The 72,089-nt window shown below is 42.1% G+C and overlaps 2 protein-coding genes across 2 annotated transcripts; one reads left to right on the forward strand and one right to left on the reverse strand.

Moving 5' to 3' along the window:
- Positions 1-15,527: 15,527 nt before the first annotated feature.
- LOC139643872 (voltage-gated potassium channel subunit beta-1) lies at positions 15,528-39,336 on the forward strand. Its single transcript, XM_071519156.1, has 12 exons — positions 15,528-15,560; positions 22,930-23,009; positions 24,120-24,164; positions 26,406-26,450; positions 27,819-27,862; positions 27,985-28,071; positions 32,208-32,293; positions 35,804-35,924; positions 36,067-36,161; positions 38,143-38,263; positions 38,885-38,973; positions 39,247-39,336. Exons 2-12 carry the CDS (start codon positions 22,945-22,947, stop codon positions 39,334-39,336), a joined length of 888 nt encoding a protein of 295 aa, XP_071375257.1. The 5' UTR covers positions 15,528-15,560; positions 22,930-22,944.
- A 4,680-nt stretch (positions 39,337-44,016) lies between these two features.
- Positions 44,017-47,411, reverse strand: ssr3 (signal sequence receptor, gamma). Its single transcript, XM_071519157.1, has 5 exons — positions 47,202-47,411; positions 46,419-46,545; positions 45,516-45,614; positions 44,736-44,867; positions 44,017-44,172 (listed from the first exon to the last, which is right to left on the reverse strand). Exons 1-5 carry the CDS (start codon positions 47,332-47,334, stop codon positions 44,106-44,108), a joined length of 558 nt encoding a protein of 185 aa, XP_071375258.1. The 5' UTR covers positions 47,335-47,411; the 3' UTR covers positions 44,017-44,105.
- Between the last annotated feature and the right edge of the window lie 24,678 nt (positions 47,412-72,089).

The following is a 72,089-nucleotide window of genomic DNA, read 5'->3' on the forward strand; positions in this document are numbered from 1 at the left end:
CTAGCAACAGGTCATTACATACTTCCATTGCCAGCAGCAAGGTAGGCTGCTTATAATCACTTATTATGATTATTATTATTACTATTGTTATTATTGTAATATTAATATTATTTACAAAGTCAATTACTCCATCATCCTACAGGAAAAAAAAATTGTCTACTCAGTCAGTGTCACTTTTAATTATTTAGAAGAAAAAAATCAACCCATTATTTGAGTGTGTTTTGTGTAATTTCCCCCTACACATTAGTGTGCCATTCAAAGATGTGTATGTGTATTCAAAGTATGCCATTGTGAAGATGATATTTAGAGGTTAAAGTACCATGTTATATTCCTTGTTCATTGTGTATTAAGGACATCTAGTGGATATCTGAAGACACTACACAGACTAGTTAGCGCAGTGTCTCACATCATATATTCATTTCAATTATGCATTCAATTATCGGGTGAAAATCTAAAGATATCTGGGCTGGGCTAAGCCCCCAAAGTTTCAAGATCCTAACAACGCCTCTGATTCAAACCATCCTGATATGATCTAATTTTACACATTTAAGGCTTTACTTGTTTTTCAATTAGTTGTCTATGTCTATGATATAAATTGTAATATATTTATAATATATCTAGAATTGTCTGCTTTATACCTTTCCAATGTTCCAAGGTGTCAGAAGGTGGCCTAGAGCAGAGAGTTCTCTTTTTTTTTATTCAAGCTCAAGTTTATGAAGTTAAATAAAGCTAGCACGTTTATAAATAAAAATGATGATGTGCATTTCTACCTGCACAGATTTTTAAGATCAGTTTTGGAGATTTTTTTTTTATAAATAAGGTTCCCAAGCAAGTAGAAAAGTGCCCACATAGCAGATTGTAAAGCTCTCCTCCAAGAGGCGGCTGTGCCACTTCTACTGCCCTACAAGCACATGAACTAGAGCAGCGGCTTTAGCTTTGCACCTGCTCAAAACTTACAAGTCTGGCTGAAAGAGTGTGTGTGTGTGTGTGTGTGTGTGTGTCCTCTGGCATCAGTCAGACGTCAGTCCAGTGCACACTCTCGCAGGAAGCTGACATGACAGGAAAATCACCACTTCTCAAACTTGATTGGACATGGCAGGGTTCTGCCAATCTAGCCATAGCATGGGAGTAGACAGAAAGGACAACCTGTGATGTTTCATTGTAATGTGAAAGTGAAATTATGCCTTTGCCATGGCAACACTCTGTACCCATTTTCATTAATTGTTCTATTTCTGTCGTATTAAGTCTAGTAGCATCCCTGCATGATGAACTGGACTGCTGTTTCTGTCCATTCATCAGTGGGGGTGCAAATGCCTTCTGACTGGATGTGATTTTTGTATTGTGTGTGTGTGTGTATGACCAAGCCAAGACTTTCTTAGCAGGGAAGAGCATCCACTTTCACATTTCACATGCTTCAAACATGTCTGTAAGACTCTGTCATCTTCCGTTATCTGCAATGTCACAGCACGTTAGAAATTCTCAGTCTCTCTCTCTCTCTTTCTCTCTCTCACACACACACACACAAAACAGGCAAACACACTCAAGTTATGCAACAGGTCACAGTGAAAAAAATCAGGGCACTCGTGCTTAAACAAATTCACTGTAAATCAAATTGAATGACCTTTTGCATGTCACCCGTGACGATGGCTCATGTTGCCCTGAGAGCCACTCAAAACTGTTACATACACAGCAAATGTGACACCAAAAATTTCCATTCAAACCAAATCTAATGTATTTTAGGCAGCCCCTATGTGAGATACAGTATTGGTCCATATGTCTTTCTGCCAATCACAGGAGGTCACAGTAATCACACAGTAATAAAACACTGATCTACCAAGCTCACTGGCCATTCACTATAATGACAAATGACAGCATGGCAGAACTCAGTGAGTGAACATATTAATATTGAATTGCATCCGCACAATTCAGACATTGTCAGATAAGCTGTCGATCACAGAAAGTTATTGACTGTCAAATAGGCTAGTGTAAACCAGTGCTTCTCAATGTGGGGTTCGGGGAGGGGACCCTCAGGGGTCCTTGAGGGGGTTCCAGGTGGGTCTCCAGCAAAATGAGGATTAGTTCAATTTCACTACAATTTAATTCACTTGAAATTATCTCAATTTGAGAATGACTAAGAAATGCCGTTCCGATCAAAGGCCTCTCCCTCACCACTATTATCTCCAGTCTCCAGACAATTATACAATTCAACACTAAATCAGCAACAATGTGAGGGTCGCTAGGACAAAATCTTATCAAATAGGGGTCTGTGGATGAATGTGTATCTATTTGGGGATCTGAGACATGAAAAGATTTGAGAAGCCTTTTTGTTAACGTTTTGGCACCCATTGCGTAATCCTATGTGGCAAACACTACTCATCTCAACTATTACTAAGATATATTTGCAACTACTATCTGAAGCAGATCGTTTTTAGCATGTTTGGAGAGGACTATGCTATAACTGCTTGGCATCCCATTATTTTGTGTGTTGATGATGTGGCATTAGGGTGGAAAACTTAGAGGCAAACAGACAGGCAGGAGGAAGGTGGGCAGGCAGGAAGTCAGATTGATAGAAATACAGATACACATGCATACACATGCACAAAAACTCCCATTTTCAGCAGACAGTGTGTGTGGTGCTAATGACAAGGATAATGAGGCCATTAGCAAGCCAATAAGCGGGCTTGAATATCTAGTACACAAACACACACACACACACATACAGGGACGCGCACACGCACATCAAACCTGCAGTATCATCCTGGATGAGTGAGTTATAACTTCATCTCTTCTCTCTCTTACTTTCTTGCAGTAATCCTTACCACATCTATACAGATTTTTCTTATTTTCTCATCAGTGTGCCCCCCTCTCCCCCACCATCTTTCTGTCAATGATAGATTGTTATTGTCAAAAGGGCAGACGACCATTTTATTCTACTCTGTCGCCTTCTCTTGATCTGATACACACACCTGATAAGGCATGGTGGGGGGTTGACAGTATCACAGTACCTACTTGGAGCGCCAGGAAAGTGAAATTCAGTTTCCTATAGCGGAGAAATCAGGGAGACAGAGGCGCTGTCAAGCTGTCAAGTCATTATCTGAAGCAAGGCCAGATCCACCCCTTGTAAAAATAAAAGACCTGCTTGTTATTCACTTGACTGTTAGGCTCCTCGACGTCATGCTGGCTAGCTGTCAGTCTGCTTCATCCACTGTGGTGGCTGAGCCACTGTGTCAAACTCTATTTGCTTCCTTCTTTCTGTGTATTTAGGTGTGTGTGTGTGTGTTTGTGTACGTGTGTGTGTATAGGGATAGTCTGATGGGGTGTGGATGCATATACTGTGTGTACATTTTCATTCCAATTTAGCTATGGTGTCTGTGTGTGTTTATGTGTCTCTCTGTGTGTGTGTGTATGTGTGCCTGATCTGATTCCTTTTCTCTGTCTTTGCAGGAACCTTGGCAAATCAGGACTTAGAGTATCTTGTTTGGGACTGGGTAAGTAGACTCCACTCTACACTGTACTACACTACCCACAGTGCATTTCTCCATCAGTGAGCACACAACAATAGAAACAATATGGAATAAACAAACATGACAACAGAAAACACAACCATGCTAGAAGAATCATTGTCTATTCTATTCTGTTCTATTCTAGTATTTGTATAGTAATGATAGTTGAGCTTTGAATTAAGTCATTTGACTTTTTATGTCAACAGCAATTTTATATGCACACTTGTTTTTCCCATTGTGTTGTTGAAATTGCTGACAAATATTAAGTCAGAGATACACAGTGGGCTGGGAATTGTACTCTCAAGTTAAGCCTGTTTTGTTATTAAGCAGACAAACCTACTGTGGCAAGTATTTTCATCCCCTTACATCTGCTGTAGGGACTCTCACACAGGCACAGTACAAACAGCTCTGCTGGGAGAATAATAACTAATAATAATATAAGGTAAATATAAATACATAATAAATATAAATAATAAATATAAATAAATATAATATAAGATACTTAAGAGCAAGCTGGTGTGTGTGTGTGTGTGTGTGTGTGTGTGTGTGTGTGTGTGTATTTGGCCATATAGATATGGGTGGCTGGTAAAAATGTTTCCACTTCTCATGGCAGATGAGGGTCAAACCCAAATTACAGTTTCAGTATTTAGCATGAGAGTAGGAGGAAGACAACACACATGCACGCATGCACACATACACACACACACACACAAACACTGTACATGTATATACAGTATATGCACTCCAGTAGCTAAAAGCATCCCTCTATCTGCCCCCATGAAGAGCTCTCAAACAGAGGACATTGCATGTGTGTGTGTATGTGTGTGTGTGTGTGTGTTTTTACTTGCTCTTGCTCTCCTTTTCTTGTCCACATCACTATACACACAGCAAATACAGTGTTACATAAGACAAAAGTGAAAATAAAACCACTGCAAACAGTGAGAGAGAGAGCTTGGAGCATTGTACCCCTAATTCACCACTGATAACATCCTCAGTGTCTCCATGTGCCCTGAGAAACATGGAGAGGCTCGCTTTAGAGGTGAAACAAGGCCGAGATGGAGGTGAATGATGGAAATGTGCAGAGATGGGCCAAGGATGGGTGTAGACTGAACTATTTTTGTGCCCTAAGAGTAAAAATTACGATGCATTCATCCAAATATTTGCAATAGATACTGTGGTGACCTCCTAGTATAACTGTAGCCACTATCATTAATACCGCGTCTCCCTTGGCTCACACCCAGCTCCATACACACCCACACTATCAGCCATTTATAGCCATTCATCAAATCACTCTCTCTTGGTCCAGCTGCGTTCTGTTTTCATTACACCAAAGTAAAGATGGCAACCCACCAGCTATATATCAAATCCAAGAATGTCAAGTCGATACTTGTAACCTTGTGGAGAAAGTTTTCCCCAACTTGTCGTGGAGAGAACAATCTTCTCATGAAAGTAAGCACAAAGACGCTTCCTTACAGTTTGAGATTGCCTGTGTGCTTCACGTTGCATGCAATCAATTAAGATGCACAGCTGTTCATATTCCCAGCTGTTTCAACTGGCTCTGTACTTTAGACTACAGCGCTGCTCGGATGTGATGTATCGTTCTTGCAATGAATCTTGGGGCTTCCCATTCATTCTTGTTGGTCAAGTCACCATCCAATGTAATCCGATCTTTATCCGTGGACTGACCATCTCCTAAGAAATGGTTTGACTCCCGCTGAGCTCAACCTCAATCAGTCACTCTGCGGACCACTGGATGTGACACTAAAGCCTCATATCGCCACTCCAGACTCTCCAGCATATTCAAAAAGATTTCAGCTGGATGATCTCTCCCAGGTTATCTCCAAAATCTTCTCAAAAGCTAGTCGAAGGCAAAAGAGAAAGTATGACGAGCATGACGAGAAAAATCTTGTTCAGCCAAGCTGGCTCCTAAATGTTAAGGTCCATACAGGGTTATGTGCCATATATTATTTTTTTTTAGTCTTTAATGATGTCGCTAACAGTAATAAAAAGAGAATGGTAACATTGCTAGTGGTTTAGTTATACACAGCAAGTGCCCAGTCATCTTAAGTTCTTGGAGGCAGGCTTAATATGCTGATTTAGAGGACCAAGGGCAGGTCGAATTTGACTGGAATCTAGCTCAGGGCCTATCACAAGGACTTGAGTTTAATTGTAAACCTTGACATCCACTAAGCAGTTATGCAAATAGGCCAATTTATATAATTTACTCAGCTTGACTGTGAGGTACAGCTGGGTATCATCGGCATAACAATGGAAGGAGATACTATGCTGCTCACATGAGGACTGTGAACTGTCCTTGATTCTGCCCTGTGATTTCTGCCCTGTGATACATAGCCATCAACAGACACAAGGAATTAACTATCAGTCAAATACGAAGAGAACCAGTCTACGGTGATTTGTAAAATATCAACCCACTGTGTCAATCTGTCAAGAAGGATAGTATGGTCTACAGTGTCAAAGGCAGCACTCAGGTCAAGCAGCACTAACAAAGAGCACTCGCCCACATCGGCACTCATCAGGATATCATTTACAACCTTGAAAAGCGGCTGTTTCAGTGCTGGTGCTGCTGAAAACCAGACTGAAATTTTTCAAATTCATTATTTTCCAAAACTTCTAGTAGTTTGATTGATACAACCTTTTCCATCACTTTTTAGATGAAGGGTAATCTGATCAGTACTAGGTATTTTAAGAAATAAAAATTCCCCATGAACCTGCTGGATTGATATTGATCTAGTGAACTTTGGAGAGCTTTAACAGAAGATTTAATTTAGTTATTTTCTTATATGAGCTTTTTTCCAGTTTATATATTGTTGTATACTTTGTTGTATGATGTTTGTCTGGATTCATGTCAGCCCTGATGCTGCTTTCGTGGCCAGGTTGAAAAAGAGATTCTACAGGACTAACCTGGTTAAATAGATAAAAAAATTAAATGGCACCACAAAGTTAAACCAAAAGGGTTCTATCTAGTGCCAAAAAAGCTTGATTACAGCCAAAAAGCATTTTTGGTGCCATGGAGAGCTTTTGGTTTTCAGAGTGTAGTATCTGGCTCCCAGGCAGGCTCTGAGCGTCCCTGCCCCAGGTGGTTCACGGTAGACTGAGAAGTCAGTTTCTAACTGGCCAAGCTGCATGGTGAAGAGAAGGTCAGCCTAATGCCAGCTGCCTGCCACATGCTGTGCCCAGGGCGGACATGACACTGGCTGGGGAGAGGAGGACGGAGAGGGAGAGAGGGCAAAGGGGAGGACGGTAAACGCTGTTTCACTGGAAGAAATGGTGCCAAAATTAATGAGGATGAAGTGTGTGTGTGTGTGTGTGTGTGTCTGTGTGTGTGCTCGGTTGATTGAATGCATACTCTGCCAAAGAGTATGCACTGGCATGACAACTGTGATCACTTACGCTGACAATTATACAAGAATTTTACAGTGGGTTGTCATACCAACATCCACCAACACACACACGCACACACACGCATACCTAAGTGACACTGTGGTACGATCGAAATGTATGCTCAGCAAGTTTCATCATGTCTAATCCTGATTCAGTCATTTGTTTCCAGCCCTTGGTGATTGTTTGAACCACAGCCAGAGATGTAACTGTTGCAGAAGTCACACTTTTTAAAGAGCCAATCTGCAACTGCATTATGATGCCCCCCGAGAAACAATGTCTCCCCACCACTGGCTTCATTTACATAATTGTTTAATGGATTGAAGGCATTTTTTGTCACTGAAACGTATTGTTTCTTGCTGTTCCGAATTACCTCAGCCCATTTTGACACGTGATGCAAGGCAACACAGTATAGCCACTAATCCTAAAATTTACACAGATTTTCAGGCTGTAAAAGTTTAAATTTTACATTTAGAAACATTTGAGTAAAACAGTCCTATATTTGAGTAACGGGTGGCTTATTGAGAACATATGTGACTACATCCAGACTGCTTAAAATTTGAATATTGCTCTCTCTCAGGAAGGGTAAAGTGGCCTAGAAACCAGTAATTTGAGAGATACCACCGTTTTTGATAAAATATCCACAAGTTGTGAAATAACTGTAGGGTAGCAGAATGGCCTAGATATGGACTGACTGACTAACAAGCAGTTAGTTCAAACCTTGACACTAAGAGGAAGGTGTATTCCAGTTGGGAACTGGGAACTGGACTGTATAATATGGAAGGTGCAAGGCAGGGAACCTGAAACTCTGACCTCTCTGATGAAATCCATACATGGATGCATGCATGAGGAGATTTTACTTCTTTTTTCTTCTAAGAATTGCAGTGCCAATGCAGGATTCTCACGGATCTCATGGATCTCAAGGATCCTCTCATTCCACTAATGTTCTTTGTGTTGAGTTTATTTGATGTGCGCTAATGTGAGAGAGAGGCTGTACAGGCAAATGAATTGGCATTCCACACACACCATCGTTATCCCAGGGACAGAGAGGGGGACAGAGGGAGGGGTGGTGAGATGAAAGCAGGAGGAATGAGGAGCTAGGGAAAGAGGGCAATGAAAAGCAATGGAGGAGCAGACATATGACTCCCATCTTGTCATTTCTGCCCTCATCCCATCTGTCTCAATCTCTCACTCTCTCTTTCTCACTCTCGAGCCCCCCCCCCCGCTTCCCCCTCATCATGTCTTCACCTAAACCTCCTTTACTTGCAGTTTCTCTCTCCCTGTCAAGGAGTGGAAGGAGTGGAGGGATGGAAAATCGCATTTCCCTGTCACTCTTTCTCTCCCTCTCCCTACCCCACATTCCCCACATCCCCCCCCCCACCCATCCCCTCTTCTTTTGCTTTCCCCGTCCTTCTCTCTCTGTCCCCATGTGTAATTGTTTTCCCTGGGCCCAGCTGCTGGTGCAGACAGCTTGTTATTGGGTTAAAGGAGGTTGGATAGAGGTTAGCTCTGTGCTGAGGCAAGATCAGAAGGGCTTTGACACATAGATACACACACACACACACACACACACACACTACTTCCCATAGGGTTGCATGTCAGAGAGAGAAGTTTTTGTTGTTGTCTGGTGTTTGAAGTATGATCAGGGTTGTGTATGCATCCTCTCCTCATCTCTCCTAAGGCAGCCTTGGCCTGGATATCTGTTCTATCATCACACACACAAACACACACACACACACACACACACACACACACACACACACACACACACACACACACACACACACCCCTACACATCCTCCCCTATAGGATGGCATACCATAATACCACCACCATGTCTCTCTGTCAGTTTGTCATTAAAAGTTCAGTAGTGAAAATTACTTTCAGCAACAGAAGAGGATGTGATTCTTAACCATTAATAACATTCATTCATCTGATCACAAAGGGTACCGATCTATCTACTTCATTCAAATACACACCAATCAAAAGCTATTCATTTGAGTATACACTAGCCTTGAAACATAATAACTGGTAAAAGTAGCCATTTTCTTTTCCCTGAGTGCCCTCCAGATTGAGAGACCTTTTCACCACTACACTCTGTAATCTGTTGTACTACTTGTTGTAATTCACTATATTATGTAGTGTATGAATTAGTATGAGAGCCAATTCAATATCAATTAATTCCATTCCATTCACAAATCTAATTTCACATTTCAAAGGGGCATCATTTAATATTAATTGATTTCACATGAATCTGAAAATTACAACTGAAAATTACTGTGTAAAAACATTTTCAGTAGTCTGTCAAAACCCTTCACGAATGAATTGAAACTGACTTGATTGAAGCTGAATTGTCCCAACACAGAGGCATGCTGAGAGCAGATTAACTGCTAAATTAATGGATTGATTAATTAATTATGGCACCATCTGCATACTTTATGACCTCTCCCGCTGAGAGTGTCCAGCACAGGCAATCTACTGCTCTAGAGAATCGATAATCACCATTTTATTCACTAAAAGCCACTAACAGATTGACTGCAGGGGCATTTTGCACTGGCTTAACTGTGCAGTTAATACGCCTGGTTTCAACAATGCTAATTGTTTGAAAAAATGCAGAGTGGCGTGAGTGTGCGTGTGTGTCTGTGTTTACATGTGCACACCCCTTTTTAATTGGCTGACAGCAAAAAAAACAATGCGAATGCAGAAATTCTTAATCAGCATCTGTGGTATAATCTGAACCATCAGCACTTCTGTGTTGAACCCTTTCGCCGTCATCTCTTCTTGTCCTCCTCTCTCTCTCCCCCAACCACACAGATGCCGCTGTCAAACGAGCGCCAATGTTTGGTTTTTTTTCTGAATACTTGCTGCACTGATGCGGCACTGTTGCTGCATTATAAAAAGGCCTTGTTTAGAAAATCCTGCAGTCCTGCAGAGTAGAAAAGGCACAGGGAGGATGGACCTCCACATGGCTATCACTTCAATGCAGGAGAGACACAGTGAGGACTAACTACCACTGCAGCTCCTCACCCTCTACTTCCCCTAAACATCTATCTTCCTTTCTTCCTGCTAATTATCTTCTTCCCCCCCCTTCACTTTCACCTCATCCTTTAAATTTACTACTTTTACCTACTTTAAAACTTTGGCATGTCCTGTTGAATCAGCACCCTGAAGGGCATTACTGTACATGTACTCACATCGCTGAGGGGTTCAAACATGGCCAACAACCTTAGTCATGTGTCACCTTCTCTCTCTCCCTCTTCTCCTCTCACTCTCCACCCTCTTTAGCCTCGGAGTGAAGCAGGAGTGCATATACAATAATCTTAAAAACCCTCACCTTGATAAATCCTTCTATCCCCTCAGCAACTGACAGAGAATTGTCTCCAAACTTGTCACATCATCACATCATCAGATATAGAGTTATACTCCATACTGCAGTTATCGCTGAGAGGTTGTTGTTTCAAAATGCAATTGCTTTTGTAAAACAAGCTACGGTGTGGTTGATGATTTTGGAGTAGAAATGTATGTGGGTGCAGAAGGAGACAAGACAGAAACAGATACAGATATAGCAGTAAACAGATACAGATAACAATGGACAAGGGAGCATCGTTTTGATGAAGAAATCAATAGAATTTGAAGAGGCAGTACAAGAGACTAACCAGGCTGCAGAGCTGAAAATAGGTGCAAAGGATAGTGTTTCTCTCTGTGTGTGCGTGTGTGTGTGTGTGTCTACAGAATGTGTGTGTGCACTGCAAAAATTTCCACCTTAAGTAAAAAAAATGCCCATGTAAGTACTGAGTCTTAATATCTTGTCTTTAAACTGGCTTAAAATTACAATGGGATGAGATAATTTCACTTGTTGCCAATTAAGTTTCACCTGTTTCAAGAATTTTCTTGAAGCAAGTGGCAATATCATGAAATGAGATAATGATAATGACATTTAATTCAAGGAAACTCTTGAAACAAGTGAACTGATCTCACTCCACTCGCAGACTTGTTCAGTTTTTCCTTAATAAAACTAAGAGACTCATTTCTAGACCAAATGATTTGTTAAGATGATATTTTTTCAGAGTTTTGGCCATACCCACCCCTCCCACCCCCTGCTCCCCGGTTCTCTCTTTCCCTCTTCCCATCCTCTCCTCTCCTCTCCTATTGACATGACACTGCTGAAGTGGATGGATGGCCGATACGATGATGCAATGATCCAATTGTTGCCCTCAGTCCCACGCTCTCAATAAATCACTAAGCTCCCTGTCTGCTCTAAGACCTACTCTAACACTCACACTCAACTTGAACACACAAACATGCAAGAGCGAACCTGATGAAGCCTTGTGGCAAAATGTGTTGTTCCCTCCAGTGTATTTTCTTGCTGCTGTTTAGTTTACATGACAGGCAAACATATGTAAATTAAAGAAAAGTGAATATGAAATGAGTCCAAATCCCCTCAGTGGGTGGTAGAGCACATTCACCTTTGCATGTAAGTGTGCTCTCGCTCTCGCTCTCTCTCTCTCTCTCTCTCTCTCTCTCTCTCTCTCTCTCTCTCTCTCTTCAATTCAAGGAGCTTTACTGGCATGATGTACATGTGCACATGTTGCCAAAGCATAGATTCATAGAAATAAATCGTGTACATCTCTCTCTCTCTCTCTCTCTCTCTCTCTCTCTCATATACACACAAATGCACATATACACAAACACATACACAAAACACACACACACATACTGGATATTAAGGGCAATCTATGATGATATAAAATATGATATAAAATGTGAGAGAGATGATATAAATGATTATATAAAATATGATATATGAAATATGATGAAATTCCAAGCCTGCTTTTCGTATATCTCTCCTGGATAGACTCATAAATAGTCCTGTAAATTCATGCATTTCATCACGGAGGTGAAACTGCAGGGTTGCCTGCACTTTAGTACCTTGCACAAGGACACTTTACAGCACAGTAGATGTAACAAAAGCCATCCAAGCGTCACCAGCTCACAGATGGATTACACCCTCCTGCTGGTGCTGGAAATTGAACCAACAATGTTTAAATTATTACTCAGCCTTTCTATCTGTTGGCCAAAATGATGAAAAATTGGAAAAAAGAGTTAGAAGGTCAGTTAAACTCACACATCAGGGAGAAATACTGCGCTTCATCCAAATCAATTGTGTGCCGTCTGTCATGTTGGCAGCCAGGCACAGGACTGGGTCAAGACTGGTAAAGGACTTACACCATGTCCTGGGTGATCGGATCCAGGTACAAATGCACTCAAGATGCATTTAAGATCCAATAACTCAAACCACATCTGGAGGTGGTCAGAGATGTCTTGTCTCCCTTGTTCCCTCTTTTTAGGTGCTTGACGGGTAAAGGAAAAGTAGGGATGAGAAATAGGAAGGAGATAGAGCAACTGAGTAAAAGAAAAGAAAGAGGATGGTGAAGAGATGTTGGAGTTGTGTCCAGTCGATCAAGGACCTCTCTCCATATCCTCATACCTTACAGTAATATAGATTTTATAGATGCTCCAATCATTCCTATTCTTGTGGTGTTCAAGGAAAGGGACATTTACACTGCTAGGATCGGTAAGTGTTTTTAGCTCTGAGTGCACAAGTTCACTTAAGCACATTTTATCTCTGGAAAAAAGCACCACGAGCCAAACGGATTTACTACTGTCGCATAGCAACATCAAGTGCCACTGCTGACGCTTTCCACCAGCAGCTGCAAGTGAAAAAGAGCTGCTTGTTGTTCACAGGGCCTTAATTCCCATCAAACACAAAACTCAGTCGATCCTACAAGAGCAGTCGCTCTGGCGTTGGAGCGCTGCAGGGTTTTCATCCCAAGCTGAGCCTCCCTCCCACAAAGCTCAAAGCCAAGACTGGCCATCGTCATGTGTGACTACAGTTCAACCATGCTGGAGACAGCTTAGACGGCTGACTGCACACACACACACACACACACACACACACACACACACACACACAATGTCAACACTCATACATTGACGCCGACACATTGCACACATAGTATATAGATAAGAAACAACACAAACACACACAAATACACACAAATGCACATATACACAAACACATACACATACACATCATGAACACGAAACACACACACACACATACTGTATATTAAGGGCAATCTATGATGACCGTAGGTGTAGTTTAGTGCGGTTGCCATAGTTACTGGTGTTAACAATGTCCAAGAGCGACTTTTTTGCAAGCCCAAACCAGTGAGTATTATTATTATTTCACACACCATCCCATCCCCTCCGCTGGAAAAAGTTCAAAGATTACAATTCTGCTGATGATGCATATTGGGAAATGCAGTTTTCTCATCCCTATTAAGTTAAGGTAATATTATTATGCGGCCAGCAGATCCAATTTATCCTCAGGGTGTCATCTGTGTGTTAACCCTCGGTGGAGGTAGCGGCATCATGATGTATGGAATAATGAGCTCTGCAGTATAGTTATATCCCGCTTATTGAAATGAGCAGATGGAAAATTGCCTCTTCACCGTCCCTTGTGCCAGGTCTGTATCAGATGCATTTTGACAGTCAAGCAATTGAGGTTAACAGTCGAGCAATAGAGGCAAGTTGAAGAGTTTTTTGTTCATTTGGTGTGAAATTGTGGGGAATGGGGTGGGTGGTGGCAGAGACAGAGAGACAGAGAGAGACAGAAAGAGAGACGACAGGAATGACAGAGAGAAATAAGAGAGACAACAGAGAGAGGTGACAACTCTTTGGGCCCAAGCTAGAGAAGATCTCAAAAAAGTGGACTGATGATGAATTTCTTATGGTCCTACTGTATGTCAACTGTTCAAAATTGTCTTTTGTGTTTTTCCCAAGGTGCAGCCGAGGGTAACACGTGGCATATTCAGGTCATGCATTCAGTCAGTCAGTCAGTCAGTCAGTCAGTCAGTCAGTCAGTCAGTCAGGTAATGCTTAGTGAGATGTTGCTTCATGAGATGGCTTCTAGAGGACGTCTTTGACTAAGAGATGGACAGAGCCATTCCGGGAGTAAATTTGAAGATGTAACACGCATTCCGATTCAGAAAAAATAAATACAGAGAAGTACAGGTGGTTGTACCTGTTTTAGGAGCTTAAACTACTGCCTCGGTTCGTTTTACGACCAAAGTTTTCCAGCTAGGCGGTGTTTGGACCTTCAGGCCAATCACAGTGCTTAAAAATGGAAAACTGACAAGCACACTGACAAGCACAGACAGTTTAATCTGAGCCGCGGAACTGACAGGTTGTGTTGTGAAAATGTCGAGAAAGAAGAAACGAGACATTCTTTCCTATTTTCAACCCAATGTGAGTCATAAAACAACGTGTTAGAGTGAATTTAACTTATGAGCACCGTTATGAGCGAAGCTAGGCTGCTGTATTTCTGCCTCTTGCCATGCTGACATTCCAAAACAGCCCAATAGACAGAAATCTATCTGTCAATAATTCTGTCCGTTTCCCGACGGATTAGTGTGGCTGCAGCTAGTGCAATTCAACACATGCGCCGTGGGCCTGTACAGGATGTGCATACTTGTTTATTCTCCAAAAGCTCTGCAAAAGTTGTACATTATGAGCTCTCAAGATAAGGGCAAATGTAATTCCAAGGTAACATCAAATTGCCTTGTCTGAGTTGGTTGAGGAAAATGTTCTGGTTCTTGTATTCAACATCTAGGATAAAAAAGGTACAAGGTACAAAAACTTGACAGTCCATAAAGTCTTTGTTCAACCATTTTGTGGAATATTATCAGTTTTTGTGGAATGTCCCTTTACCTTTGAGTAAGAAGGTGATAAAGAATGCTAAATTTCAACCACTTCACTGCAATACACACTTGTGGCCTGCGTCATATTTTGTCAGGCAGCCAAGATTTCCTAGCAACTCCCCAGCACACACACACACACACACACACACACAAGCCATGCTCCATGTAAAGCCTTGACATTTTGCTGATATAAAAAGGTGTTCCTCCCTCTGTCTGTCTGGCAGAGCGGGACAGTTTTAGACAGCTAAAACTCCAGTCATAATCTGCATGGGAAGCGTTTTCTGCCACAACATCGCTACATGCATAATTCAGTGAGGCAGTGTGCTGAGGATTTAGTGTCTCCTCTGGTTCACGTGGCTTAGCCTTTTGTCTGGTATATCAACAGTGTTTACAGGGCAATCAGGAACATGTATTCAGATTTATATGCATGCATACTTATTCACACACGCATACACACACACACACACACACACACACACACACACACACACACACACACACACACACACACACACACACACACACAAATACATAAAGACACACATTCATCAATGAAGCTAGCAAGTGCAAAGTGGCACCCAAATAAACAAACACACACACACACACACACACACACACACAAGGTGATCCCTTGGTATACATTGGGCTGCAGCTCTAGACAGGACAGATTTTTCTCTTGGGAACTTGACAGCCTCCCTCAACTGGCCTCACAGCCTGGGGATTAGGAGTGTTTACCCCAGGATCTCACACAAACACACACACACACACACACACACACAAACTCTAACACACAGGACTGGAATGTTTCCTAATATTCTCTCTCTCTCTCTCTCTCTCTCTCTCTCTCTCTCTCCCAGGCACATGGGTGACATTCGGAGGACAGATAACAGATGAGGTATGACACATTTTTTCATATCTTGCATGCACAGTTTTATTTTTATTTTGTTGGATGGATTTTGCTTACTGATTGATTGATCTTGTTGTATACAGTGATGGGCACTGTATGAGTGTATATGGATATGTGTACTCATGTGTCCTGTTTTGGGTCTTTCCTGAACACACTGACACAAATGGTTTGTATGGTAATAAACAGATGAATATTGAATCTTGAGTCATGTTGAAGAGAGCTTCAAATGACTATCCTTGATGACACACATCAAGCAGAACAAGCTGTCTATTGCTCATACATATCTTAAAGTAATAATCTGCAACATTTTCATATAAACAACCGATTGATAACACAATAGTGACTCAACCTGTACCCAGTTCATGGAAGCTTTTACTGTTCTGTAAAAGAAACACTGAAACAAGCACTAAAATTATGCTCATTAGTGGGCATTAACTGATGCCGTAGCCTGTTGGATTTAGTTTGTTAATTTCATGACTGCAAAGAAATGAATTGTCCTACCATGAGTAGCTAGACAACCTATACAGATCACATAAGAGGAAAATTCAAGCCAAGTTTCGTTTGAATATAAAAACATAGCCTAATCGGTAGGTTATGTAAAAGCTTTTTAGCTGAATGGCCCCAGCATTGACTGGTGCTCAAATGAATAAGAAAAGGATGAATAGAGTAAATTGTGCTCCTTGGGTGAAAGAAGACAACTCGACTGACTTCTTTATGGTTCTGAGAGTTAACTGTTTAATTGCCTTTTCGGTGATCTAGGTCTCAACTACAATTCATGTAGGAGCTGTATCAAAATTGATAATAAAGTAACCTAGATAACAGTTTGAATCTGCAACCAATTTTTAAATGATGATCTAGCCCAAATGATAGATCTACACATTCTTCACACCTTAAATCTTCAATTATATGTTTTATGTGGCAGAATATTGGACTACTAACCTTTAAACATGTCAAAGTGTTACAACAGTCACAATGCGACACATCATACAAAGCTGAAAAAATTGAAGGAACTATGGAACTACCAAACAGATATGTCAGCTCAACAGAAAACCAACACAGGCAGCAGCAACAGTGTTTTATTCAAATAAATAGAAGAACTGGGTAGTTTGCATGGGCAGTGACAGCCACCATGGCTGAACAGACAAAGGCAAGAGCGCCACCTACAGAAACTCAAACTTCATCAAGAGAAAGAAAAATCCAAGGAAAAAGACGCCACAGTCCTGGAAACACTGTGTTTGCAAAAACATGACAGCAATGAGTGCTTAGCTCCAAACATGTCTGTAAAATCAGAACAGCAACAACTCTATATACGATGGTGCTGAGCGACCAGGGAGACCCGGCCAACGTGTGGATGGTCAACAAGCTTGTCGGCCAAGAAAAGTTGGCCACGCTTCCTTGTATCCCTACCAGTCTGATTTCATTTCAGTGTGCAAAATAGAAGAGAAGCTAATTACAGCCATTCAAAGCTTCCCAGTTCTCTACAACTTTTATTTGAAAGACTACAGGAATAAACGTTCCAAAAACGATGTTTGGAGAACGGTTGCATCCAATGTTGGAGTTGATAGTAAGCTCTAAAGTAATGTTTATCTGTCTATTTTCTATTAATGCTGCCTAATTAGATCTTGCAAGCTAGTTATGTTAATTAATCAAAACAATTTAACATTATGAAAGGCAATACCAAAGCAATGAAAAACACACTATTTGCCTGTTCAAAACTTTGTAGCTCTAGCGACCCCTCAACCGAATCACTCGCAGTGTGAATGTGGGGTCCGTGTGACACCATTTTCCCTAATTCAATGGTGTCACACTGAACCTCGGTTCAGATGACCATAGGCTGGCTGACACTCTTCTAACACCAACAAGCTAAATTAGCCTAGAGCATAACTCAACCACCATTCAATGTTACTGCTGTCATATTTAGTCAGGAAATAATGAGAAGGTTGATGTTATGGTATGAATTTTACATTGAAACAAAACAACCTTCACACAAACTTTAGGTTAAAATCTCCCTCCGATGGTTCAGATTGTTTGACATGACTCAAATTTTATGGTACATAGGACAGAGAGGGCATGTGGGTCAACCCAGTGTGTGTGTGTGTGTGTGTGTGCATACTTAGGTCCCTTTTGCTCTGATCCATTTGATGAACTGTAATATGTTCTGATGTTGCTGTTGGGGTCTGCCAATGGTCAGCACACACATATGCGCACACACACATGCACACACTTTGAGTGACACTTAGACAGAAGAGAGCTAACCCTGGAGGGCAGAGAAACAGTAAGCTTATATAACAGTATTATTTCTCTTACCTTAAGGCTTACCATACCAACTTACTAGCTCACTGCCATCAACTCACATGGTATGCTCCAAGCTTAGCACCCCCCACCTCCATTACTCTGCATGTCCTTAATTCAATGTCATTGGTATCAGTCACACCCTTATGTCCACCAGGCTGCTCTGTTTTAGCTTGCAGAGCCGAGATTCATATGGGAAGCGCTGGTCACGGCTACTAACCCTGCTGCTGTGTGACCACAGAAAACCTATTTCAAATGTTTCTTTTGCTAAAGGTTGAGCTAACTCTGTCCTCTGAGTGTAGATAAAATGCTTAAGCTCTCACTGCTTTTGGAAACACAGAAGTGCATCCTTGCCATTGAAAATAACAAGAAAAAGAAGCCAGTGCTGCTAAGAGAGGTTCCCGGTGGACATGTGACCTGAAGCTGCTCCACACCGGCTAACTGCCATCACATGTTATGCTGTAGGGTTAAAAAGTCCCCCAATGCCCTGAATATCCCTTGTTCAATGTCATGGTTATCAAATGCACCCTAAATATACTGCATGCCCTCAGTAGTTCAGTGTCCCTGTCCTCATTAAGGAATGGACAATAGCTCTGGCACAAAAACACATGGTGAGACACTACAGCAGACCTGTGTGGGGGCCCCACACACACACACACACACACAACTCTGTCTTTCTCTCTACTTCCGTCTTGTCTGGGCCCAGACAGAGAAAGGTCAGAAGAGTTAGCGATGGCGGTGGCAAGTCATCATTGCTTACTCATATTCAGAAAGGCCAAAAGTGGATCCATAACTCATAAAGTGAATTTGAAGCAAGCGTCTCCTGTAGATGCTAACTCTGGCATAGCAAGTGTAAAGGGGAAAGCACAGTCATAAAATCATTGCGTGGTTGTGTGGGTGATGTGGGTGGGAGGTTATAACTGCGGCCTTGTTTCTGGGGTTGTGAGAGAGAAAACTCTCTATCTCTCTAAAACTCTCTCATTATGTCTATTCCATGCCACTGTATGGAAATTCTCCTTCACCTTTTGCGCCCCAGCAACCAAAGAAACAAGCCTGCAGCAGCCACCCATGCAGAATTCAGCAAAACTTTACAATGACTCAAAGTTGTCCCATAGGAGAAGGTAGAGGTGTGTGTGCATGTGCATGAGTGGATGTGGGTATATATTACTTAGTGTTGTAGTCGAGACCACCTAAACCGAGACCGAGTCAAGACCAAGACCAGAGCGTATCAAGTCTGAGTCAAGACCAAGACTTTGAGGGGGCGAGACCGAGTCAAGACCAAGACCGAAGGGGGGCGAGACCGAGTCGAGACCGAGACCAGACCAATGCGAGTCCATTTTCAAGACCATGTAATCAGAGTGATGGCCCAACATTTACACCATTTCTCTGCTAAAATTCAAAAAGAGAGAAAGCATTATTTAGGAATTTAAGTAAAATACAAATGGATGTACAGTATGTACTCAGTGACAGAAGGCAATCCTTTAAAACATTGCAATTCGATTTCACTGACCTTTGGAAAGGCTCAAGACAGCGAGCAGAATGAAACAGAAGTGTTAAAACACCCTGAGCAGATAGCTTCACTAAAACATTCAAAATTATTATCAGGTTATAGCTGACCCTTGCTTTTATGTCACAATGTATAATTATTTTGATTCCTGAGATGAGAAGAAACATAAACTTACTGTCATGTATAGGCTACAAATTGTTTTTATGTGATAGTGTTTTGACTTTGACCAATGTGAGAACTTGCCCCGCTCTCCCCTACTCAATCTGCCAGAGCCCCGCTGTGCAGACGAAAGTGAAACTTAAAATTCCACAATTTACTCTCCTGTGTTAGTAACGGTTTACACAGTAACCTGATAACACGTCTTCTGCTGCACTAACACGTCTTCTGCTGCAGACTTTAACGGTAACGTTATTACCTTGTGGAATTTAAGCCTAACATTAGTGAAATTATAATTTAACCGATAACTGTGTCGCAATGCTTTAATGCAGCGCATTGAATTGAACGCGCCATGTGCCTGTATAGAATTGGTGCTTGTTCTTAGAACTGTTTTGCAAAACTCTCTGTGATTTCTGTAGGCAAATTGTATTATTCTCATTCTCTCCTCCTCAGCCACACATGGTGCTCTCTCCCCCTGTATCCTGCGTTCTCTTTCTTGGCACAGCTCAGAGGGGGGTGAGTGAGGGTGGCAGCGTTTAATGGTTAATAAACTTTCAAACTTAAAATAAGCCAAGTTATCGGTTGCAATTTGAAGGGGAAAGTTTTATATCCAATCACAGTAAAAAATAAATAAATCAGACAATGCACCGGCAGGTAATGATGTTACTGCACTTGTGGTCTCGACTGGTCTTGAAATAAAATTCCGAGTCCTCTTTGTCCGAGACCGAGTCAAGACCGAGTAAAAATGCAGTCGAGTCCGAGACGAGACCGAGACCAGCAAAATGTGGTCTTAAGACCGGTCTCGAGACCAAGACCGATCTCGAGTACTACAACACTAATATTACGGACAGATTGTTATAAAAATTTATGCTCTACCTCCAAAAATTACTATACCATTTGCAGGGCATTTTCATTTTCAGGTCTCATTAAATTCATCCAAAATGGCCAGAAATATAGTCTGCAATCTGAGTAAGCGATGATGATTCGTCACCACCACAATCTTTCTGACCTTGTGAATTTCAATATAAGCAGCCCATAACAGTTAATCATGAGGCTCAATATGAATGGGCAATCACGAAAAGCCAAAGAGTCACCTTTAAAAAAAAATTACATTGTTTCAGCTCTCTTGTTCTCTCTCTCGTTCTCTCTCTCTCTCTCTCTCTCTCTCTCTCTCATTTGTTGCCTCACTTCACCTTACCTCTTAACCACTCTGCTCTGGTGTTCTTTCTTAAATTCTCACTGCTGCATTCTTTCACTCTACACATTTCCCTCATCCTTCCAGTACTCCCTCTCTCTCTCTCTCTTTGTTTCTCTGTCTCTGTCCCTTCCATTTCTCCTTCCATTTTCTTACCTCTCTGAAATAACTCTCTCAGCCCCCCCCCCCCCCCCCCCCCCCCCTTCACTTTATTGAAAATCACCCTCCAGTGCCCCCAACAATTGTGACAGAGATTGTTTCCCATCTCGGCTCTGCAGAGACCAGTTAGAGAAAGAACATGCTATTCATTTTCTCCGCCGTCCGTCCCTTCTCTCCTGAACCCTTCTCTCCTTAACTGACCCTCCTTTCTTTAACTGACCTCTCCATCATCCAGCTCTGTCGCTTCATTCTGCTCTGTTTGCCTTAATGGTAGTCCGGGGCTTGGAGATTGAATGAGGCTTACCAGCCATTATGAAACGTAGCCACTGGTCCCTCTTTCCTTTCTTTTCCTCCCTCACTTTCTAAAAGCACTGGATCTACATCTAATGTCATTACGTCATATCTCCAAATGAATTCGGAGGTACCTTGTCAACACTGGAGACAGTATCAGTATTTTGTTATGCTAACCTGGAAATCATTAAAATCTCACTTCCTTGTTTGTGAAAGGCAGAAGTAAGAACTCTAACCTCACCTGCACAATGCTTTCCTATGAATATTTTGTGTTATCTTGTCATACCTGATTTGCTAAATTAATTAAACTAAACCTTCTTGCAATCCTCTGCTGTCATCCATCATTCCTCTCTCACATCTTGTCTCCACATAAACACACTCAGGGACATCCATTGTTTTATAGATACAAGTACAGACGCAGACACAGAGACATAGACAGACAAGTCTAGCCAAACAAGCACAGGGGCACTCACACACACACACACACACTCGCTCGCTCGCAGAGACAGACACGAGGTAGGGTTGGATTGCTGCCCAGCTTGCGGCAATGGTTGCAGAGAAAAGGTTGAGGAAATTCTCAGAGGAGAGATTATCTAATTCTTCTAGAAACAACACCTCCACTGTCTGCCACCACATAAACTGGAAAGGAGACACACACACACATCCAAACTCACATACACATACAGTACATCCACACATCCTGTCTATATCTCTTTGCATACATGAACACATGCATACACACAAAGGCAGACAGAGAGAAACCGAAATACATGCACATTGCATGCACACATGTAAAAACAAACACAAGTATATGTGGACACATACACACACACACTCTCACACACACACACACACACACACACTCTCCTCTCCCCACATGTTCACTAACAAACCCATGCACACACTAAGCTCCAGAGGGAAATTATGGCAAATTCACTTACAGTCCCCATGCAATAAAGTTCGCCTTGAGAAAATTGGATCCAGATCTGATGATTTATGGTCTCCATGTCTGCACAAATACGGATGAACGTCTGCACACATGTACACGCACACCACACACACACACACACACACACACACACACACACACACACACACACACACACACACATCGAGCATGAGTATTTATTAACTAAAGAAAGAATGAGTCGACACTAGATCACAGAGTCAAATGATTTTTCACAGATGATTACACTGTGGTCCCACTTGCTCAATAAAGTCTCATATGAAGAGAGTTACAAACAAACAAGCTCTGCTTTGGTCAAGCTCCGTCAGAGCCCACAGTGCTGAAGACACGGACGCAGTGACAACATGCATCTTTCATCACTTTTATCTGAAGGAAGTTTTGGCAAAGTATTGGGCAGCCATAGCTGTGAAAATGTGAAACAGCAAAAATATTGATTTCCAGCACTCTGCAGCACTGTATTGACCGCTTCCTTGGGCAGGTCTCTCTAAACATGGCAACAGCAAACATGTCGTCCTCCACAAATGATGTAGTCCCCATGTGGGCCAATCAGTAACAAACATGTCACCTTGTTCTGAGCTCTAATTGTAGTTTCCCCTTGCGCCAATCAGTGAATGCTGGGATGCAGCGCTGGGATGCATCATTTCCTGTCAAAATCGAATCAGTGATGTCAGAATTTTAAAAATTTGAGAACGCAGTGGTGAGATGCATCATTCCCCTGAGTTTCAGCAAAATCCAACAATTTTAAACGTCTGTCTGTTTGTGTGTGTGTGTGTGTGTGACCTCTCGCCAGGTTGCAGAGCAGCTGATGACTATCGCCTATGAGGGTGGAGTCAACCTGTTTGACACAGCTGAGGTCTATGCAGGTGGCAAGTAAGTGTCATACAAGCCTAGTTTTGTGTACAGTAGAATAGAGCAGAGTACTGCATGTCTCATAGAAACCTATTCATTATTCAGTGTGATGGGGTGCAGAGGTTTGACTCCACTGTGGTTCAAGGAAGAATTTGTATCATTTGTTTTTAGCTTAAGATTTCATACAGGCTGATTCCAACTCGTTCCACACAGAGATTCATGCAATTTGTAACTGTATACTTACAAAATCTAAAAGCTTCCATCTTACATTAGACTTGTTTGTTAATCATCATTTTCACAGCAGTTTTAAATACAAGGCCATTATATGCCTTATAGTTTTGGAAAAATATTTGTTCCAGTCACATGTCTTTTGTGCAGAATAATGCATTTTGGAGTTATCTACCATTCTGGATTTATCTTAGAAGTATACTAGCTGCATGATTTTATGTGACATTTTTTAAGCAATCAATAAGTTGGAATGTCGTGGATTTTCAAATTGCATTCCAGTTCTGAAAAAGCTGAGAATCATTGCCATAAACTAATCAACAGAATCAATCAGATATCATTATTTAAACAGAGTCTGGAGCCTGGGGGAAAACACTGCTGCACAACACCTTTCCAGACTGCATTAGTTTTATCAGGGCAAGTCAGGAGACTGTAATTATTGTCTCAGCAGTCAACCAATTTCAAGCTGAAATATTTAGGAAAAGTCACAGAAGAGTACAGTGCATGTACAATGCTGGAGAAATGTAATTTTTTAAATCTCAATATCCAGTGGCTTTTGGCCTTTCTGTTGTTAATCCCATTCAGTTTGACCATGTCAGTGATTTTCCATAGATGCCCTGGTTGAAAATTCTACCAGAATAAAAAAATAAATCAGTGATAAAATGCAAAATCAAAACAAACATGTACAAAAATCACTGTCAGCAAGTGCTTGTGGCATCAGAGCAGACTCTGATTGTTTGGCATCTAGCCACCCTTTCTGGTAAACACACAGGCCTTCTGGTTTGCCATGTTTTCACATGCTAGAGGCTGTGTAGGGACAGTGAACTGAGGGGCTGATTGCAGAGGGAGTGTTTATGAATTCTGTGTGTGACTTAACAACGCCATCTCATTTCTGTTGCCTTGCAGGGCTGAAATCATTCTAGGAAATATTATCAAGAAGAAATGCTGGAGGTAAGGGTGACATCAGTATGTGTATGTTTGATTTATCACTTCTTTGTAAAGAGAAAGAGAGAGAGAGAGAGAGAGAGAGAGAGATGTGTGTATGTTGCATGAAAGAGGCAGAGAGAGGAATGTGTATTTCTGTGTTGCGCAGAGACAGAAAGATAAAGAAGATGTGAGTGAGTGAGAGAGAGAGAGAGACTGAGAGAGGTTTTGTGTTATGGTGTGTGTGTGTGTGTGTGTGTGTGTGTGTGTGTGTGTAAGAGAGAGAGAGCTCTGTTTGATCTTCATGTAAAGCAGAATATTAACAGCGATGCTGTGACACTGACAGCCACTTTGATCTCTGCCTAGTCAGCAATTTGTTTTTACTTCTTCAAATCAGATTAGATTCCTAATTTGCACACACACACACACACACACACACACACACACACACACACACACACACACACACTGTGCCTCACAGTGTGGGACCATATCACAGATGTTTCCAGCTACAGAATTCTGACTTTAGACATTTTCTAATTCCACAAGTTTTCAAATATTCCCTTTATGGAGATATTTAAACATGTTAACTTTTCATTATTGATCAACTTGGTCAGGCAGGGGGTGGAGAGAGTTACCATCAAATGAAATTCAAATGAAGAAGAGGCACATGTATGTGTGTGTGTGTGTGTGCATGCACCGGTGTATTAGTGTTTGTGTGTGTGTGTGTGTGTGTGTGTGTGTTCATGCCTGTACATGGCCACTTTATGCCGACAGTATGGATTTGTTTGTGTGCTTGTGTGCATGTTTCTCTATGTGCTCAGGGTTGGGTATTAACAGAATACTTGTTCTGATTACAGATACTTGATAAAATTGAGGATTACTTGGGAATACTTTTAAAGTGAAAGCGAGAAACTCAGAAGGATATTTAAATAGGGACAGACGTTCTATGTCTTGCGGCAAATGCAGCACAGAAGAACATTTGTATTTGTATGCAAACCTGAAATAAATTTCCTGAACTTTGTAATTTTTAACTTTTTCTTATCTGTACCTTTATACCAGTAAAATAGCAAAGCAATCTGAATGTAATCTGAATACATTACTGAGTTTAGGTAATCCCTTGGATTATGTTACTGATTACAATTTTGATGAGGTAACTAGTTACTGTAATGGAAATCATCTTTAAAGTAACCTACCCATCTTTGTATGTACTGCAAATTAATTCTTTGTATGTCACCGTTTCTCTGTGACTGTAACATAGTCCTGTTTTTAATGTGCCAGTAGGGAGTGTTCTAATGTGAGAATATTTAGTCTGTAGTCTATTCTCCCTGCACTGGCTAATTGTTCCATCATTATGTAACTCAGTGTCATGTACTGAGCTGACTACATTACACCAGTAGGCGGTTGATATTGGTGCAGTAAAGACATGCCGAACCTGACAGCTGAGTCTCTGATTCAATTCAACGTCACGTCATTAGTTTGGAGAGAACAGATTTGTAAGTATAGGAAAGAACAGGCTGTCCTGACTAATGATGAGCCACTTTTTACTGTTGTTTCAAATTTGACACTGAATTTTTAGTGGAACAAAAGCTCAATGAAAATCTCATACAATGACCATGCAGCATACAATGCTCAGCGCGGCTGGATTTCTTGATTTTTTTTTTGTGGAAAAGACGATTTCTCTCAGTTGTCACAATATAAAAGCCTGAGACTGAATGCACAATGGAAACGCATGAATCACTTTGTGACATGTGACAACAGTTGCAGACACCCGTCACTGTTGGAGACATCCTCAACATTCAGTTAGCAACTGTGTAACCAGCACTTGTTGGAAAATAATCTGTTGAGTTTATGCTCTTAATGTGATAACAGTGGAAATCATGTCTGCTCCGTCACATCTGTGCTGCTGAAGAATAGGTGGAGAATTACATATTAATGATTTAACAGTCAGCATAACAGAGTAACAGGGTGTCACCAAAATGTCTCCACAAATATGTGGGTGACATATTGACGTCTGTTGTATGTACTGTTTGAGGATGGAGGACAGGAGGAAGTTCACTCTCATTAAACTCTTTTAGAATGGAAATGAGCCTTGTTAGTGAGTGTTTTCATGTTGGAGCCAGATGTGGTTGCTAGGAGGTTGGTGATGCAGCTGCAAAGCCTCTATATGTCTCAATAAGAGTGCAATGCACTTTGCTAACATTATCTATCGATCATCATTCTCTGTCTTCCCTCTCTCTTTCTGTTTCTTCCTCTGTCTTTTCTTAGGCGATCCAGTTTGGTCATTACAACTAAACTGTATTGGGGAGGAAAGTAAGTAAGCAATCTTAAAGGCATATTGTTAAATGTATTGATGGCATATCAAAAGAAAAGCACACTTTCACCATGTAACCATGATGTGACCATAAAGTGGACAATGCGATCCATAGAGCCCCTGCTTACCCTTTTCAGCTGCTCAATAGTATTGAAGTGACTCAGTCAGAACAACATTGGATTGATAATCAGCCATATCAATAACTGATCAAAAATCAAATGTATCAATCATACAATTATATGAAGTGCTTTTGTCTTTTGTCATCTTCAGTACATCAGCAAAGGCAATAAAAAGTTCAGCCTCCCAAAATCATAGAAAGTTTTTCTTGGCAATTTTTCTATGTAATACCCTGAGCAACATTGTCTTGTCATAAGAACAACCAACGGAGCAACCAATTCCTCTGCTGAATCTGGGGAGTTAGGGCAAAAAATAAATCTCTTTTGTAACACACACACACACACACACACACACACACTCACAGGCTGTAAGGGCTTTCAGAGGGAACTGCCCAACTGGGACTGGCAATAAGGATGAAGTTATACTCTCCTTTCCTGAGCGCTCCCTCATTCTTGTCAGGAATCCTCAGCCCTCCATCCCTCCCCTCCAGGACAGAAAGGGAAGAGAGTGTGGATGGAGCACACTGACGAACAGTAGAGACCACACTGACTCATACTTACATAAAGCAGCCTGATACGCATGATGGCATGCTGATGCCGTATTTCACCAGGCTGGGGTCAAATTGTGCTTGAAAAGGAATTTTATTCTGCTTGGAGAACCAGATGAGTGGAGCTTGACAATAGAATGAATGCCAGAAAGTTCAAACAATTTAGTATCAATTTAATATCAAGGAAATTTAATATACTTTTCTGTGAAGGTCAAAACAAATGCTAAAACTAATTAGCACATATGACTCAGGTATGATTGCCACACACACATGCACACCCACAAAGACTCTCACCCACAAAACACACACTCAATACATGTACACCCACTCACACTGTATATTCACACATTTACATTGTTATTCACATGACACCTAGCAAGCAGGAGCTGCCAAGTTCACAATAAATTAGACCAGCTCACCTGCATAAATATGCATCACGCTCACACAAACACAAACACGTATACACACACACATAACTGTTGATCTTTCTACTACAACCTTGTCTGAAGAATAACACATGCACAGAGAAAGTTGAGAAACTACTACATACTCGTTCACTGCCAAAAGTGAATCCATGATTCAAAAAGTGAATTTTAAATAAGTTTCCCAGGTAAACGCGTGCACACACACACACACACACACTGCACAAACAGATTTACGGTGAGCTCATCAATGGTTTAATGGTTTATGTTTGTCCCATCAGAGCAGAGACAGAGAGAGGACTATCAAGGAAACACATTATTGAAGGTAAGGCAGACAAACACACACCTACACATAAAAGATCGATGCAAAAAAATAACTCAACCACCAGGGAATCCATCCATCTCTCTCTCTCTCTCTCTCTCTCTCTCTATCTCCCTCTCTCTCAGGTTTGAAGGGCTCTCTACAGAGGATGCAGTTGGAGTATGTAGACGTTGTTTTTGCCAACCGTCCAGACACCAATACTCCCATGGAGGGTGAGTCAGCCTATCAGCACTCAGCATCATGACTAAGTAGCCAATCAAATCAATTGTCACTAGTAAGGTCAAACAAAAGTGATTGATGCTCTACACGCTTGATCTAGCCTTCATCCTGAGGTCAAAGTGTCTGAGTGTTGAGATGTTGGGTGTCAGTGTCATTGATTTTGGTGATGGACGGGCTGGATGAGTGAACTAAAGAACCATAAAATTTGGTTTATATGTCAAAAGGTCAGTACATCAATATGTCAATATCATGTCACATTCCCTTTTCTTCTGAATGAGATGTTCCCTTTGCTAGGATGGCAGCAGAGAAGCAAAGCAGTTTACAGTTTTTATTAGAATCTTTAGTAAGCTCTGTATGTATGAAGTTGTGATGAATGAACTGCTTAGATATCTATACATGTGCACAAAAATACCAATACGCACAATAATGAAAAACAATGCTAACATAAAACAGCAAATTTAAAACCTTCTGAGTAAGTACTCAACCAACCCATCTGGGATTGATGTGTTCCTGTTGTGTGTGTGTGTGTGTGTGTGTGTGTGTGTGTGTGTGTGTGTGTGTGTGGGGTGGGGGGGGGGGGGGTGTAATATGGAATTCAATGGCTTGAGGGAGACTAGCTGCAAGACAAATCAGAAAGTCAGAAAATAACAAAATAATATTTCATATCCGGAGGAAACCTTGTCCTGAAACAGAATGCAGTGAATTTTTCTTTGTCAGTGAGTGTACTGTTGTTTTGTCATTGAGAGGGTATTTCAGGATAGCTGGTAATGTGAGTGCCATTTTTGTATTTCTGTTACACTGGACTAAGAGTAGACTGCTACCCGAGTCTAGTTCTACTCCCACACACACACATAGCGTAGCTCAGGTAGGGTTCTGGTGCTGAATTAGCAGCAGCTGTTGGGCTCGGTTCAGGTAGCGCCTGAACACTGCGGGTGCCAGCTGAGCTAGGGCTTCAATTTCACTTGACAAAGTCACTTCAGTATACAGTAGAGAGGCTGAGAGTTTCATTTCAAAATGAGACATCCACTATCTCAAAGGTTTGATATGAATGCTTGCATAATGATGATTGCTAGTCTGGAAGCAGTGCTTAGTAAGGGATATTATTGGAGTTAATAAGCTATCTTCAGGTGTCTTTTTTTTCTTTTTCTGACATCTGTTTTGTGTTTCATAATTTTGTCTTCGCCAAGCAATTTGCAGCAAAGCGATCAGCATGAAATATAATTTTGCAGACACATAGTCAGACTTTGATTCACTTTTTACACTTTCCTGCACCCTCTCATCTTTCCATATTTCTATTGTCTCACCACATCAACTCTGTCTTCTTCCTTCCATCTGTACACTCTTCATTTCCAATTTTTCTACTTCCTGTATTCCTTCAACTCTGAGCTCTGTTATCTCTCTCCCTTCCTCCCACTGGTTTTGCGCTCCCTCTCCCTCTCTCTTCTGTTGTGTTGTTGGGAAATTGAGGCGAGCAGCAGAAATGCGAGCGCTATCACAGCCTGGCGCCGGAGACAGAGAGCGAGCTGGGAGGCGAGAGGGCTGGGAGAGGGATGGAAAGGAAGGCAGGGACAGAAAGAGAGAGGAAGGAGGCAGAATTGTTTACTTGTCTAGTACTGTGTTATTTCTCTTGGCAGGGTGGAATTTACTAAGGCATCTGTGATTCAGGTTGATAATTATCAGTTTCCAAATGGTTCTATTTGAAACAAGGGAAGGGGAAAAAAGAAAACCTACATTCTTTCTACAGTCTTTTTAGTCTGCTTGAAGTTGTATGCATATGTATTCCCTTAACTTCTCTTCCTCCTACTCCTCCTCCTTCTTCTGTTTCTTCTTCTTCGTGACTGTACTGCCATCTTTTCTCTTTTTTTTTGTCAATGTTGTCTTTGACCTGGTAATCCCTCACATTCTGTGGCCTTGCCAAGAACCAGTTAGGCTGCCTGAAATACAGCAGCCTTTATCTGCCATTGTGAAAGGCTATAATATAATTGGACTGAGCACAGGGTGATGATGAATAACCCTGATGACAGTGGTAATCTGAGATTTTGTTGGCCCTGACTGCCGTTGACTCACATAGTCAGCAGTGTTGGAGCTAATTGCTTCATTAAAAATGCACTGGCTTGAATGTGATCAGAGGGCTTTAGTATGTGAGCTTGTTAGTTTGTCCCTACAGTCATTAGGGATCGGTGATGAGATGTCAGCAGGTAAGAAAGACTTGAGGAGCTGGGTGGCCTCCACAGACGTTTTTTTTGCCTCATCAGTGCATCGCAAAACTGTGGAATGAAATAAAGAAGTTGCTGTTCTCTGAGGTTCCAATATTTAGGTCAGATTTTGCATTTTGTTTTGCTTTTCCTCTGTTTTCTTGCTCTTTTTGACTCTTGTTGCTGGTAAACCCATTCATGAACTCTCATTCTACCCACATTTGTCATCTCATTCTGTCTTTCTCTCATACTATCTTTTTAAACCTCCTCTCTTTTCTGCTTCTGCATTTCATCCACAACTCGTTCTCTTTGGCCTGGCCTTTTCATGGGGCTTGGCTATTGTCCATCAGAATCTGTTATCCGCTATGACAGGTTGTCCTGCGGGCCAATCGCATCAAGCTGGTGCCTTGTGATCTCTAACCTCATGATCCATTCTTGGTGTTCAGAAAAGCAATCAGTTTCTCTTCCAGCCCCAGTTCAGTTTCCTGCTCTCTTTATGCAGACTACATCCTCAAGGACTGACCTTTTATATATGATAAATTCCTGAGAAGAAGTTGCTTTGAGGGTCCCTATTGCATGGCTCTGAATGTTGAAGATTGCTCAAGTTTAATATACAGTCTGCAAGGTCCTTTCCTGTCCTGTTGGGAAGTTACTTTGTTGAGTGAGGCTGGTGCTCCCTAGAGACATAGTTCAGGAAAGTGCAAAAAGTATGAATCAATTGGAAGTTTTGGCCTTCACATAATCATCTCTCCTCTGTCCATTCTCACACATCAAGTCTAGTCTATAAAGAACATTTTGACAGTGAATTCTCAGTCATTACTGCATGAATTATGGTTTTAATCTATATGCTGAACTGAGAGTGAATTGACTCCAACCCCAGTATTAATCCCTACTGCATTAAGATAAAAATGATATAGGACCCATGTCTCAAAAAAGGCGGTATTACCCCAGGCAGTACTAGCCAAATCTGAAGATGTCTGAAGAGCCTGGCAGGTAAAACAAAGAAGTTGTGAAATGAGACTATAGTTCAAAACATTTCATCAACAAACTCACTGGATACTGGGATCATTTTGTTTTTGGCAATTACAAGCATGCTAACATGTGGAAATTATCAGCTGTCAAATTCTGACATCAAGTTGCCTTGGAAACAAGCAGCGCGGCGTTTCAGGCGTGTTTAGAGACGTCAGTCAAAATGTTAACTTTCCCGGGGCGCCCTGGTGGCTCACCGAGTAGGGTGTGTACCATAAGGCCCAGTCCTTCTTGCAGCGACCTGGGTTTGAATCCGGCCTGTGGTCCTTTGCTGCATGCCCTCCTCTCTCCCATACCTTCCTGTGTCTCTCTTACTGTAACTGTCTAATAAAGCATAAAAATAAATCTTTAAAAAAAAAAAAAATAATAATGTTAACTTTCCCAAAAGTAAGATGAGTCATCAAAACAGAGTATTTTAACAAGAGTGCAGAAAATAAGAAAATGCAGAAAATATGCTGCTTTCAGTACAACTTTCTACTAAATGTTTTTAGTGTGTGATTTTTTTGTCCCTTATGTTCAGCAACATAGCAGAACGCAAAAGACATTTTCCACTTTGTTGGGTCTTCAAAAACTTCTGAATGTGTTTTATTTGTATTTTATTTTTTATTTTAATTTGAAGTATTGCATTGCATTTGTTTCCATGAAATGTGCTTTATAAATAAAGGTTGAATGATTGATTTCTGTTGTCGTGACGAGTTGAATGTAGAGTTGAGCAGCTACAGCTGAAAGACAAATCTGAACTGAAGACTTACTAGTGAGAAGGCATTTCAGGATGGTATTTTGGAAAGTAAGACAGTGAGTGAGAGAGAGATTGAATTAATAAATCAATCAATAAATCAAATCAATTCATCTCTGTTGATCCAGCTGACTGATATGTATATGATCATGTGTGTATGTCTTTCCAGAGATTGTGCGGGCCATGACCTATGTGATCAACCAAGGCATGTCCATGTACTGGGGAACCTCCCGGTGGACGGCCATGGAGATCATGGTAAGTGGCAAAGAGCTTTTAATCTCTGTTTCCTGTGTTATAGATATAATCTACGCTTTGTGGTGAGTATTCCTCCCAGGCTCAAACCAAGAGTCCTGTGCCTACTGACTGAGATGATTTATTCAACTCTATTGCATATATTGTCACTGTGCTTTAGTGGTTGCTATGTCAACACAACCAGGGAGATAGTCAGCAATCTTTCTACTTTTCTCCTCTTTTTAAGTCTTTGTTATGAACATTTTTTGAAGAAAATGTTTCATGTAGTACATGTGTTGGTATGTTCACTGTATGAAAAGTGGCTAGCTGTGCTGTATGGGAATTATCAGTGTGGTTAGATCATGTCTTCCACCAATCAGATTGCTTGGCTGAAACTACCTGTTGTACAATACTATTTTCTATTGCATTCCCATTCTAACTATTAGGCTATAATTCATGTAGAAAGTGCACACAATGTGCTTATGAAGCCTTATAATGGCTTATGAATATTTAAAATATTGTTTTACCTTGGAATCAAGGACTCACATGCAGATCCTTTCAAATGGTTTGTCTATTCTTAGTTTAGTACAATAGATCTGCTTTGCATCATGCCTAAAAATGCCTCTTAGCTGTTCTAAAATGACTGTGAAGCAAAGGCTTTTGTGGGTTATTGCTTTTATAAAACAACACTAACACCACTGTAATAAGAAAATAATGCAAAATTTTAAATGGAATCTTTCATTTTCTATTCAATAATAAAGATAATTTGTCCATCTAGTAGTCTAATATATGTAGTTCTTGTACACTAGCTAAACAAAGTGGTTGCTAAGTCAGTGGTTCTCAAAGTGGGGTCCGGGGACCCCAAGGGGTCCTTGAGGGGGTTCCAGGGGGTCCCCAGCAAAAAGGGGAATAATTTATTTTCACTATAATTCCATCCATAAGTAACACAATGACAGAATGTATGACTATTTTGGTCATGGGTTTCATACACTTTCTGTAATAAAACATCTGAAAGCAAAAATCTTATCAGATGGGGGACCCTGGGACAAAATCTTATCAAATGGGGGTCCGTGGTCTAATTTGTGTCAGTTTATGGGTCCTTGATGTGAAAAGGTTTGAGAACCACTGTGCTAAGTGACACATTAGTAACGGTATGAGTGGTGATTTTAAATTAAATGGTTGCGTTAAAATACCCGTTATTGGGTATTTCACAACAGCTTCAAATGCAACTCAGCCAATCAGAAGTAAGGACCAAAACAAAGTCTTTTTGTAATACAGCTTCTGGAAGTATGTGGAGTAGGTTTGATACTCTTGATAGATGAAATTTCATACCCCCACTGACTAGCGTAACAGAAGGCTGCTGCTTTTGAACGTCTAAGAGGAGTATTAGATCAATAGAATAAACTATTAAAAAAACCCTAAACCTTTAACATTAACTTAAAGATACTAGTAATTACCTACACGTGACCTACACTTTTTTTTTTTAACACCTCATTGTCTTGTATCACCTTAAACACCTTGCTCACACCTAAAAGCATGTTGTTAGCAACAGAGAAAGAGGAAGCGGGAGCAGGAAAATGGGAAGAAAGGGGAAAGTGGGAGCAGGAGAGAAAATGACTGGGTGTAGAATGGGAGAAGGCTCTTTTCTAGGAAGAGGTTCCCACAGAGGCACAGTGGTATCCTCCGGCTCTGTTTCCTCTTACTGTCAGTAGCAATCTACCTCCTCTCCTCTCTGTTCAACTCTCTCTCTCCAATAATGAATAGATACAGAGTGATAGAAGGGAAGGTAAGACGAGGGCAGGGGTGGGCTGGCCATCTGGAGTAGCAGGAGTTTTCCCAGTGGGCCGGGCGACCTGAGTGTGTGTTCATCACATCTCACGAGTCCATCTTTCTCCCCCTGCCAACTTTACTTTGTAGCTGACAATGACAGACTGATTGTGTTGCGCATAAATTTACGACCGAGTCGACCTAACAAATGAACATTATGCTGCCTTCGGGTGCCTGTCGGAAATATCAGAATTACGAGTAGAGCGCGCATGGACGATATAAATGAGGGGGAGATATGACAGGAAGACTCAGGATTTTCTATGATCCCCAAGTTGCCAAGATGTGACGATATATTTTGAATTAAACTATATCACCCCATATATAAAATCTCAACTAAAGATTCTAAAAAAAGTAGGCTATAATAAAAGTTTGTTCTCTAATAATAGTTTGTTCTACATGTGTCCATACTGTGAGAAGCGGGGCAGTGGGTGGAGTATCTGTGGGTCAGTTGTGGTGGGACAGTTTGGGTCAAATTGTCATTTCTTTATACCAGTTTGCCACTGGAAGAAGGTATGATGCTACAGCAGAGAATTATGAAACAAAATATACCAAAAGTGAGATACAAGGACCTAGCAACCATCCATTCTCTATTTCTCTCTCTCTCCCTCATTCTCTCTCTACCTCTCCCCTATATCTTACCCCTCCATTCCTCATTCCCTCTCTCACACTTGAGCTCACCCTCATTCCTATTATTCTCTCTCTCCCTCTATCTCCCTCTCTGTCCCTTTCTCTCTTTCTCTCTCTCCTATCCTCTAACCATAGTGCAATGTGTTTGACATTGTCTCTCTGTGATTATGGTGAAAGGGAGCAGATATCTTTGTAGAACACAAGCCCAGATGAAAGCCATGTAATTTAGATAGCATCAATAATGAAGGGGGTATAAACACGGCCTCTTAGTGTATGTGACAGGGCAGCAGTATACACACACACACACACACACACACACACACACACACACACACACACAGGCTCTGGGCGCACGACACAGGTGCAGAGCGGAAGGGCATCTTGTAATTTGTAAGTTGAGTGATGGCAGCAACATTATCCGTGCGTTACGCCAAATAGCTTCCCCCTCCTACCATTCTCTCACCCTGACATGTGTTACATAGCGGGAGACCTACAAGATAACAGAGCGGGTATGCTAATGTTTAAAGAGGCAGCAAGAGCAGCACATTTGTGTGCGTGTGCGTGTGTGTTCCCTGTGGCATGTCTCTTTGATGAAGGACATGTGGAAATCCCGATAAGCAGGTATATGAGGAAATTTGAATGTGATGGCTTGAAGAGTTGTGATGTTGAATATTGATTTGGTGACTTACTGTAAGCCGTGCATTGGAGTTTGTGTCATCCTCCCACAAGTTGGTTATCATCCTCTCTCTCCCATCTCTCCTCTTTGTTTATCGCCCCCTCCTGCTATCTTTAAATATCTTTGTCACCCTTCAACCCTTACTTTTGCCTAGTTTTGTCTCTCTCCTGTCTTTTGTTTTCTTCCTTTCTTTCTTTCTTTCTTCCTTCCTCTCTCTAACTCCATCTCATAGTCTCACGAAGAAGAAAACAATTACATGTATGAATACAATACTGGATATACAGTATACAGTACAGAGAGATAGAAGGGAAGAAGAGGGTACGATGCTATTTATCAAACAAAAACATAAGATGCAAGGACTTAACAACCATTCACTCTCTCGCTCTCTCCCTCTCCATCTCTAGGAGGCATATTCAGTGGCCAGACAGTTCAACCTGATCCCTCCAGTGTGTGAGCAGGCAGAGTACCATCTCTTTCAGAGGGAGAAAGTCGAAGTACAACTGCCTGAGCTTTACCATAAGATAGGCAAGTATTCTTAAGTAGTTATTGTCATCTGCTCATACATTTTCACTTTTTCTGGCACCGTTCTCACATTTTTTCACACCTCCCCTCTTGCCGCATCCATCTAAAACCTGTACACAACCTCCTATGGTCTCCATGGTGACAGGAGTCGGGGCAATGACGTGGTCACCACTAGCATGCGGAATCATCACAGGGAAATATGAAAATGGCATTCCTGAATCCTCCAGGGCCTCCATGAAGGTAAGCAAGCTAACTTTCAGAATGAGGAATACTGTATATGTATAAGTGCCTCTTTTCCTCTTTTTTACATGTATTTTATGGCATTCCGGCTTAATCAAATAATACAGTATACAGTGGAAAGTGACAAGAATCTTCTCCAAGATCAATATACGGGGTGGTGATTGTATTTTACCAAGATACAGAGTGGATGCCTAGCGCTTTCGTTGAAATAGACTGACAGGTGAATCCAGGGACATGGTTCACTCGCTTCCTCTCCTCCTCGCATCTTCTCCTCGTTTCCCCCATGAGTTTTGACCGAGGAATCAAGGAGGAGACGCGAGGCGAGGAGACGAGAAGAAATTGTTACCAAATGGAATGCACCCACAGGTGAAAGCTATGATCCCTAATTGATTTCACCTGTTAAATACACTTCCGTCAATGTACATGAAGGGGAGGGGACAGGGGAGGAGGACTGAGTCCCACGTCTTGGGGGGTCCCACCCAGACAGCGGGTGGGGTGGGAGGAGTGGTAGTTGCCTATCATGAAACACTCAATTTGATGGCTTGCCTGAGGCTACAGCCACAACAATAATAGTATTAATTTATGGTACTCATTTATGGATATATTATTTGTTTACGCCAACTTGGAACTATCTTAACCCTAACCTGCCACAGCACACAGCATTGTAGGCCTACAGGGCTGATGTGGCAGCTGATCCTACTGGCTATTGGACATAAAAAAGCTAAAAATCCCAAATCCCAAAAAGCACAAAACTTACAGTATTTATATCCTGCTGCTGGGCTGCGACTGGCCTTGTCTCCAACTCGTCTGTGCAGCCCTGATGCTGAAGTGTCTTGGGATGCCCTGGGCTGACTTGAGGTGCTGCTGTTAGGCTGAACCAAAGGGCTGAAGTCCACGAGATGCAAGTTAAATATGTATTGGTTGATATCATGAGAAGCCTCCTCTTCTCCCCTTTCCCTCTCTTTCAATCTATTTCTGAAGACATGTTTTCTGCTGAATATTCCACCAGCAACAGTGTTTTTCAAGTCATAGAGACAAAGCTTATGTCTAACATTAGCCTTTCAAGTTCAGCCTACAGTACTTAACTAACCTAGCTAAAACTAACATTAGCAAACGTTAGCTAGTGTAACCCAGTTAACAGTTAGGTTAGTTAGCTAGCTAGCTACTGTTCACTGCTGTAAATCATTGAAGAGACCAGTATAAAGTGGAAATTTTTATGATAAAAGTACTTACTAAGGTTATTCATACACACCAAATGGGGACTTCCACACCTCCGCTTGTGCAGAGAAGGAGTGTGTCAGACAAATATTTGAGCGTTTGTTCATTACGTTACCGATGTGGGACATTTATGCTGCATTCAGTGAAACTCGGAAAATTGGAACACTTACAGAGATTTATACAGTGTGCTGCATTCTCTCTAAAATTTCAACTTTCAACTGATAACGTGACATAGGACCCCATAGGAAATTTTGATTTCTTTTTCTTATGAAAGATCGTGAGAGGAAATCAAACAATCAAAAAAATTAGGTTTCAAGCTCATACATCCCAACCTGCTGGGACACCAGGACGCTCCTGTCCCATTAGCCTGGAAGGTAGAAGAGAGAACGTCTACACACATAGATCAATGTTCATTTATTTAAAAAAAAAAATGAATAAATGAAGTTATGCCTGTAGCTCTTTAGCTAAATTGCAGTGTGTGCAGTCGATCTTCTTACATTATACAACAAACCTGGAGGGCCTACGGTTCATCAATACTTACAGCCGTCACCTCTAGAGGTCCATCCTTAACTTTCTCCCTATCACTTACTTCACTTATCCTCCCTTTCCCTTTCTCCTCTCTTGCCCCTAACATACTTTATTTACTCTATCCTATTTTATCTACTTCCTGTTTTCGTTTTCATTTTTTCCCATTGCTCTCTCTCTCTCTCTCTCGCTTCCTCACTCTCTCACCCCCTCTTTATCGCTCTCTCTCTCCCACCAGTCGTACCAGTGGTTGAAGGAGAAGATAGTGAGTGAGGATGGGAGGAAGCAACAGGCCAAGCTAAAAGAGCTCACCCACATCGCTGAGAAGCTGGGCTGCACCCTGCCTCAACTGGCTGTGGGTAAGACTTCCTTTCCCACGACAATTACCATGGAAGTGCCCTTGAGCAAGGCACTGAACCCCCAAGTGCTCACCGACCAACAGTACAAGACAAAGGAAGCACTGATCAGCTCCCAAGTTTAAGTATGCATGTGTATAACCCTCACTTCCCCTGCACTCACAATGAGAATTGGAACAAGTACAACAAATAAACAGCAGTTTGTTTTGATGGCATTGGTGCAGGAGCAAAGGAACAAGGAAAAAAAGTTTAAGTTTACTTTCCCAAACGTATTGGCACACACACTGAAGGTGACAAGTAGAGGTCACTGGTTCAGTCAATGATGATAGCAGTGCACCACCAAGTGGGCACTGTGTGAATTTCAGTTGTACAGATAAATCTCTACAGTGTTTTTTGTACTTTCCCTCAAGTCGAGAAAAGTGTTTCTCACTTATGCAGCAATTGGATGTGCTACACTCTCTGTCACATTCAATTCAGTTTGCACTTCAGTTCAACTTTCAATTCAGGTCTGTTCAGTTCACAACATGTACACTGTTTTATGCATGTATCCTCTCTCTCTCTCTCTCTCTCTCTCTCTCTCTCTCTCTCTCTCTCTCTCTCTCTCTCTCTCTCTCTTTCTTCCAGCATGGTGTCTAAGGAATGAAGGAGTGAGCTCAGTCCTCCTGGGAACCTCCAGCCCTGAACAGCTTACTGAGAACCTCGGGGCCATACAGGTGGCAACACACACACACACACACACACACACACACACACACACACACACACTCCATTCTATTGATTTCTAGATCAAAAAGGTGCCTTCTAGTCCACTGCTATATCTGTATCTCTCTCTCTATATACAGTATCTCTATTTCTCTACTTGCTTGCCTATTCACACACACATTCTTATCCCTCCCTCCCTCTACTCTTTCCTCTTCCCTCCCTCCTTTTCTCCCTTCCTCCCTTCCTTGCTCTCTTACTCAATCCTTCTCTTCCTCTCTCTCCAGGTCCTTCCCAAGATGACGTCTCATGTAGTGTCTGACATTGACCACATCCTGGCCAACAGGCCGTACAGTAAGAAGGACTACCGCTCCTAGACCAGGCTGGTGGACTAACGAGGTCAGCTGTACCTACCTACTTACCATAGCACCACCGTGGGCCCACCGCTCAATGTTAACGTCCATGGTTCTCTCCTTGGGCCCCCACTCAGCTCCAGCTCCAGCCCAGTTCAGTTCAGCCTGGAACAGACCAGCCTTGCTAAGCCTAACCTAGCCTCTTTGAGACCTGTCCTGCTCAGACCAGCTCTACCTGGCTCAGCTCAAGTCCGGTCCGGCTCAGCCGAGAAAAGCTTCACAAAGCTTAGCTTTCTGTAACGCAACCCAGTCCACTTGAGTCCATCTTAACCATGCGTTGCCTAATCTTGCTTAGCCCAGCTCAGCCAGGGGCTAACCAGTTAAGCCCTGTCTAATCCAACCTAACTATGCACAGCCTAGCCTAGCCCATCTTACACAAGACCAGTTAAGATTCAGATCCATGCCAACGCCATTCAGACCACTACATTCCTGCACAGTTCAACTCAGTCCACCAGCCTCATTTATAAAAATGTACTTTGATTTCAACTTCAACCAAAGATTTTGTTTTTTCATTGCGGGCACACTTGATATAAAAGGATTATGACTGAATCTCTTAGGCCCCTTTTATTTGTTTATTTATCTATGATTATTTATCCAGGGAAAGTTGATCAAGTATGTCTGTTCTTTTCCAGCGATACCCTGCTTCACTTTCATACAGTCCCACCCAGTCACACCTGGGAGCCGCCCAGTATAACCCCAGCCTTCTGCTGTTGGCCACTGAGAGGCACTAGTATAAGAAATATATATATGTTGTTTGATTTCCCGTTCAAACTGACCTTAAGATTTTTTTTTTTTTCAAATTGTGTATATATCTTATTTATAAGAACTGCTGCAACTTCCACCCATAAATTTGAGGTACCTCAGGAATTAAAGAGTCCATGAACGAGCTTCAGTTCTTTGCACCATAAACACCATGAGTTAGTAATTGATCAGTGCATTTACTAATTTGCTATGCAGTGTGCAGCACACAAAATACTACTACACCAAGTAGTGGTGAGAAACCTTGTTTATAAATAATGACAAGGCATGGATTTCCGCCAACACGGGGATTTCTACCGGCACATATTCCTGAGATATAATTTGAAGTAAGACTTTTTATAAATGAGGCTTCAAACCAGCTTCAGCTAACATAGTCCAGAGTTCCTATTAACTAGAATTAGCTTTAGCTCAGCTCAACCCCACCAAATTTATCCAACCCCGAGCTTTATCCAGAATAGTATTCTGTAGTTATCTGATAGGCTGAGAATCCTGAGCATATTAACCAATAGATGCATGTGTTTCCCCTTCTATGGTGTGCCTCAGTTTTTGTCTCTGCAAAGCACACAATAAAATAATACCAGAAGGGTTTTTAATGAAATATACAGCAAGCTTCTAAAACAGTGCTTTATGAAGAAAGTCCTCGACAGGCAATCTACTGTCAGTGACCCCCTGTGAAGCAGAGGATTGTGGGATGGTGAGAGTGTCAATGGACGGGACGGGACGGGATGGGACTCTGTGAGGGGAGAGAGTGAAGCATGTCGCCCCCCTGTGGTCCCTTTGAGGAACTGCCGCCCTGCTTCACTAGATAATAGAAGAGAGAAATGCACTTTGCAAAAAGAAGTGGACTGCTTTCCTCTCAATCTGCATCCATTATGGGGACACTTGTCTCCTTCCTTGCCTGTGAACTGAACCTGCATTGTTGATTGCCTAAATGAACCATGTGGATATGGAATAGCATATAGTAAATCGATGTAATAAATGGATTACTGACATCCTGCCTGACAATGGTCACCATACCTGCTAAAATTGCTTGTTAATGGCACAGAGAGTTATAGGCAAGGTATTTGGGACATGGCAAAGGTTACAGTATTTATTCTAGAGTAGTGAATGAATAAGAAATTTATTTTGACATTTTGGGATACTGTTTGTGTTTGGGAAATTTGGGGGTGGGGGGGTGTATGTGTACATAAAATGTTAAGGCAACCCTTGTAACATAAGCAAAACCATCATCAAGCCTCTCTTCTTGCATATGAGAACTACACTGTACTGTATGGCTAATATATAAATAAAATGTACATAGAGTTCATTTGTTTCTCCTCAGCACTATCAGTGCATCCATTGCAGTGTTAGAGTCCACTCTTCATCCCGTCCAATACTCCAGGTCTGACATTTATTCCATAAAAACTGTTTAGAAGGAGCAAGGATTAATTTTGTTTTGTTCTCCTGGCATCGTGCAGTCAAATAATGGAAAATAATGGCATTATTCAAAGATACTGATCTTCTGTTCAAAACTACATGTTGTCCCATTACTTGACCGTGATAGAGGATCATTATCTCCTATCAGTTGGCTCAGCTCTCAAAGTTCATGCTTGTCGCCTTCATGCTATTGTTGTTGACTTTTTCATCTGGAAATAAAGCCATCACAGAGATCAATAGAAATGTTGGCCAGACTCCAATTGAATCACTGCCTGACTTCCTTTGAGCACATTTGTTGACTTGCAGCACAAAATACCCTGCATCTTTTAATCACAAGAAATTTGAGTTAATTAGCCTTTGGCCAAAAACACTGTTACCCTATCATGAGTAAGTGTTAGTTAGCCCAGGGCTAATTATTTAAGAAAATAATGTTTTTTTCTTCCTTGAAAGACTTCATATTAACTTCCATCATTTTGATACAACGTACTATGATGTTTACTATGAATTCATGTCATAAAGATTTATGTCAGTCTAAAAAGGTGGGCAAAATCTATTTGACTAATGCAAGGATAGGTAAACTGTGTTTAAGTGTGTTTACCCTCCACTACATCCCTGCTGGAGTGGAATTTGTAAACACTCACTCAGGCCAATTCAGTTCAGTTTTCTTCATCATAACTCTGGGGGCAAAAAAGTGTGACATCACATGCATCATACAGGGTAGTTGCACCTTTAATTTGTGTGGAAGTCAACAAGTTGCCCAGACTTGAGTCAGTGATCATATTGAAACAGGGCCTGCCGATATGTGTGTGTGTGTGTGTGTGTGTGTGCGTGTGCATGTGCGTGTGTGTGTGCGTGTGCGTGTGCGTGTGCGTGTGTGTGTGGAGACTTCCACCCTACAGAGTGCCTTGACTTGAGTCCCACTACAGGAAAAAACTTCAGGGATGTCTTTCATTACAAGGAGTTGTTTAATGGTGTTTGGATGCTGTCCTACAAAAATGTGATAGCAAAACAATTGTGCAAAGCTATATAATTACATAAGTCTAGATATTACAAGACTGTGATTTATTCAGTTGGACGAATACAAAGCAACAAGACATTCACAACACACTATTCTACAAAGTGCAGAGGGAACCTAACCCTTGCTGAGAGAATGACTCAAAATGAAGGATACAACTTCTTGAAATGTAATGTATTGTAATCCCTGTGTACAGAGTCCTATCCTACAGCAGGCGACTGTATGGCAGTGGCTTTGTTCCAGTTTGGTCTTTATCTAGGCTAAGTTTCCCAAAAGATCTGAAGCACCTCAAAGATAATCTTTGTCCTTAGAGACAATCCAACTGAATTTACACATGCACCTTTCTTTTTTTTTTTTAAACATTTTTGGAACAGCTCAGTCAAGTGGAAAATCTGATTCCCTGATCCTATCTTACTGATTTAAATAGAGTGTCACATTATTAAATGCAATGTTTTTGCGGTGATTCTTTTGGGAAACTTGGCCCAAGGTGGTCAACATGTCGTGTGGGAGGGCTGTGTGAGTGCAGGCATCGGCCTTAGTTCTCTTTTCACACATTTGTTACCATCAACAGGTTGAGAAGCTGGGGAATAAGTCTAATGGCCAAAATGCAACCAAGCTACAGGCATTTGGGCTACAGCTGGATTTACAGACGGTCTGATTTTTAACCCTAATTGATCCAGATGAGATAGTTGAAAACCAGATATGAAAAGACCCACTATGGGTTACATAGGCTTAAACCTCAGATTTTCTATTCTGGTGTGAATCCAGCCTAGATCACCTAAATTCCTCTGAAAGTGTAAACTACTGTAAACTATTCTACAAAACAACACTAAGTGTCGTTTTCTACAATATGTAAAGTTGTAGGTGGAAAAGACGCTGGGTTCTTCTTTTTATTCCTTTTTAAGTTGTGACATGCAAACCATCAGTGTATCTATATCCATATGTCCTCTCCTGTTCTGAACAGTATTTTTTCTGTAAATAGTCTATATGAAGGCGTGATTAAATAAATGCATAATGCCAACAGACAAGTTTGTGTTTCATCTTTGTTCAAGATGTTTCCCCAAAACCTACTTTATACTTTTGAAAGGTGTCAATAGGTTATTTATCATAGAAAAGGTTACTAATTTGACTATCAAATAAGTCTTTGTGATTGTCTAGTTTCACTTTAATTCTTGTCCTATATAGCAAATTCCGGTAAAACAAACCATGTGAATACTACTTGTATTTTTTCTATTTGCCATGTACACTCACAAAAGATCAACACAAAAGATCAGCACAGAAGACGAGTGTCATACCTGGTGACTTTTATTGGTACAAAAACAGACAGACAGACAGACCTGGAGGAAGACCATCCAGATATCAGATATTTGATCATGAATTTCATGAATTTGAAATGTGGTATTTCAAACCCGCCCCAACCCCATCCCATCCCTCATTTTAATGAAAAACAATATATACCGTCACTTAACCCCCCCTCCCCTCCCTTCCCTGACACAAAAACCCTTGATCCCTCCTGCTTCTTTCCTTTTCTTCCTGCCATTCTTTACTTGGAGCCGGTGGACAGCAGAGCGATGAGTCCTGAGGAGGCACTGATGGACAGGATGTAGTTGCTGGAAGACAATCGGTTAAGGCAAAAACACACATCACCAGGAATTGGTGGAAGTATTGGAAGGCAGGGCACACATTAATTGCATCCCCCTTGTTAAGAACTGATTTTAAAGGGCATATGTGTGAAAAATGTCCATGTGCACCATTTCCCTTGCTGAATAAGAGCAATTTGCTCTCTGTGCATCACCACAGAGATGCTACAATTGATGTGCTTAACACACTCTCACACAACCTATCAATACAAAAAAACGCCCACCTTTTCATCAAACTGAACTGCACTCATGCCATTTGCAGACAGATACAGCATAAGGATGAGCATGTAATGATTCATAATACAGTATCACAGCAAAAGTAAATAACCAAGAGACATGCCATTCCCTGGAGGGGAATCCAGATAAGGTGAAGTGAAATTACCAAAAGACACAGGGCTTTCTCTCCCATCCAGTCTGCTTGGTTTTGCAAAACATGTGTCCGCTGCCCAGTATGTGAACACACTATAAACTGTCAGTGAACCGGTCCTACGCGTATTGCTGCTGCTGATGAAACGTATGGTTAAAAAGGATACACGGTGGGGTTGAAGTTCTTGAGCAGGAAGAAGGAAGCGATGATGACGAGGACCAGGAAGAGAGTGTTGTTGTAGAAGATGGAGAAGGTGGTGGCTTCATAGTCAGCGACCTCATTCTTCTTCCACAGGATCCTGGACCAAGACAGGGAGAGAGAATACAGGATCACAGTCACTTTAATGCCATGTAGAAGCATGGAACAGAATTTGCCTTGATGGAACTGGAGCAGAGGACAACAGGATCTCATATACATTGCAAATGTGTACGATATAACAAATTAATAGTCTAATGCTTTTTGAACTACTTCCAATTCCATAGGACCCTTCAGGTGGAAGACAGACATTTATTTTATTCCATGAATTGAGGAAGACAGAGTTGTTAAAGAAGAGGCTCAAACATCTTCTGCCTGGAAGCTAAATTTGAGAAACTATCTACAAATTGACAGCAGGACTGATATGTCTGCCATGTGCTGTTTAAGAGTACCAACAGTTTAAGGCAGGCTGTTTTAGAAGATGGCAAATAATGGCCTCGTAGTCTGCTAATATGTTCCTTTTCACCAAGATGTTGACAAAGAATAGAGGTCACTGGCGAGAGGTTTTCTGTCAAACTCTGAAAGTCACTGAGAAGAATATTTGCAACATACTACGCCAGTTAGTGGACACTTTCTCCCTCCTGTGCCACAGGTCTTCCATGTAAGAGTTGAACACTGAATCCACACAGCAAATGTCCATCTGGATAAAAACTATTAAGGTATGGGTTTCCATGACGACCGTGTGTCTCACCTCTCATCCTTCTCCTTGCGGGACATCTTGCGGTTGTCAGCCTCAGACAGCTTCCTGGTTACCTCCTTGGAAACGGCGTCCTCACGTTTCTGAGCCACTCTGGATGATCAAGAGAGGAAGGTCATAAATATTAAGAGCCAGTGGGTGATTTCTTAAAATTCAGTAAAGGGAGTAGTGGGCAAGAAAACTTTTCCACTAAAATTAACTGTTTATAGGAAAGATGTACTTCGTTCTTTTTTGCCAACAAGGGGGTGTAATCCCCTTCATTTCCCCTCAAATAGTCCTCTGGTTACCCAACAGAGGTATGGGATGTACTGACAATAGTACAATAATCGGAAATTGGGCGATTACCCTGCTAAAATAGGGTTTCAGTAACAGAAAGTTTACAAAATACTAAAATCAGGCAGCAAGAGTCACGTGTAACATGTTAGAAATCAAAGCAAAGCAATTTGATTTTCAGCCATTCACACAGATGGATGTTAGATAATGAAAAAAGGGATCATATCTCAATGAATCTTGTCCATAATAATCAGTCAATATTGCACTCCAACTCAGAGTAATATTCAGGGAATTGAAACATGAATGGCTAAAAGAACTTATTCTTTTCCAGAGCTGTAAAACTTGCAGATGGAGAAACTACAGACTTATCTACAGCCTGTTCTGAGACCATGCTCCTTCTCATTTGTCTTAAGAGTCAAATCAAAATCAATAAATGACAATACTTCAGCACATAGGTCATAGTTCACCTTGCTATCTGTCTGTCTGTCAGTGTGTGTGTATATGTGTCCATCTTTAAAATGTTTCTACTTGTCCTGAGTGTATGCAAAAGAGGACTAGTTTACACAAGTCACTTGTCTAGTACAATTTACTTGTGCCTTAAAAAGTGTGACTTAAGTGTCTTACTTGTGTTTCAGGACGAACTTGACGTTCTTGTAGGCGAAGGCCACTAGGTAGGTGCTGACCAGAGTCATCACAGCATACAGAACCGCAGACTGGACCAGGTCCATGTGCCAAATCCTCCAGAACAGCCCTGGAAACACACACACACACACACACATACACTTGTAACTTTGACTGTGGCGTGTTTATCAAACAAACGCAAGATTAGGATTTGACTATGCAGGAGATTTAAAATTGATCTTAAGTTTGTGATGTGCACACTATGCTGGGCAAATACCTATTAAATCAAATACCTATATCAGGTTTTCTATAGTAGCCTGTAGCCATCCAGGCCACGTCATGGGGCTGCAGGCTAAGTGCAGTAGAGTTACTCTGCTGCACCAACATCCACTTAGCTTAAACTGAACGGAAGACAGAGGTGTTATCTGTTTGACTCTAATGTCTATTTTGCCTTTCTAATGAATTAATCAAAATCACAACAACTACTATTTAACTTTACTGCGGATTACCATTGCTATCAGGTTATCTACGCTACTTGTAGTAACTTGCTACACTTGACATCTGGGTAGCAGTTACTAACTGAAGTTAGCATGTCCCAGTCCCTCTCCTTTATAATTTAATGTTCTCTTATGTTTTAGAAACAGTTTGTGGTGCTCAAGTTCATTCTAGTAGGCACCATGACAAGCTAGCAACAACTTCTAGTCATTTTTCCCTACGCCTCCAATGAATCAGTGCTAGCTAGCTAACATTGACTAAGACAGTTAGCAGGAGCTAGCGTATACTCACAGATGGGAATGGCAGAAACGATGAGGGCATTGCCGTAGAAGAGAGCGGTAGACTTTGCCGAGAGGTTTCTGCTGAAGTCCTGGAGGAGAAGGTCTTCCTCCGACTGCTGCTTGTTGCTGCCTTTGGGTGCCATGGTTTTCGAAACCGGCCTGTCTGTTGCTCTGTACTGGACTCAAGAAGACTGACACGTAAGAGCACACAGAGGATGGTGAAGCTAACGACGCGTCAGCATAATCCCGGAAATACGACAGCTCTTTCTTCTTCTGCTGCTCTTACTTTGCGGCAGACTAGACGCGTTACGTGCACTGCCGCCCTCCACAGGAAGCCAAAGTCATTACTCTTGTAATCGTAAATCAAGCAGGTTTTACCCACGGGTACATTTTTGTTGCTGCTCGCAAACTTTCTTTACTACATTAAGCAGCTTGTTATAATCTGCCAGCAAAGTTCTCAAAGAACTACTCTTATAATACTAAATCCATGGGTACATTTGTGTTTCTGCTAGAAAATATACAACTATCTTTACAATATTAAGCTGCTTCTTATGATCTGCTAACAGAGTTTTCAAAGAAAAGCCTGAAACCCCAAACAGCTCCCTTTTAGCAGAATTTGATATAGAATAGTTTAAATTCATCACTTCTGTTACCAACCAATTTTAGGCTAAATAGAACATTATTGCCTGCCTCTCCATTCAAGGCATTCCTTCGCCTATTTCCTATCCACTGCCTTTTTCTTTTATAATGCTTTTTATAATGCTTTACCTTCCCCTTAGGAACCTCCATATTATCTCCTCAAAGCATTCTTTGCCATTTAATGAAATACAGGCTTGTGGATCACAAGCTGTCAGATGAAGAGTCTTATTCTGGTGATGGTCAGTGGAGGAGGAGCTGAGATATAAATGTTGTACACTGTCACCTACTGTGCAGAACTTGGCAGTGTTAGGGTATTTGCAGAATACACATTTTGCCCACTAGAGGTCAATATCTACACGTACATTTACAATTTAGGTATTCAGCTGATGCACATTTCCCCCGAGGGACTTGCAGTGAGTGCAACAGTAGAATAAGCTGCAACCAACAGTAAGGTCAGGGCCTTACTGCCCTTACAATAAACCATGTGACCCAAGAGTGATCATGTAAGAACAAAGTGCAAGGAAAAGTAACATAGAATAAGAGCTAAAGAGAGCGATATAAGGGATTTTTAGAGAGGAATTGGAGTGAGTAGAGAGGGGGAGAGCGTGACACGAGTTGCTCGACTGTTCTGACTGGAGTTGGAAGGTCATTCGCCCACTGCGGAGCCAGGAGGGAGAGCTATATCTCCCTGAAACTCCTGTTATAGCTATATCTCCCTGAAACTTTTTCTTCCTGGAAAACAGAGTATCTTTCATGGTGACCTCATGCTGCGCCAGGAGGCGTAAATGTAAATTCCAACCAATAAAACCATCACAGATTTTTTAACAATCCCACCCCCTCCGCCCCTCCAATTAAATAAAACTGCCTTTCTCTCCCTGATTGATGTTCCATTGGTTTAGACTTTTGAATGATCCCTCACTGTGTTATGTCCCGCCCCAACATCCTGTTTCAACAGGAAATACATCAAATCAAGGAAGTAAAGATGCCATGGAAAACAGTGTCCAACAAGCAACACCTCAGTCTTCACTTTGCTTCACTTACTAAGTGCATGTGTCTGCTGCAGAGTAACTTTGTTAAGCAACACCAAAATGTACATAGGCCTATGTCCAAGATCTATTTACTGTAAGATCGCCTTCCTGCAAATTGTGTTGTTTACTTCTGACAAACATGCCATATATGGTGTGTGTGAGTGTGTGTGTGTGTGTGAGTGAGTGTGTGTGAGCAACAGATCTCTTAGAGAGTGCATAAGCCATTATGTGGATGAGCATATCTGCAAAAGTCCCTTCTCTTTCTTATCTTGTCATCCAAGGCCATCACATGCCGGCCACTGGAGACATTTTAGGACAGCAGAAAACCAGACTGACACCCGGCCTGCTGCTGCTGCCAGCGCAGCGCTTAACCCCCTGCTGGCCGGCTCTCTGTCTTTCTCTGTGTGCGTGTGTGTGTGTGTGTCTGTGTATTTGTGGGTGCATGTGTGTGTTAGACTGCAATGCAGACAGGCAGGTTTGCGTGATGTCGCTGTCTTTAAATGGGGATGGAGCTAAGGGATTAAACATGCACTTCAGGGGTGCAGGAAGGAAGCAAAGCAGGAGGAGAGGGAGGGGGGGAGTAATGCCAAAAGGCCTGCCAACACAATGCCAGGCGAGGTTGGTGATCTCTCTCTCCCTCTCTCTCTCTCTCTCTCTCTCTCTCTCTCTCTCTCTCACACCACAGACATAACCACAGGGGCAAACACACACACTGACCAGCCACAGCCAACAAGGAATAGCAACACACACACACACACACAAACACAAACACACACACTGAACTCCTCCGGGGCAGTTTGCCTGGCTGTGCTGGTGTGTTTTAGCTCTCTCTGATCGCACCCTAAGGAGTTTGTATGACAGATCACCTATCACAATGACAAATTCATTTTGAGTTATCTTCTCTCACCAGCCCAAAGCCAAGCTGCAGGGGCCCGACATCTCTTACATCTGCATGCCACCACACTGTGTGTGTGTGTGTGTGTGTGTGTGTGTGTGTGTGTGTGTGTTAATGATACTGTGTAAAAATAGCAATATTGTGCCATGGGCTTTCCAAGGCACTTAGATCAACATGTCTCCTCTCAGCACATACCAACTTTTACTGTAATTTACTGTAATTTAATAATTCATTTTTTATTTCTTTATGTTACTGTAACTTTAACGGAATTTATGACTTCTAAGCCCATATACACAAGCACAAATGCATACAGCTGCACATATATGCGTGAACACACACACACACACACACACACACACACACACACACACACACACACACACACACACACAAGGAGACGTCCCTCTGTGTGTGGCACAGATAGACTCACAGAGACCACAAAATCATGAAAGATGAACAAGGCATGTATGCAGATAAGAGTCCAGTGTGACATTTATTTAAATAGAGTAACTGACTAACTATCTATGACTGAATTTGATAAGCATAAAAAAAGTCCTGGACTGTTCTCAGAACTAAATCTTTTTCTTTAGTTTTAGTTATTATGGAAGTCCCCTGTCCTGCATCCATAACTTTCTTTCTCTGTAACATTCTTTCATAAATGGTGTGAATTAGGACTGAATAGGCATGTTGTAACACACAATCCGCTGTCTTCTGATGGCTAACAGGGGAACTAAATGTGTTAATCTATTATTACATTTACCATGTGCTGTAAAAATATAACTTTTACAATGTGCAGTCTGTAACTTTCACACACCAGACTTGCTACCTCCTTCCCTTACTTATTATGTTAGGTAGTAAGTTAGTTTGTTCAGACAGGGCACCGTTGAGTATTAAAGGTTTATGTGTTTTTTCCTCTTCCTTAAGACCTTTGGTTTCTTCTCAATTTCCTTTTGAGACTGTTCCAAGGAAAGGGAGCAATCCACAACACAGCCTAATTCTCCTAACTGGAGTTGAAAAGCAGCTAGCTTGTAGTCATGAGCTGGAGCTCATGACTACAAGCCCAGTGGAATGCTGCGGTGTGCAAGCTACTCCCCCAGAGAGTTAAGACACAAGTCTCTTCTTTCATTCACTTTTATATCAGAAAATAAGATTATTTTTTAATCAGATCAAATGCAACTAAAGTCCTTTTTTTTAAGTGTGAGAATATGCTTGACATGGACATTTGCAAAAATATGAAAGTAAGCAGAAGTTCATGGTCAATCATAAAACCATAACAGAGCTCACACGAAGTAACTGAACTGAAAAATGTTTTAAAATGTTTTCAAACTGTTTAAAGATGGCATGTCACAGTTGCCATTCAGAAGGTATGCACCATTCTATACTATTGTACTGTGCAGTTTATGTAATTGGTTCTGTGGGTTACTTATGTTATGTTATGTTATGTTATGTTATGTTATGTTATGTTATGTTATGGTATGTTATGTTATGTTATGTTATGTTATGTTATGTTATGGTATGTTATGTTATGTTATGTTATGTTATGTTATGTTTTGTTATGTTATACTAATAATAATAATAACCTTTATTTGTATAGCACCTTTCATACACAACATGCAGCTCAAAGTGCTTTACATCAATAGAAGGCAGATAAAAGACGGCAGATAGAAGGCAGATAAAAGACAGATAAAAAGATAAAATTCATATAAAAGAACAGGCAAAATGCATTGCATTAAAAGAATCAAATCAAGTAAAATAGAAAGATAAAAGAACACAACAAATACTCCCACTTTTAGATGTTATGTTATGTTATGTTATGTTATGTTATGTTATGTTATGTTATGTTATGTTATGTTATGTTATGTTATGTTATGTTATGATGGACAACTGTCTGGCTAGATGGATGGACCAACAGACAGATGGAGGGATAGATGGAAAAATGAAACAAACTGAACACCATGGGGGAAGAGAGAGGAGGACAGAACAGTGCTGGTTTTCACTTCACTTCCACTATCCGTAGATCATCCTCACCTGTCAGTCCTGGTGATCTGTCGCGCAGGAACGACGAGATCCAACGCGACAACAGCACACTAACTAGCAGGGAGAGAGAGGGATGGAGACCAGGAGAGGTAGACAGATAGAAGCACCTGCGTGATGGCAGTGCAGGCGCCGTGCCAGTGTTACAGGGCCTGATGACATCTCTCCTGTCATCCCTCGCTTTTGCCATCCCTCTATTCTTCCTCCCACCCACGCAAACCCCACCACACCCCCCGATCTCTCCCTCTCGCATGCAGACGTTTGCTCAAATGGTTGCGTGTGCCTCTCCTCTCCTATCTCCTCTTTGTCCTCTGATTTATTTTCCCCTTCAGCGCAAAGGCACGGAGGAAAACGTGAGATGGTGGTGGGGGCGGGGTGGAGGGTGGGATGGGGTTGGGTGGGGGGTGTGGGGGGTGTCGGGGCGGGGTGGGGGGAGCTAGGGGGTTTGGTCCCTAGGAGAGATGAAGGGAGGAAAGGGAGTGAAATATTTGTCTTTTCAAAGGATGCCAGACATGTGTTTACACTTTCTGCCCACTTTCTCCGTAAATAGTTTCTTCTCCCTCATGGTTGTACGCATGTGTGCATGTAAACACGCATGCAAGCATATGTGTGTGTGTGTGTGTGTGTTGAGATAGGGAGGGAGAGACCCCAGAGACTGAACCTAAACTTTGATCTCTTCAGCACTCATCCTTGTTGGGCAAATGTGCAAGTGAGAAGTGTACGCGTGCCCACACACACTAACACAAACACACACACACACACACACACACACACACACACACACACACACACACACACACACACACTCACATACTCAGAGGTCCACAGTGGAAATAAGTTTTTGATTTCTTTTTTTATCCTCAATCATTATAAATATAACGTACTCCACAGTTCTTTTTATTAACATATTGCTCATGCATGTGAATGTGTGCTTTGTGTATTTGAACTTTCAAATAAACCAGGCTACCGCCTACCGTTACTACAAACATGCACACACACACCCACACGTATCTACACTGCTGATACACCTGTGAGAGCCTGCACTGTAAAAATATCAGTTTTAATAAAAAAATCTAGTATTGCGTCTGATTTGATAAAAACAGTTGATAAAATCTGCCAATGGGGTGAGATAATTTCACCATTTTCCAATGCAAACCAGCTTGTTTGAAGAATTTTCTTGAATCGGGTGTCATTTTCATGATGCTAGTGAAGTGATCTGCCTTATACATGAAATTCATGTAATGTAAACAACGAAGCATCAGGCACTTCCGGGTTCTTTTTGACCACTAACTTGAAATCGATTCTATTCTGGGCTGAAACTTTAGTCAAACTGACTAAAAATGTTAGCAAGCTGAATGCCACTTAATCTAACCTGGATATGAATACCTTAGTCAGCTATATAAATGAAGTTAGGTGGCACATGGTAGCTAACGTGAACATGGCACGATAGGTTTGACGATAGCTTGCTAAACTAACACTGACAGAATGGTTAAAGCAGACATAGCCTAGCTAATGCAACTAAGTTCCTCTGTGAGAAAAATAAGTAAATTATCTACTTACTTGTGACAACAGTGTCCTCTGCAACACAATGATGATTTGATGGCTGCCAGTCTTTCCCAATTCCAACATGAATCGGCCTCTTCAGTGAACTTATCAGGCCAGCAGCAGCACTTTATTGCTCTTCTTGCTTTAATTTTTTCACCCAAGCCTCTTTGTTTAATTGCTTGCTCTGACTTTCTTGAGGGAAACCAAAAGAATCCAAATCTGTTTCCCATCTAAAACCTGGGTTTGCACCCCCAAATACAACAACTTCTGTAATTTTGCTCCAGAATAGACATCAAATTTCAAGTTAGCGGTCAAAAAGAACCCAGAAGTGCCTGATGAGCAGCTGTTCACACTACGTGAACTTCATGTATTCAAGATATTGACATCTGTTTCTAGAAAATTCCTGAAAACAAGTGAATCTGTGTTGTAAACAAGTGGAATTATATAAGCCTATAGGCAGATTCATTCACTTGTTAAATAGGATTTTAAGACTGAATATGGGACTATATGACTTGTAAAGGTGAACATTTTTTGCAGTGTGTGTGTTTCCCAGCTGATGATAACGATGATGGTGTCAGGTGCGGAGGTCTTGCTGTGGTCAGATAGGCATTGTTTATCAGGTCAGCTAGACCCAGGCGGATAGATCCCTAACTAACCAGGGTGCGATGACACAGGCTCGGCTTCCCCTGGCAGAGTTACGGTGACCCCCCGCTCAGTGATCAGTCCCAAAACAAATGCTCATGTGATTCCATTCCTTCACTCCTAACTGCACAATAAGCCCTACATTTCAGAGTGTACTGATAAAGAAACAAATGGATAAGATTGTACCTCTCTGTTTTGATATTTAAATACAAAGTGCACCACGGCCTGGTGGTTTATTTGCAAAGCTACTTGCTGTTGAATGACATACATGGGAATTTCTATCCTTGAACAAACTTAATGAGAACGCATTGCATAGGACGTTTTGTGCGTATGAGTGTGAGTGTGTGTGTGTCTGTGTGTGAGTGTTTAGCCAATGTGCAGAGACATGAAGGCTAACCTGCTGCCAACTTGGCTTGTCTAAGAAGCAGAGAGAGAGCAGAAGATGTTGACATTTTGGCAGTGGAGGGAAGCTTGCTGTTCCATCTGCATCTGAAAGGTCACTGTGGGGTTTGGAGCATCAAGTGTGTTTTAATGTCTGTGTGTGTGTGTGTGTGTGTGTGTGTGTCTGTGTGTGTGTGTGTGTGTGTGTGTGTGTGTGTGTGTGTGCCTGTGTGCGCTCCTGTGCCTGCCAAAAGCAATGTGTTTAATATGTGTGTCCAGCTCATCAATTCTGTGTGAAAAGAGCAGAGGAGAGGCATAAACAAAGATGCTGGGAGTGTTGGGCACAGCACAAACATAAGAATCCACTTCCTCTCCCTCTCTCTCTCTCTCTCTCTCTCTCTCTCTCTCTCTCTCCCCCCCCCTCTCTCTCTATCTCTGTCTCTCTAAAATTATGTGAGACATTCCTTCTTTGAAGATGTTTATAGTAACGATGGAAGAACAGGCAAACCAACAAACAAAAGACATTTTCAGTAACACAGCGTTAACATTACATCAATGAGATCCAGCAAAGTTCAGCTCACCCAGCTCTTGGAGGTTGGTGTTGTGATCATTGAAAATGTCCTTGACCTGGATTAACTTCAGCCCCCATCCTGCTGAAGTGTCCTTGAGCTAGCCACTGAATCCACATCAGCTCCAGGGGCGCTGTACTGTAGCTGACCATGACCTCTGACCTCCAGCAAGTGGAAGAGAGTGATCGATAAAGTATCACAAAGAAAATCTCAGGGGGTCAGGGGTACAACCTGCTACAAAACTAATTTGTCACAAAGGGCTTTACAACAATTTCATATAAAACAAACCAGAGCACCTTGGGCCAAAGGTCACTGATTGACTTTGTAGTTGTTTCATCGGACCTGAGGCCTCATGTTCTGGACACTCGGGTAAAGAGAGAGGCTGAGCTGTCAACTGATCAGAGCAAACAGGAGAGGCTACAGACATGGTAAACACAAACAGTGAGGATATGCTGGGAATGCCTTGTGGAAGACTGTTTGGAATAAGTTCAACTCTCACCTCTGAACAACCTTCTGCTCTGTCCCGAAGGTTGGGAACATGGAGTCAGAATGAACCCTGTTCCAAACCTCATGGAAGCAGCTGCTAGGAGCCAAAAGGTGGTCGGTGCCTGTCATGGCGCTGACCCAAGAACCTGCTAGTCCCCCTCAGGAGGGGGACTGTCAAGCTGAAAAAGGCAGGGCTTCTAGGCCTGGTTGGCACGGGGTGCTCTTGATTCAGCACAGAGGTACCAGCAGGCCAAATCGGGGATCACACCACTCAGCCTCCCTGGGAAAATCAACGCCAAGGTACTGGAAAGGAGAATCCATCCAATGGTTTAGCCTCAGATTAAGGAAGAACATTGCAGACTCTGACCTGGTCGTGGAGCAGTGGACAGCTTTTTACCATCTCACAGATAATGGAGGAGTCATGGGAGTTTTGCTAATCCTGTTAACACATGTTTTGTGGATTTGGAAAAGGCCTTTGACTGTATTCCCAGAGGTATCCGGTGGGAGGTGCTACGGGAGTGTGGGGCGCCCGGGCCAGTTCTTATACACTTGGAGGGAGAGCTGTACTCACATTCTTGGCATTAATTCAAGCTCTTTCAAAGTGGGGCTCCTGTTAATGATATTCATGGACAGGATAACAAGATGCAGCCGAGGTCTGGAAAGTGTCCCGTATAGTGACATTAGAGTGGCGTCTCTATTGTTTGCAGATGATGTTGTCCTTTTGGTCGCATCGGACTGTGTGCATCAGTGCGAGTGTGACACGGTCGTAATGTGGAACACACCTGTCCTATTCAGGTGAATGAGCAGCTGCCCCAAGTATAAAAGTCCAGGTATCTCAGGGTTTTATTCACAAGTGAGGTTAAAAGTGATTGTGAGATTAAATGCCAGTTAGGCGAAAAGGTCCAAAAAAATTACATGTTAGTCAATTATATGCTAAACTAGAAGGGCACTTGAAGAGCGCAGACCTCAGCCAAGGTTCGTGCTATTATTGCTTGTTCATGAGTCAGATCCGGATCCGCTCCAAATTTAATGGGTTCTTCTTTGGCCCATGCTACACCCTTCCACGAAGTTTCATGAAAATCGGGCCAGTAGGTTTTCCATAATCCTGCTAACAGACAAACAAACAGACAAACAAACAAACAAACGGTACCGAAAACATAACCTCCTTGGCGGAGGTAACGAGGAGGGGACGTGGTAGGACGGAGGTGTTTGTGTTGTTCCTGGTCTGACAACATTCCCATATCCGCAGCTGTGGTGCATACATCCTGCACGTGCGTGTATACAAACACATGCCTCTGTGAACATACTTTGTGTGTTTTGTGTGCTGTGTTTTAGTGCAAAGCACCATATGGGGAGCATGGGCCATGAGATGGTGCGGTTGGAAAGCATATGTGAGATGATAGGAATTCTTCTTAGATATATGTCTGACCTAGTCTATATATAAACCGGGATGAAAGGCTGTAGGGCTGGTGGTGCAATCTGGGTGCCTGTCTGGCTCTACTATCAAACTGAGTTAATTTAGCACCAATTTCAGATGTTGTTGTAGGTTTCGTCTTTTGACTGTTTGTTAGTTTTAGTCACATTTTAGTCATGTAAAATGCATTTTTATTTGGTTCCTAGTTTCCTCCGGACAGTTTAATGTAGTTTTTGTCATACCCATTTCAGTCAAATATCCATCCTGTTTCTCTCACTTACATCAGCTGCAACAGCTGCAACCCACTAATATATAAAATGTCAGCATTTATTACTAGTGCTCATACATGGCAATGTAGCCTAAAGCTGTGTCTCATGGAGCACCCTCCAAACAGCTTCCAAACTGTTTTACTATGTAGTTACTCACAGCATGTCAGCAACAAAAATGTTCATACAAGTGCTTTGTGGATGGACAGATGACTCCAATTGGCTTTCAGTCAGATACTGTAGACTTCTTCAAAATCCCTTTGGCCCTTAACCATCTCTGGACTAAGCTGTTTATCCTTTAAACTCTATACCTATACCTGAACAGGTATAGTATTTAGAATGCAATTGGCACAGCCTGGTCTGGCTCACATGTACAATGCTCCATTTTAAATCAAAGAAGAGATTTGAAGATATCCAAAAAAAAGAAAAAAAAAGTTGTCATTAAGTTAACATCATAAGTTTCCCATTAAACTACATGATGGTTTACTGTTAAAGTTATGAGTCATCTTAAAGTCTTTCCTTACAAAAAATATGTTACGAGGGATATATTCATCATTATTTTTGAAAGAAGTAACTAATAAATGTATAGCATCATTTTTTGTATATATAATTCCGGGGAAGCCTAACAATTATAAAATCTAATGGTTAATGACTGGAAACTGGATATGGCACCTCTCCATCACCCCCCACCTAAAAAAACAAAGGTCTGTCTATCTGGCAGAGAGGCAGATCAATAGTAAATTGGAGTAAAGGCAGCTGTGAGCTATGAGCTATCAATATCATAACCCTGCTCTTCTAGCTGGGATATCATTTCAGCTCTGTTGGCTGACTGACTATGTCATGAAAACATTTAAATTATGTACAGTATGTATGATACTGCATCAACTACAAAGTACCCATGTGCATTATGATCAAACAAACGGCATGTGGGGCTTACAAATAATCACACAGGCCTTCATGATTAGCATAATTTAAAAATACACTACAGTAACAGGATGAATCAACATGAGCCCCATCAAAGTAGGCTATTAATAAGTTAATAAGTCAAAGTATTAATATCAACACACCAATCCTCCACACCAAAAAAACGTAAGTTCTGAAATTACGAGTCCACACTTCACTTAGATCTAGGTTCAGTCAATCAAAGTCTCGGTCCTTTGATTGGACGTGACTTTTGTCACAGCCAATTTGCATCCCTCTTGCTAAGCAGTCAGTTAAGTTCAACGTAAAATGATCCAAGTATAAGAAACCCATTATTTAGAAAGATATTTTCTTTTCTTTTCTTTTCTTTTCTTTTCTTTTCTTTTCTTTTCTTTTCTTTTCTTTTCTTTTCTTTTCTTTTCTTTTCTTTTCTTTTCCCTGCTGTCTGGTTTTTATTTTTTATGTAGGGATGTTGAAAAAAAGAATATCAACGGGCTGAAACGCATGGTGGTTGGTGCCCTTTTGCTCAACTCTGTGTCTGGCTGTTCATCAGTCTGTCTGTGTCTCTGTCTGTTGTCAATAGAATAAGCAATACGAGATCAAAGGCATTCCCTGCAAATAACAGCCTGATCCTTTGACATGCAACTGGCATGCACTGCATATGTGTGTGCGTGTGTGTGTGTGTGTGTGTGTGTGTGTGTGTGTGTGTGTGTACGTGTGTGTGTTGCATGCTAAACATCACCTATAGTTTATGTGTGTGTCGAGAAGGAATGTCAACAATGTGTGCCAAGCCCATTGATGGCATGATAATCAAAAACATATTTGCATGCGGCTCTGTATTCATGTATGCATGTAAGAATGTAAATATGGAAGTACTTTGTTTGCTGGTGTGCGTGCCACTTTGATCATATGTTCAAGGTGCATGTGCGAATCGGAGTTGTTTGATATCCAATTCCATGTGAGCGCTTCACAGATTTGCATGTGAGTGAGAATGCGTGAGTGTGTGTCTGTGGTCGAGGCAAGCCGAGCAGGGGTCTTGTGAGCAGAGGGGTGTCCATGTTTGCATGTGAGCGTGTAGAAAGAGAGTAATATACGTGTCAGTGAATCGGATGCTAAATGAGGAGGGGAAGAGCTGGGATGGAAGTGTGTGTGTGTGTGTGTGTGTGTGCCCTATGTGTGAACTGCTGTCCTAATGAAATGTGAAAGCCCTCCAAGTCACCTCTGCCCTCCCCCTCTGTTGTATTGAATCCCCTCTGCCTCTCTCTCTCTCTCTCTCACACACACACACGCACAGACACAGACATATCCAGGCCCACTCTCCCTCTCATCCTCTCTTTCACACACATGCACACACACACATGCGTGTGCGGCTTGTGTTAACATGGAAGCGCTAGCGTGGAAAGCAGGGGGTCGTGGCCCCTCTCGGTCTTCTCTCTCCTGCGAGGCGAGGCTCTCCCTGGGCATGCTGATCGTACAGCTGGCAGTCCGGGAGCCTCCAGACACACACACACACGCACACACAACACACACACATGCATGCAGACAGAGGCACGCTAGGCAGTAGGTCATGAAGCCGCTGGCGTGAAGGATAGACGGCTCTGACACCAGTAAAGCAGACACTCACACAGCCTCGCTGACACGCACTGGGGAGCATTACCAGGATAACAATGGCGTGTTTGACTGTGACTGTGTGTCTATTTATGTGTCTGTCTGTGTGTGTGTGTGAGGTTCTTTGTGTGCAAGGGTGGGTTTAGTGAACATTATCAGGATAACTATGGCATGTTTGAGTGTGTGCATGTGTGGAATATGTGGATTTGGGTTCCTCTCCCTTTTGTTTACGCCTAAATAAAGCAGAAGTTATCTCTCAAAAGAAAACAACACAGCAGAATCGTCAGTGTAATTTAACTGTAAAAGTGTAAAAACACCCATCAAGTACATTTGACACTTGTGATAGTTTTTAACACTTGCAGAGCCACATCAGCTCTATGAGTCTTGTCAAGTCAAAATAACTGTCACTGAAAAAAACACTTATTAATAGTGGAACTGCTGTGAAAGATGTGTGTGTGTGTGTGTGTGTGTGTGTGTGTGTGTGTGTGTGTGTGTGTGTGTGTGTTTCTATCCGTGTCTGAGCCAGTGCATGTGAATGTGTGTGCAAGAATAAGTGATGTACTGCCAGGCATAAGAGAGCCATTTACAGAGGAATGATGGAGGTATTCAGAGAGACGAGGGGAAAGGTGTGTGTGTGATTGAGTGTGTGAAGATGAGAAGGCAATAAAGACAGACAGAGAGAGAGAGAGAGAGAGAGAGCAAACGCTCCTTATAAATCGATCAGGAGGAGAGGGTTTCCTGGCTCTTTCCCCGACGTTCCCGGGACATTCTGGGACATTCCCGGAAATTCCTGGGATGACAGCTGGGCTGGTGGTGAGATCCGGGGCCGCGGGCCAGCCGAGCCAACAGACATTGTGTGTGTGTGTGTGTGTTTCTGGATGAGTGCGCTTGTGCAGGAAGGTGGAGTGGAATAAAACCTTGGTTCTCGAAAGAAGTTTTTGCACTCTCACATGGCTGGCTTTATCTCCCACATGTACATAGTACAGAGACAGATATGTGCATACATATACATATACATACATCTAGACACACACACACACACACATCTGCAGCTGTGTTCCAGATGGGTCAGCAGTCCTCTAACTAGTGAATCATGCGATCTCTCTGACTTAAGTGTTGTACAGAGCCGGTAGCAAACAACACATTTTCCATATTACCACCTCCTCCCTACTGCTCCGTCACCTCCCACTCCTCTATGTATTTTAGTTTCTCTCTCTCTCTCTCTCCCCCCTCTCCCTTTCACTCTCTGTCCATCTGCCTGTCTGCTCCATACTCTCTCTGTCTGCCTCTGTCTTTCTGTCTCTCTCTGTCTTGTTCGTCTCCTCCGTCTCATTGTGTCTGTTACCGTCTCTCTGTGTATATGTCTCTCTCTCTTTTTCACCATTTTATGTGCGTGTTTGGGTGGGGGTGTGTGTGGTTTGGGGGTCCACACACACACACTTCCATATGTGTGGAAGTTCTAACCGTTACAAACAATCCAACTGGTCCAGATTAGGACTGTGTATAATTTCTTGGAACACTGAATAGGCACATACCCACATGTTTAGACTAGTATGTAGGGCAGTGTGTGTTGTGTGGTGTGCGTGTCTATGTGTGCGTGTGTGAGACAGAGACAAAGCTATTACTCCTGATTTAACAGGAACTGGCTATTGCTCCTGACTTAGCAGGGACTGAGTCACTCAAACCTCACTCAAACCTTTTTGACACAACCAATTCCTTTGCCCTCACTCCCGCACGGATGCTGCTGTGACAGTAACAGGCCAGGAGGTGGAGCTACAGTCTGGTATTTATTCATATTTCTGCATAAACTAATTTTAAGGTTCAGTAATTATAAGAATAATGTGATAGTTCATTGATCCCTCTATGGAAATTCTCTTTTCTCTTGTCCCCCTTCCACATGGAGGTCAGAGGTCAGGCTCAGCTACACAACAGCTGGTAGGGATTCAGTGACTTGCTCAAGGACACTTCAGCAGGGAGGTTGCTTGTTGACGCAGGGTCTTGAACCCTGGTCTTCCAGTTCAAGGACGACTCCCTTCTCATCACTCTGCTGCCCACTTTTATTTGCTTTTTTTGTGTGTGAGACTAGGCTGATTTTCTTGGCTCTCTGCTCTCTCCTCTCTCCTCTCCTCTCCTCTCCTCTCCTCTCCTCTCCTCTCCTGCCACTCTCTGCTCTTTTGCCAGGAAATGAGGTGATTGACTCCATTTCAAAACCTCTTCCAACACAAAAGAAACCGTTGTACACCATGTACATCCTGTGGAGAAACATACAGGGGATAAAGTCCGCCTTCTGTATCCCAGTGAGTTAGTTGTCCAACAACACACACACACAAACATATCCGCGTAACCACACATACAAACACACATGCATAAAAGACACACATATGCACGAACACACACAAGCCTTTTCCCTACTTGAGCTCCATTACTCACAGCTCATCCCTGACACTTATTACCCCTTTATTGCATAACTGCTGTGGTTGCCATGCAAGCACCAACACATACAGAACAATGTACAGAACAATGCTTGGTGTGTGCGTGTGTGTGCGTGTGTGTGTGTGTGCGTTTGCGTGTGAGTGTGTGTGTGTGTGTGTGTGTGTGTGTGTGTGTGTGTGTGTGCGTGTGTGTGTGTGTGTGTGTGAAAGAGCATGTGTCAGTGCCCTATGGTGCATGCACAGAGACAGAGGGGAAGCAATAAATGAATACTCTGTCCTGGCAACAAGCTGTTTTCCTGTCAACATTGCTGTATCTGTGTGTGTGTGTGCGTGTGTAGGCTATCATTCTGCGAAACTGTTTTTCCAGTCAGGAAATGGTGGACTGTCATTCTTTCTTTGTCCCTCTCTGTCCTTCCCTCCCTCTACCTCTCCATCTGCCCCCACCACTCCTTCAGTCAATATACCTGATATCTAAACACTGGCTGTCCACCCTCCAGCTCTCTCTCTCTCTCTCTCTCTCTCTCTGTTTCTCTCTCCATTCCTCAGATGTCTTTGTATACCTGTCATATGGAGTGATGGATGGACAGTGAGGGAGGAGGACAAGGAAACATAATATGACGGGATTAGTAGAAGAAAGGAGGAGAAGTATCACAGATCAGCAGGAGAGGGGGAGAGGAGAGGAGAGGGTAGGAGAGAGAAGGAGAGAGGGTGCGAGAGAAAAAAGGAAAGAGAGAGAGAGAGGAAACACAAGAGGCACGGAGAGACACGGAGAACTAATGAGAAAGAGGGAGATTTATGAGACATCTATTTAAGTGGTCAGCGCGTGGGCGTGAGATTGGGCCATTTCGTGCCAAAGGGTTAGGCAGTAATAAATAACATGTGGTAGGATTACAGTCAGATTACCAAACTTGTAAATGTAATCACTTAGTTATTGTTAAAACAATAACTAGAACTAATCAGATTCGAGATGCTTCTGGAAAAAATCATGTTTGAGGGGAAAAACACTTTATCATATAATGTTGCACGTCTTGAAATAATGGTTGGTAAGATTATAGTGACAGTGACAATCAAATTCCCCTTTGTAAACTGGAATGAAGTACGTCCTAACCAAAAGTAATCAGAATATATGACTCAATTTGAATATTCGAGCGCCTGATTTACAATCAGGAAATGAGTAGTGCTGTCAATCGATTATAAATTCTAGTATGATTAATTTGCGTAAAAAAAAATGTACGCGTTAAGGTTTCCAGATTAATCGCGAGCGTTAACGCGTTAACGTTGACAGCCCTAGTAATGAGTCATCTGTGGCTGATTACATTTTAAAAAGGGACTTTCAGAATCCCTGTGTGCCATTCACAACATTTATATGGACAACAAGGCAACCAGTCCCAAACCCTGAACAGAAAGAGATCTTTTATGTCCTCCTCTCTATTTCCTGGGACCTCAATTTCCTGTGGGCTAAAACCTACAGGCCAGGGTGTTGGTCGTCATGGCAATGACGTTACCCCTCAGCCAAGTTCATTCCCTGGTCAACAGGCGTAACAGTATCTTATACACACACACAATGGCTGACTTCAGTCAAAGAACTGGTATACGTACTTACTCCATACTAAACTTTACTTAACTTAGAGGCAAGTCAGTCACAATGTCGTCAAACTCAGCATACTTACTGTTTATAAAGATATTGATATTTACATTTGACCTATTTAGCTGATGCCGGAGTGACTATTACTGAGTGTAACTAGAGAATAAGCTTCAATTCCAAGCTCACCAAATAGGAAGCAACTAATTATACAGTGTAAGGGTCAGAGCAATATGCTATTCTGGTAGTGTTCCTGTAACCTTAGCATGAGAGGGGACATGATTCAGTGGGTGATGTGTAAAGGAGTTGTCAGCCTGTTGTTGTTGTTTTTTGTATTTAATTTACAATATAACACTGTCCGAGTTAAATTTTAAAATAGTCCAGCTTTGTTCAAGCCGTTGCTTGCAAATCAGTGATGGCATATGAAAGGCAATATAGACCCAAATCTAATGTTTTATCTTTATTAATTCAGCAGTGATCACAACAAGAAATGTCACACCACTGCTAGATAACATTTGAAATCTTAATTGTATTTATATTTAACTAAACACATTTGCAATGAGGACAATGCTTAGTCACCGCTTATAAACATGACAAGGTTCACTGCTACTACCTGTGCTACAACCAAAACGGGACAGACAGAGAACAAAAACCACAGCTACCCTCCCTTCCCAGAAACTAATTTACTGTTGCAACACTGCTAGTAAAACTATGAGACACAAAGTTGTCCTTTCCTAAGCTGCTGACTAAAGAGAGAAAGAGAGAGAGAGAGAGAGAGAGAGAGAGAGAGAGAGAGAGAGAGAGAGAGAGATTCCTGAGTGTTGAGTGAGTCGGTCTGATTGAGAAAGGAAAGTAGCAGAGCCCTCCACTCTGAGAGCATGACAGGAACGAACACACGTACACACACATACATGAACGTACACACACGCGCACACACACACACACACACACACACACACACACACACACACACACACACACACGTACACACACACACACACACACACACACACACACACACACACACAGGTCAAAGTTAAGCTTGGGATCTCAGCTGAACAGGGAAAGGGAAAGGCAGAGAAAAACAAGTAGGCTTCAGACTGAACTTGCTCACAGTAAACAGAAACTTAAGGAAATCATTAACCAACCATTCTCTCATACCAGAAAGGAGACCGGCTTCTAGGCTTCTACAAAACACACAAAAGCACAGGGAAAACACACAAACACTGCTGGGAAAGTATTCACCCTCTACAAATCAATAATAATAATAATATCCCATACAATAATAATCTACACAGGGGGCTGATGTAACAGTGTATGGCGAATACTACTACTACTACTACTAATAATAATAATAATAATTTTTCTCATTATTAATATTGTTACTGTTATTGTGGTTATCACTGCTGTTGTTTTTCAATCAGTCTTAACCTACTTCAAAATGCCTGTTAGTACTCCCAGACATCCCCCAACATCCTAGTTGGAATGCCTGTAAATGATACTAGTGAGAATATAGTGACACTGATATTTAGCAAAACAAGGGTGGGGGTGTTATGGGTAGTTGTGAAGCCTTCTCTCTAAAGTGAAGAAGAGGAGGAGGAGAAGGAGGAGGAGGAGGAGGAGGAGGAGAAGGGAGGTATCTGTGGCATTCCACCCCTCCAGACCTGCTGGGCTGGTTTCTGCAGGGTCATTAAAATTCCTCCTCTCCTCTCCTCTCCTCTCCTCTCCTCTCCTCTCCTCTCCTCTCCTCTCCTCTCCTCTCCTGCACAGCCACAGTTTCTGCCCCCAGCGACATGTTGGCTCATGTCCACCTGCACTGCCCCCCTCCCTCCTCTCTCCCTCTCTCCCCCCCCCCCCCCCTTCTGTCATTCTCCCTCATTGCTGTTATCTCCCTGCTGCAGAGCACACTGCTCTCTCTGTGTCTTCGAGTCAGAAAGACAAATTTCTCTGGTTGGCACTCTCTCTCTTTCTCTCTCTCTCTTCTCTCTCTGTTTGTGTCTTTCTCTCTCTGCCACACTGTCACCTCTCTCTGAAAAATTAAAGGTCCCTTTCTCTTTCACCATTAATTCATAAAACACAAATTCTTATTGATGTTACAAATCTAGACATCGTCCGTCATCTTTGTCCTTTTCTCTCCCCTCCTTGTTTCTGTTTTTCTTTTTACTCTTCTTTCTCTCCTCGGTGTCTCCTCTCCCTCTCTCCAGTGAGGCGTGTAAGGCGGTGCTCTCTGGAGCGTCACTTCTATTCAAATCTGAGATGATGAAGCAAACAAAATAAAAGTCAAACCTGCCGGACTCCTTACCACTCGTTGTACTATCCACCGCCAACAACAACAACAACAACAACAACAACAGCCATGACCTGACTAAAATATGTGCTAGCGACCTGGAATCAAAAGGACTTCCAACTGTGTGTCATCTGTGTAATAACAGAGAAAACAAAACTAACTCCTACTACAAAAACAGCCATGGGTCTACTGAAGAATGTATGGCAAGCTGTTATTAATTATAAGGACTGCCAAATACCTATCTGCCACCTAAATGATAACAGAAAACTTCAACAAGAGCCACATCTCAAGTGTCCTGAGAACCTAGAATCACAAGGATTACTGTGAATGTCAACTTTATGCCGCACATGATCTACTACCTCTATTACTACAACAGCAGCTAATTCAGTCCATACAAAAAAGGCTCTGCTGTCAACCTGTAATCGTAAAGGTTGCAGCTGTATCCCAAAACACAACATTATCCTCATAAACAATAGCAACCATAAAGCCCATTGCTCAATTTATCCAATAGGTGACGTAAGGATTGGCACCAAAATCACCTCTGTGTCTCCAGTAGATAGCCCTGTCCGGTGCGTATGCTAACACTTTAGCATGTAGTGCTTTAGCATACAAGCATACATCGTAGGTGACTAGCGATATCCTGAAAGTTTGAAAATAAACCTTTTAGTAAGCCAAAGTTGGTTTTTTTTTTTTATTCTATGGGCTGTAGATTCATAACTTCTAAAAAAAATAAATCTCAATCTTCATTATTACTGAAATTCAACAATCAACAGCACAAATCAACTGGCTAACTTCTATCGCTTTCTGTGTAAACAAAGCAGCAACGTTTTGGGGGAAGAGAAATCTTCCACCACTGAAAGTAGTTCCAAACAGTGCATTCTTCTTTTAATCTATTTTACTAACCCCTTAACAAGCCTGGCAGGTTTAGACGCATTTAAATGCTGTTAAAATTAATTAACCATCCTACTATAAGTTTGCATTTTCTCACTAGGATAATGCTTGTCCTAACATACTGAATGCTAAAGCGTTAGCATGCGCACTAGACAGAGGTATCTATCGGATTCACAGAGATGATTTTGGTGCCAATCCCCTTGTCAGATAGACACACAACTAAATGCAAACAATATCAAAAACAACAGCAATGTCTGTACATATTTATTGTAATGCAAACAGTGTTTGTGTGGCAATCTGTAGGCCTAATCATAATGATTGCAAGCTACTTGTCAATTATACACTATCAAACAAATTCAGCAATAACAACTGGCACTAGTACCATGCTAACTAAATAATCGTTAAGACTGCAAACTATTTGTGGTGGGAATACTGGAGAGACTTTGAAAGATGGCAGGCTTTGGGGAAATCACACAAGACCTCCTGACCCACAGCACACACACACACACACACACACTCCTATGTTAATCTCCTATAGTGGGCCCCCCAAGAGCCAGAGCTTGCCTTTGATCAATTTACATTGTCAAGGCACACTGGGTGACCTGTGTGTGTGAGAGAGAGAGAAGTTGGGTGGGTGGGGGGTGGGGGTCCTACCTGAAGTGCCGGATATTGTTGCGCTACTTCCTGCCCTCTAAGCCCTGACCCGGGGAACCAGGGCCAAAGAGCCTTTTGTTTAGCTGACCCTCAACCTCTCCTCTCTCCCCCTCCCCGGCCCCCATCCTCCTTTTTCTTTCTTCCCTTTCCTTTTTTTCTCTCTCTCCTTGAACCTCAAACATACACTAATGCCAGGCTCTTGGAATTGATCATCAAAGAGACCACCAGGGCACACACATACACACACACACACACACACACACACACACCACACACACATTCCTGTTATGTTGCCATAGCAGCAGAGTTTCCTGATACCATGCTTTGAACCTGTGTGTGAGTAGGTCATTCTCACCTTTAGGGGTCCACTCAGACAGATTGGATGTGACACTGAGACAGTTCCCTCTAAAGGTTAATGTATGGTTAGAAGCCTGCAAACTCCTAGTAAAAGGTAACATGCATTATACACAGTGACATATTGGTTAAGATAGAGGTGAGTAAAATAGTCAGCGATCAGCATAGAGTGAAAAACTACCAATATATAAACAGAAGTAGTTATAGTTGTATTCATTGTTTTAAAAGATCCTGTTTTAACGCAGCTTAGAAATCTGATGCTAGTTGTTGCAATGTATTCTTTGAATCCTAAATGTTTATATCAAGCTAAAAGATAAACTCCATGTCACAAATGCAAAGGTGAGAGGTTCAGTGTGTTTATCCTCCACTGGATCCCTGGCTTCCAGCCCGCATCCCAAAAGCATACGTAATGCACATGCTACTACATGTGACTCAATTGTAAAAATGTACAAGGGCACATAGCTAGCTGTGTAAAAAAAAAAGTTAATGACGAGGTGTCCTCTGTTATCTGATGCACTGGTATGTGTGCAGCCAACACACACACGCATGTATGTGCATATATTCCAACCCAATCTCACACACATACAAACACATATAGACACAGCAGATATATTTGGCTTCCAATCGGTGCAATTATAATAGCATGCTTTCATCATAGCTCTGCTAGTTATTTCAGGTCACATACAGAGACAAATTAACAGGTAACCTGACTGGTTAGATCACAAAGACTGGCGTGTGTGTGCCTGCGTGTGTCAGTGTGTGTGTGTGTGTGTGTGAGAGAGAGAGAGAGAGAGAGAGAGAGAGAGAAAGAGGGGGGAGGGTGTGTGTTATAAAGAAAGAGGCAGACAGGCCAAAACAGAGACAGAGAGTCAGAGACAGAGAGTGAGACAGGGAGGGGGGTGGAGAGAGAGAGAGAGAGAGAGAGAGAGAGGGAGAGGGAGTGGCCTCTCGGTGATCCCGAGCGGTGTTGAGGGGAGGTTGAATAGATGGACGCTGAATAGATGTGAGAAATTCCTGGTGCCACTTTATAGCAGAGGAAGAGAAGGGAACCTGGTAATGGACCAGCGCCGCCACAGAGTGCCCCCTACAGCACTTTGGGCCATTAACATCCCAGCCAACCGTTTTAGTCACACATTACCTCCAACACCCCTGGGCCTGGTTACATCACCTCAGCGCCTGCAATAACCTTACATTTTCAATTTTGCCCTTTTTTTTATTAGTGCTGCAACTAACACATGACATTGTCTCTCGTAAGCAGAGAGACTTCCACGACACTTTGACTAAAACATCTCAGCTGTTTTTGCCACATTCCAACTCGTGTACCTTTGGGTCTGTTTGCGTAATGTCACTGCCTCCCAAAAACCATGTTCCTCTTCAATGTTTCCTGTTTTTTATGTGCTGTAACCGACAATGGACAATGTCTCCAAAGAGAACAGCACGTTTCATGACCCTTAGACAAAGCCATTTCAACTATTTTAGTCACACACACTAACTCGAATACCTCTGGGTGTGTTTGCATACCGTTGGTGCCCTGCGACAACCTTGTATTTTCAATTGTGCCATTATTTGTTGCAAATGACAGCTGACACTGTCATCCGTGGAATATATCATCGGACTGGAACCACACATAAACGTCCACATTGTAAAAAAAAAAAAAATCCATTGAGAGATGGGAACAATCAGCTATTTCCAATCAGCAGTGACAGCTTGGAGTTAGGAGTTTTAGGAGTTTAGGAGTTTTATTATTTTTTTTAAAGAGTGCTGATCTGTGATTGCTGATCAGGTCACAGGGTTGTAGTTACATCAGGGCCATCCGGGTTCATACGGGCTGCAGCTACCCGTCTCTCTTAATGCCTGTTAGCATTTGAAAGTCGTTAATTCTTACCATTTGACAGTTTGTTGACTATCAGCCAAGTGCAGTAGATGCAGTCATGGTTAACACTGTGATATGCTAAGATAATAAATGCAAAAGAGATGTTTGGATTTGATTAAACTATGACCTAAAAATGTACGGTTTGGATGGGAATCAACAGGCTTGGGACAAGTGTGTACACCGCGAGCATGTTCTTTTTTTTTTTTTTTCTGCTTAGCCCTGTCTCCCTGTGTGTTTCTATATCAATGCCACTATGACTCAAGAGGTTGTGGTTTCAGCTCAGCACTCTTAGATCCCTTTGCACACAGTCTATGTTCTTGTTGGGTGCTACCTCAGACCAATTTCCATGTGTTGCATTCTGTCTATGACTGTTGGAAACAAGAAAAAAAGAGGAAAAAACTGAGTCAGAAAAAAAAACATGACTACCATTCATTTAGCGTTAGCAGTGGCGGGATTTTCTTGCTGTTCATGTGGCTATTTCATGTGGGCCGTGGACTCCTTTCATTGGGAGTCATCTGACTATCACATGAAAAAAATCAGTCATAAAAAAGACCTCGGCACAGCTCAAAGATGGTGCGAGACACAAACAGAACCAGTTTTGATGTGAAAGCTTAGCAACAGCACAACCTGTGCCACTGACTCACAAGATAAGGCAGCCAACATATCCACCTGCGATGGGCGTTGGGAGGTAAACATATCTGGAACTTTAGTCATAAAAAGCAAACAGTCTCAGGTCACTCAAGGTGCTGTCTGTCATCAGATGCAACCTAGACCGCACACTCTACATACTTGTATAAAATCCAGAGATTCGCCTACTGTGATTCACATGAAAGAGACAAAATCACTGGCCATAATGACAATAATTACACAGCCAGGCTTTCATCGCTGTTTATGGCACCCACAAGCGCCACTGCCAATCCAACACCAATTAACTCAATAAAATGTATTTTTATGTTTCCACGCCATGGAATTGTTTTGTGCGTAAAACAGGCGTGTCGAGGCTGAAGGCCCATCACCAGTGTTAACTGATCTGCCTGCAGTATTGCGTTGTGTGCAGGCATGTGCACAGATAAGGTTCAAAGTGGGGGCCTGAAATCCTGCGCCTTTGCCCTGCCAATAACAAAAGACCCACCTAATGCCCTCGCATGTATTTTTGGTTTCTATAATTAGTTTACTGTCTTGTTCATATAAGACTGGGCATGGCGGGCAGGGTAGTGAGCAGGGAGAGCATCCTTCAACCAGACCAGTTCAAGTCTCCATTTTGGCAGCTATCCGCCTTGTCCTTGAGTAAGACTTTGACTCCCTGCCAGCTCCTTGGCTGCTGTTCTGTAGCTGATTCTACAGTCACCCTATCATACTTTAAGGTATTTTAGAATCTCCTGTGAATCACTGTAAAATCCCCATAATATTCCTGTAGGATATTAAATATACATCAAAGCAGCGCTGTGAAAATTGTATCGTAGGCTATCCTTAGTTCTTTCTCTTAAGTGTTGTTTCATGTGTTCAAATCACTCATGACTTTAGCAAGACAGCCTACAACAAGCAAACTAGAGCTGGCAGGTATCTCTTTTATAGGGCGTCCTCAGAGACAAGTCAAAACTTGAACAATAGGACGTCGTTACGCATGTCGGCCGAGGAGGAATGCTGGGGAGCCGTCGGTATGCAACCAGGCAATTACCCTCGTATACGTCAGCTCTCCCATGTCTTCAGCACCAAGCCTGTAATTTCCCTATCACTAACCCTCATTGGAGCTGTTTGATGGAATCACTGTTTGTCTGAAGCACTGTTTTACACGCTTCTGTTAATTGCTAACCTTTTGAACCGTGGTCTGCGGCCTGTGCAGAGCTACCCTTACCCAATAGAACTGTATAGTAATCCTATGAAACATTTTACAAAGACACTGTGAATAATAGTCCCATAGCCGAAGTCCCTATAGGAATAATATAGGAATATTATAGTGATATCATAGCAGGTAAAAAAAATCATAAAGTACGATAATGTCACTATGAACTCATTGCGTACCACAGATACACTATAAGTCACTATTACAGCAATGCTGGTCACTAAAACTCAGTGTTGAGCACCATACTTGTGTGACTGAAGCGACCCCCCCTCCCTACACACACACATACACACACACACAACTCGGATTAACCTCTCACACGCTAGACAGAGACAGAGAGAGAGGGAGAGAGTCTGCACGGTCTGAGGGTGGGATGAAGTAAACAGGTTTGCATGTAAAAAGCTGCAGCTTACATTAGCGGGAGGGTTGCCCTTTCGACCTTTGTCATTAATTGTGGTGGGGGGTGGGTGTCAGGGGGTGGGGCTGTTAGTGGGGGCATGTTAATAGACACACATGCTTAAGGGGTGGTGGAGAGGGAGGGGGGGTTAATAGAC

Source organism: Centroberyx affinis, unplaced genomic scaffold, assembly GCF_046629955.1.
Source record: "Centroberyx affinis isolate AG114_WGS23_722 - 3 ecotype Tasmania unplaced genomic scaffold, CSIRO-AGI_Caff_v1 ptg000665l_1, whole genome shotgun sequence".
Taxonomy (NCBI): Eukaryota; Metazoa; Chordata; class Actinopteri; order Beryciformes; family Berycidae; genus Centroberyx; species Centroberyx affinis.

Bases quoted from the DNA above. Each gene is read 5' to 3' on its own strand.
- LOC139643872 (XM_071519156.1), top strand. From the start codon at position 22,945: ATGACTATCGCCTATGAGGGTGGAGTCAACCTGTTTGACACAGCTGAG. The intron at 26,451-27,818 runs GTAAGTAAGCAA...TTGTCCCATCAG, and splicing joins AAACTGTATTGGGGAGGAAA to AGCAGAGACAGAGAGAGGAC. The intron at 38,974-39,246 runs GTGGCAACACAC...CTCTCTCTCCAG, and splicing joins AGAACCTCGGGGCCATACAG to GTCCTTCCCAAGATGACGTC.
- ssr3 (XM_071519157.1), bottom strand. From the start codon at position 47,334: ATGGCACCCAAAGGCAGCAACAAGCAGCAGTCGGAGGAAGACCTTCTC. The intron at 46,546-47,201 runs GTGAGTATACGC...GTGTGTTTCCAG, and splicing joins CGTTTCTGCCATTCCCATCT to GGCTGTTCTGGAGGATTTGG. The intron at 44,173-44,735 runs GTATCCTTTTTA...ATTGTCTTCCAG, and splicing joins AAGAACTTCAACCCCACCGT to CAACTACATCCTGTCCATCA.